Raw genomic sequence first — 72,089 nt, forward strand, 5'->3', positions numbered from 1 at the left:
GGCTACTTCTTATTCCCCCTCCCGCTCCCCTGGCTGTGGCTCCAAATGAACTCTCACAGAATGATTTTGGAGAGGAAGGGCAGACAAATTCATCTTGGCCTTCTCCTACATCTCAGCCTCTCACTCCCTTAGAGACAATAGCGCTGGGGACACCAGCGGCGAGAAGATGGGTACAGTCCCTTGTTCGTACGGGGGAAGAAATACCCCCTTCAGAGAATGTTATTTCAGGAAACTTAACAGTAGAGTCAGCTGAACCTCAGCAAGGGCCTTTAGATGAAAAAAAATTATTATCCTATCAGGCAACTTCTTTGGAACCTTACTTTACTCCTCAACTAGCGAAGTTGAGCAGGGTTTTCCTGTTTCCCAGACAAATCAGAAGGGGATTCAGGATGTATGTGAGGCCCTGGCGAACAAGATGGACTTACTAACTCAAAGAATCCAGGTTTTGGAAAAGCAAGTGGATCAGCTAAATGAAACTACAGAAAAACCTACTAGAGAAATCGATGAACTGAAAGCTAAGGGAAACCAGAACTCTGAGTGACTGGAAATTTTGGAGAACAATGCGAGAAGGAACAACATTAAAATATTGAATGTTCCAGAAGGGAGTGAGGGAGCAGATATTAAGGTTTTTGTGGTAGATCTCCTGAAACAAAGTGGGGCGTGGGAAGGGCCTCAGAATGTTCTAATTAGAGCTAAGCAATGTGTTCACAGGGACCCTTTCCAGAAACCACTAAATAGGATAAACCCCAGGAGAATACTGGTGAACTTTCTCACTTATGCAGTCAAGGAGAAGATCCTCTTAAAAGCCCTAAAAACTGGAACATTAACAGCAAAAGATTTTTCTTTTGAGGTCAGATCTGACGTCTCTCGCATCACCTCAAATAGACAGTGGGAGCTAGGCAAGAGGATGGAAGATTTCAAGAAGTTAGGAGCCACGGCTCAATTGAAGTTCCCGGCGACTCTGATAGTGATAAGAAACAATAAAATGTATAATCTATGCGATGTCTAGGAAGCGGATTCCCTACTGGATAAATTCAAAGATGGCTACTTAGACCCGGCTCTATGCATGGTCTTTCCTCTCTCTACTCTCTAATTTTGTTTAAATTTTGACAGTATGACGAAGTGGCTAAACAGCACCAAATGGCTTAATAGCTGGCAAAGATAGGGGGTTCCCCAAGGAGGAGGACTGACGGGATTTGGGAAAGGGGTGCATTTGGTGGGGAGGAAGGGGTGTCAGGGAAAGGAAAAATGTGTACCTCATTTTAAGGAGGCCTGATTGGTAACAATTTTTGTAATGGAGTCCACAACATTAAAAAAAGATAGAGAAACTGGATGGAGGTAGCCTTCAAATCCTCTCTTGGAATGTGAATGTGCTGCGGGTCAAACACAGGAGGAATTATACCCTTCAGTATATTAGGGACTCTTCAGCTCAGATTGTAATGTTGCAAGAATCTCATCTTGCGGCTGTAGAAGCTCAAGAGATCTTTAACTCTCAGAATTGGGTTAAGCAAATGGTTTGCTCAAGTAACACATCGCATTCTAAGGAGGTTTTGATATTGGTGAAACGTGGTTTCAATGTTTCGATTCTGCATTATAAGGCGGATTTGAAAGGTAGATGGGTTATGGCAGATGTCAGGTTTAACAAAAAATGTTACATTTAGTTTCCTACTATGGCCCAAATCTGGATGACACAACATCACTGCAGGAACTATGTAGTGAGTTGTCAGATGCCCAGTACCCCATTATAATGGCTGGAGACTTTAACATAGTGATTAATCATGTACTGGATAAGTCCAATGGAAGAAGATCACCTGGATGTCATAAGTCATCAGCGTATATTAAGATAATGATGAAACATTATGCTTTGGTGGACATCTGGAGAGAGTCCAATGGGCGTTCTTGGGGTTTTACTTATCATAACAAAGTCTCAATTAGATATCAATATCGGTGTGGCTTAAAGGGAAATAGTGACACTGTACATGAAATTAGAATGAAACAAGAAGATGGAAAATGGTGAGCTCAAGCCAAAAATGTGTACCGTTACCATCTTCTGCAAAAAAGATAATAAGAGACCCTTGGGTAGACAGAAAAATGGGGGCATGCAGAGGCAGATTTCAGAACTTCAGATAAGGGGCTCTGACTCTATCTGCAGCACATCGCAGAATAAACACTTCCTCAACCCCACTCCAATTGCATAAAAAATCAAAAACCATTTGGCCACCAAACCCTACCCTGCTGCTTTAACAAGTAAGCATGGATTGGCTGAACAAGGCTAGGCTTGCCTTCAGTAAAATGGTGGTATGATCAGTCACCTTCCCCATCACCCTTATAGCAAAGCAGGATGTTATGTAGGCGGCCTAGTTGTTCTGCCTGCCTTCCCCTCTGCACCCTTCATAAAGCGAATGGTAGTGTGGACGCGTGCAGCGGGTGCAATGCTGGAGCGCCAAAGGCGTGCCACAGGCAAGCCCAACTGTGCCCGTCCATGTCTGGATGGTGCTAGGACCAGGGATGCTGGCAGTTTTAAGACAGAGCAGAGTCAGGCCCTTGGTAGGTGCTTTTCTCACAAACAACTTTAAATCTTCATAATCACTGTGTAGTCTGCCACTACACTATGGATGTATTATGCCCTAAGGCCATGCACAGTCCCAGTTGTAATTTCCAGTTTGTTACTAACCTGGGTACATTATCCACTGGCCCATTAAACTGGAGTTGGGCCCAATCTGACATTACCTGCCCAGCGCCTTCAACTCAAAAGAAACTTCAGTGTGATTGTTCGACTCACGCTCGCTAATTTTAAACACAAGGCTGACACCCATGAGCTGATCCTGGCCCTCGACTGTGTTTTCATTGTGGAAACTTGGGCTAGGAAGAATTCTGGCCTGATCTGGTTGATGCTACTTCCCCTGGATATGCTATCTCCAGATGGGATCTTCAAGGCAGGCTATGAGCTGGACTAGCGATCATAGCAAAGGAGGAGCTGGGTTGTACTCTTGCCCTCATAATGTTAAATATCCCAGATGGTACAGAGGCTGCGTTCTTTAGACTGAAGGTCTCGGCCCAGGGCAACGTCTCAGGCATCCTTGTCTATCGTTCTCTGGGCTCGAGGGCTACCTTCCTGGAATTTAAGGGCAAGTGACTGAATCCCACCTTGGTTACAAATCTTCCACAATACCAGAGGACTTTAATTTTCATTTTGACAATCCCCTCTGTAAGGATGCTGCCTCCCTTCTATGATTGATGGCCAGTTTAGGACTATCCCAGAGGGTTGACAAGGCTACTCACTCCTCCGGTCATATTCTTGACGGTACCTTTTCAAATAATTTGAATCTGATTATTATTAGAGCTCATTGGCTTAGCTGGACGGACCATTGTGCCATCATTTTTAGCATCCCCTCCTTTCACTTGAAATCCAGGAGTTTGTCAGGCTCTACCAAAGACTGTCAGCTGTAGGAATCTAACAAATTGAATATTAAACATAAGGCCCTGTTACTCCGAACAAATTGACGATTAAATCACCCAGGGCGGTGACCTTCAAACCAATAGTTCAGGTAAGACAAGACCATACTGTCATCCCTTTAATGTAGGGCAGCAGACTTGCTCAATTTTTCGTAAATTGTACTCGGTTATGAGGAGATCCTTGGGTCTTGGAGACGGTGCAGGGTTGTCACATAGACTTCACTGAGGAGTCAAATCAGTATCGTTGTCTGGGGAGGACTGAGTTCAAGGCAGAGCTTTCGGCATTGTTAAGCAAAGAGGTTCAAGAGTTAGAGGCAAAGGGAGTGATTGTGAAGGTAAAGAACCATTTGAAAGGGCTTGTAAGCAAAATTTTTCTTGTAGAGAAAAAAAGACAAAGGGATGAGGCCTGTGAAAAATTTAAGGAGTCCGAATGATTGGGTGGAGTACCACCATTTCAAGATGGAAGGTATTCATTTGTTGAGAGACGTTCTGCAGACAGGAGACTGGGTTTCTCGGCTAGATTTGAAGGACACTAACTTGATGATTCCACTTTGAGAACAACATCAGAGGTTTCTGCAGTTCAGATGGGAAGGAAAAATGTGGAAGTTTGTGTGTCTTCGGTTCGGGCTGTCATCAGCCCCTTGGTTCTTAACAAAGTTTCTACGTCTTGTGGCAGCTTTTTTGAGGGAGCAAGTTGGCTCAGCAGCAATTATGGGTGGTTTCAAAGTACTCCGCTAAACCCTCTGACTCCGAAAGCCACAAGGAGTTGATGGCACTTCTATGACAACTTCAACAACAGGGAACTGCGTGAACCCGAAAATGACTGATCCTTAAGCCGCTGTCTCAAATAATCACTGCTAGGTGTTAGCCTTGGGATACAGTGCTCATCACCTAACACTTGCTAGCCCTGGATGTTCAGCCATGACAGTGAAATTGTTGCGGATCATGTGGCAGAGCTCCTCTCTTTCCCACACTTAGCTGCAGAGATGTTTGGATGCCATGGACATGGTCCGCTAGCAATAGGAAATGTTGATTCCCAGAAGAAGGAACAATGTTGTTATGTTGTTTTCGTGTTTTCCTTAACCCATCCTATCAACAACTCATTTTCAATTGCTTACACTATGAACGATGCAACCAGAGGTGCATGATAGATGACCCTGTCTTACTGCAGGATTTAACACTGACCACTCTTGGCACCAGGCCAAGTATGCCAATGTATCCCACATTATGATCAAAATACTTAGCCTCAATGTTTGAGGACTTATGGGCATATTTATAGGCCCCTAGCGCCACAGGAGCATCTATTTTTGTGACGCTCCTGTGGCGCTAACCACTGTGCTGTATTTTTTGTGGCTTAAAGTCACCTTGTAAATATGGTCCCTTTCCACGCAGCACTGTGCGTGGGAGGGGAGTGCAATGGGTGTTGCTGTGGGTGTGCCACAGCAACACCCATTGCACCTTGACGCTGCCTCAGATTTATGAAATTTCGTAAACCTGAGGCAGCGCCAAAATCTAACGCCGGCATCCAGGGGCGGCGTTAGCAGTTCACAACGATGAGGAATACTTTTATTCCTCCTCTTTTTTGCTTTTTGCTTTTTGCTATTTCTATGCGTGTTGCATTCTGCAACACGCACAGACAGCAAAATGCCAGAAATGATAGTTTATGTGCAAGAAGGTGTCCCTTCCTACACATAAACAATCATTTGAAAACGACGCTTTGGCACTTCTGTGTGTGCTGCATTGTGCAGCACCCACAAAAGTGGCAAAGCGCCATTAGTGATTGTTTATGTGCGTAAAGGGGCACCTTCCCGCACATAAACAATCACACCCCTCAACGCAGACATCCTTGCACGATGGTGCAAGGATGCCTGCATTGGCAGCTAAATTTTAGCACCAGCACAGGGGACAACAAAGGGATGTGCCGTATTCACTTAAATACGGTGTATCCCTGTGTTTCTAAAGTGACGCAGTGCAGCACTGCCAATGTTGGTGCAGCACCACGCTGTGCCACTTTTCCATTGATCTGGCCCTTAATGCCCTTTGAAGTGACTGGCTCTCCTTTACCAGGTCAGGGAATCCAAATGCGGCACCTGTCTTCTTCAGGAGACCTATATCCTAAAGAAGGTCTGGCATTGTCTATGCTCTAGCTGGTTCAATCACCAATTTGTTTAATCCGGCCTAAAGAAGCGGGCCTGAGTAGCAATTCTCTTAGCCACACACTTCCCATACCATGTTATCAAAACACAAGCGGAAATATCTAATAGACTGCTCTCACTTCGCATTGCCCTACACAAATATACACTTACAGTGAACCCAGTGTATGCCCCCAATGACCACCAGGAACCCTTCCTCATGGATGCCGTAGGTCGGGTGATGTGTCACCGGACACTGACATACTATTAGGTGGAGGCTTTAATTTAGTGGCATACACTCTCATAGATCGATCAGCTCAGAAATTGGGGCAAACAGGAGCATTCACTGCAGTTGGCCTATAATGGTTGCCAAACATGGGATTTGTAGATGTGTGGCAAAAACACCAACTCACTGAAAGGGCATACAGAATTTACTCAGCAGTACACCAAACTTAAGCCAGACTAGATATTTTTCCTACTTCTCTACACTTGACAGCAGTGGTCACTGACGTTGAAATAGGAATTGCTGTTTTTTCTGATCACTTTCCAATTTCCACGTACCCCACCCCACTCTGGCACTTGGCCTTAACGCCAAGTTACTGGCATTAGCCGCAGTTAGCCTTGGCCTCAGCCGGGCAAGGCGCTTGGCCAGGATGGCATGGCTACACCTCTGACTTTTACAAGATCTTTGCCCCAGCTTTAGCTCCCATATTAGCTCGCCTATACAGTTCCTTTAGTACACCAGGGACCTTTACAGACACAATGAGAGACGCAATTATCACAGTGATTCCTAAACCAGGGAAAGACTCAGCATATTGTTCCCCATACTGCCACATATCATTATTGAACGTGGATGTCAAAATCTTCACCAGTGAGGAGCAGCATGCTTAACTCCCTACATGCAGGGATTAATCAACCCCGACCATGCGGGATTAATCCATCAAAGAGGCTGCAACAGTAAGCCCCTCTGTCACCTCATAGATAAAGTTCACCTCTCACATACAACACTCCTACTCCTGGTTGACACAGAGAAGGCGGTCGACTGTGTGCACTGGCCACATCTCCGGTTATTACTGGCTAAGATCAGCCTTGGCACTCGCTTTCAGAAATGGGTGTGGTGTAGTTACGACAATCTGAGAGCACAGGTTAGGGTAAATGGAATGCTGTTCTGACCCTTCAGTGTAGCATGTGGTACCAGACAGGACTGCCCCCTGTCCTTTTTGCTTTATACATGGAGCCACTGACTGAGAGGATACAGGATAACCCCCAAATAGCGGGCATCACCATGAGAGGCAGGGAACAGAAATTGGCTTTTGTTAGAAGTGGGGTCTCTAGTTGGCTTAGGTATTCACCTCTCTCCAAATAGGGACCACAATTCCTAGTCAGGGTAAGTTACACACAATTCAAATTATCCTGTGCCCACCCTCTGGTAGCTTGGCACTGAGCATCAGGCTTAACGTAGAAGGTAATGTGTAAAGAATCTTAAATCTTAGAAATCAACAGTTGTCTCTTGTTTGCACAAAGTACCTGATTTGCGTAAAAAATAACACGCACATGGACCGCAGAGGAGGCGATGCGTGGAAAAAATAGGGTGTGCGTTGGATTTTCCGACACGGCACAGACAATGCGTTGTTTCTTTCCACGCAGCAAGGGGCTTTGCATCAATTTCCCATGTGCAGTGGGATACAAGGAAAATCCTGGGTGTGCTGGAAGAAGTCACAGGAGTGGCGTCGTTCCGGTAAGTGATGTGTCAAATTTTCTGTCGCATGGCAGGCGCTGCATCACTTCTTCACTCAGGGAGTCGGGCTGTGTCATTCTGGCTCAGCTGTGCGTCGATCGGGTAGGGCTGTGCGTGGAATTTCTGGTCGCAACACAGGCGCTGCGTCAAATTTTCACTCAGGAAGTCGGGCTGCATCGTTCTGGTTCGGCTGTGCGGTGATTTTCTCATCGCAAGGCAAGCTGTGTGTCATTTTAGGCATGCTGTGCATCGATTTTCAGCGCACAAAGAGTTTCCTCAAGAGATGAAGTTGTTTTGGCCCTGAGACTTCAGAAAACAGGAGGCAAGCTCAATCTAAGCTGTTGGAGAGCACTTCTCAGCAAAGTGAGAGGGCAGCAAGGCGGCAGGGCAACAGCAGGGCAGCAGTCCTTCTTAGCAAATCAGTCCAGATGAGTCGTTTGGGCAGCCCAGCAGTTTCTCTTGACAGGTTGCAGGTTCAGGTCCAGAAGTGTCTGATTTGGGGGGATCAGGGACCCAGTTTATATACCCAAAAATGCCTTTGAAGTGGGGGAGACTTCAAAGAGTGGTTTTGAAGTATACAAGGTCCCTTTTGAGTACAGGTCTGCCTGCCAGAGTCCCAGTAGGGGGTTTGGCAGTCCATCGTGTGATGGCAGGCCACTAGCCTTTGAAATGTAAGTGTCAGGACCTCCATCCTTCCAGCTCAGGAAGTCCCATTCAGTATGCAGATGAATGCAGATGTGTCTGAGTGTCCTGTGTTTGTGGTTGTCTGGTTGGAATGCATAAGGGAGATGTCAACCATCCCAGCCCAGATGAGGATTGGAGACAGACTGTAATGCACAGATGGATTTTAAGTGCAGATACATGCTCACTTTCTAAAAGTGGCATTCCTAAAATAGTAATGTAAAATCCAACTTCACCAATAAGCAGGATTTTCTATTACTATTCTGACCATACTAAACATGACCTGTTTGTCCCTTTCTGATCAGAATCTACCATTCAAACAGCATGTGAGGGCAGATTTAATGCTAGCCTATGAAAGGAGTAGGCCTTACAGTAGTGGAAAGCGAATTTAGGGGTTTCCATTAAAAGGACATATAAAACACATCTGTATATGTCCTGCCTTTTACCTACATAGCACCCTGCCCGATGGGTTACCTAGTGCCGACTTTAGGGGTGACCTGTATGTACAAAAAGGGGAGTTTAAGGCTTGGCAAGTACTTTTAAATGCAAGTCGAAGTGGCAGTGAAACTGCACACACAGGCCTTGCAATGACAGGCCTGAGACATGGTTAAGGGGCTACTTATATGGGTGGCACAAACAGTGCTGCAAGCCCACTAATAGCATTCAATTTACGGGCCCTGGACACATGTAGTACACTTTACTAGGGTCTTACAAGTAAATCAAATATGCCAGTTGGGAATTAACCAATATTACCATGTTTAAGGGAGAGAGAATATTCACTTTAGCACTAATGAGCAGTGGGAAAGTGTGCAAAGTCCCAAAACCATCAAAAACAGTGTCTGAAGAGTGAAGGGAGGCAGGCAAAACGTTGGGAGATGACCATCCTAAGGCTGGCAGGTCTAACAGCTTTGTATGCAGACAATGTTATTTTTATTTATTTTTTAATCTTTTTTTTATTTATTTCCACTAGTGCAAAACCACAATAGAGCAACAATCATACAACATATCTCAATTGCTTAACAAAGGTTCTCCTTTAAGCATATCAGGATATAAGAGAGAGAATCATATGGACAAATTACAGTGGTATCCTCTTTGCCCAGTGTCATACACTCAGGGAATAGAAAGCAAAGCAATCATAACAAACTCAGAATGTAACAGAACATCTTCTGATGTAAAAAACCCTTATGCGGTGATGTGAATGATAGCAACGGAACCTCATCTCTTGGTCGGTTAACACTCATCATATCTTGACCTCAATGTAAGGTGAGAGGACAATGATTGGTGTAAACATTTGAAAACAATACAACAACAATAAACAATGATAATAACCTACTTGGTGCATAAGAGATGAGCCACTAGGGATCATCTGTCATATCCATTGCTGAATATCTTGGCCTGGACTGTGACTATGGATATTATAACCAAGGGGGGGAGAAGAGAGCAGGGAACATCCATGTCGAGTCTGAGTGGGAGCGAGGAACAACAATACCAGAGAGAAATCAGACACTCAATGTAACTCAGGCCATGGGGGTGGACTATAGAGTAGCCAGGTAGACACAGTTATTCCACTCTCCGGAAGATGTGTGGACCTGGCTACATGCAAAGGGATTGATGCATTCACCTTCAGACCATCAGGAGGACACACTTGGTTGTAGCCAGGTCCATACATCTTCTGGAGAGTGTAATAACCGTGTGGCTTCACTGTTGATCACTCTCAGTTTAGACGGAAATAATAACGCATACTCATAATTCAGTTCACGTAGGCGGTGTTTCATTTTTGTGAAGGAGTTACGTTGGGTTTGCACTTCAGCGGTGAAGTCAGGGTAAGCTGAAATTTCGGCGTTCTCATAGTGCCATGGGCCATGCGTGCGAGAGCGCTGCAATATCAAATCTCTGTCTCGAAAGTTCAAAAGTCGAGCAATTATAGGGCGGGTGTGCCCCCGGGCGGGGAGGTCTACCGGGGACTCTGTGGGCCCTCTCCACAGAAAAAAATTTGGAAGGCTTGACGTCTAGTACATTATTATTCAACCATTGTTCCACAAAGAGCTCCATACTTGGTGATTCAATATGTTCAGGAAACCCTACTAGTCTAATATTGTTTCGGCGAGACCTACCCTCGGCATCCTCGGCTCGCTTATGTAGGGTAGTCATTTCCAGTTGTATTTTAGCCATTTGGGACTGTAGGTCTTGCGCCGTGGGGCGAAGAGTAGCCAGCAATGACTCCGTTTCCTCCACTCGTTCCGTCAAGTTACGGTGATCCACTCGGAGAAGATTGACCTCTGTTGCTATCATATCAATCCGAGTTTCCAGCGATGTTTTTGTGTCTAGGATAGCTTGAAGTACTTTATCGAATTGAGCGGAGTGTGATTTACGCGTAACATCTAAGAGCGCCAGCGTTTCCAGTGCTTCGCCCTCTTTCAATGGATGATCATGGTCAAGCCCCGCATTTTTTGAGTTTTTAGTTTTGGCCAACATGTCCATTTCCTGTGGGGCTTTGACAGTGAATAGGAGAGTATGCAAGGACCGTTCTAAAGTCCCCTGAACAGTAGTTCAGTATGTTAAATAGAGTAGGGCCTGAACCTAGTTACAAGTCCCAGCGATCACTTAATCATGCGGTGCAGCTCAGTGGTAACGACAGTAGTATTCTATTTAATGCGATTTTATCACCCGCTTATCTGTCTATCCGTCTGGGAAGCCGCTAACTATGAGTTCCTGGAGATATTTACTCGGATTACAGGGCTTGGGACCGCTGATTGTCTGCGATCGTCACCGAGATCCAGGCGTGGCCCATCAAGTCGGCCGACCTCAGGAATAAGCAGCACATTCCAAATAGGGTAGCACCCACCTGCTCTGTCCACAGCGCTCAGGGTCCTCCTGTACTTCAGTGGGCAGCACAAGTCGCGTAAGTAGTGACAAGCTGTCCAGCCCCGCCAACCAGCCACGACGTACGGCCTACTGAGTGGATCCAATGTAGGTAGCAGCGGTGCATGTAAAAAGTGGAACTAAGGGCCATATTTATACTTTTTGATACAAAACTGCACCGCCGCAGTTTTGCGTCAAAATTTTTACCGCCGGATAACGCCATTTTGGTGCGCCGTGCGGGCGTAAAATTTATACTTTGACGCACGGCGGCGCAATCAACAGGTGGGAGTAATTTTTTTTTACGCACATCGCGGCGTCAAGTCGTAAAGGAAAACGGCGTTAACGTGGCGTAAATGACTGTGGGTCGATTTATGACACCGCAACCCGGATATGCGCAGTTTTTTTTGACACAATAGCGTCAAAAATACCAGCGAACACTGCCCTTTCAGCAGAGGAGAGCCAAAATGGATCCCAGATGCCACTACAGACCCCAGGAAGATGACAGCAGATCAGGAACCAGCCAGGACGATCCATACAAGAACCAGGACACATATAGAAACAAGAGAAAGTGTTGCTTCAGTGCAGAGGAGCAGGAAATCCTGGTTAAAGAGGTGACAGAACACCAGCACCAACTGTTTATCACCTCTAAGTTGCCAATCAGTAGGAGAGAGGCCATATGGCAACAAATTGTTGACAAGATCAACAGTGTGGCTGAAGTACGCAGAACAGTCACTGAGTGTAAGAAACGCTGGCATGACTGCAAACATAGGACAAAGGAAAAAATGGCCAGGAAGGCAGCACTGCAGACTGGAGGGGGGAGTCCAGCACAACAGGAGGCCCTGGACCACATGGAGGAGATGGTTGCAGCCGTCATCCCTGAGGAGATCGTCACAGGGATTCAAGGACAGGACAGTGCAGACTACCACGAGACAACGCACATGCAGGGTAAGTCGCATGGGGATTAAAAATACAATAATGTTGACAGTAAGCAGGGGGGGAAATACCTACTGCACATTGCATGTAAGTCATCATATACATGGAGTGGCATGGGTAAAGGGGCACCGCAGGGGGGCATGTCCTGCACATACAGAAGCTGGGGCACAACACAACACTACACCAACAACAGTCCCATGGGGGCATCCTGTCATGCCAACAATGGAGCAAAGGGAAAGCCTCAACAGGAGGCAAGGCCACTACGTCAAACTTACATCCTGGCACTCGTCAGCCAAAATATCTCCTACATTAACTAGGGCCCTATCAGCAATCCTTTAGCCAAAACAACAACTGCAATGTAACTGCAACAACAGTTGACACTACCACCTCTGATCTTTGTGCAGCTATAGTAGCCAATGTCAGTAACCTCCCCATGGAACATACATACCTAAATTAGGGGGTGAGGATGACATGTGCAACAATCCCCTGAAACAAGACAAAGGCCCCAGTACACTCAAATGTCAATGCCCATAGTTGTCACATACATCAGCCAAAGTAAACAGCAATAGGAGCAACACAGCACTAAGGACACACCCATGCTGCATATGTCAGGGTCCTTCCCATGCCTGGCAAACAGGGCAACATCACAAATGTCATACTGCTCAGACAACAGCATTGAGGAGGGGACACATGGAACTGGTCACTGAAATACACCTGTACAGTCAGAGGACCAAATAGGACACTGATACGATAATCAGGGCAATCCAATGTAACACACATTACCCAACATCAGCAGGACACATTAACAATGTCAACATCCATATCACATCATAACATTGCCATGCATAGGATATGCCACATGTCAATAACATTTAAGTCAATGTGAACAATCAGGGATTGGGGCAGGTCCTGAGAGGCAATTGTGCTGCCAGGACCATCAGAACACCCACAGCCAGTGAAAGGTCTCACCATGAGAATGGATATACATGGATGGTTGAGTAGGACAAAAAGCTGGCTATTCTCTATTTGGTATAAAGAAACACCTAGAGGCAAGTAGGCAGACAAGTCTGATAACTCAATATCATACATGTGACACACAGGTGGGCCATAGGCCTATAACAATGCCCATATGAAGGACAGCAGATACCAATACCAAACAAGATCACAAAGTGAATTCATCAAAAGGCAGGCATGTTACGTCAAAATTGTCACAACACAGACACACTAATTGTACCCTGTTTCATTGCAGAGGAGGATGGATCTTCTGCCGATATGCCTGTCCCTGATTTTCCTGATGACATGGATGACGAGCCCATAAACATTCCCCAGGAGACCATCCAAAAGGTCCTTGAAACACTCCAGACCCCACCTTCAGTCACAAGGAGGAGCACAGAACAAGCAACCATCACAGAAGAACCACCCACCACCCCAATTGCAAGACCTGCCAGCTCCAACACAGCTGAGGACTCTGACGACACTGGCACCAGCTTTGAAAGAACTGTAGTTGGAGTACAGCGGGAGCTGGCCAAGGAGGTGCGGGTGGGGACGCAAAATATGGCAGCCAGCCTTGAGGGGGTGCGCTTGTGCAGGATGTCATCTGCAAATCAGGCAGCAGCTATGCAAGCCCTAACATCCATACTGCAAGGACTACAAGAAACTGTCAAGGAATTCACTACTGCAGTAAGGGAGTTGCCACAACACCTCGCACCTCAAACTTTCCAATGCATGCACGAATGCAATCATGACTCCCTCAGGGCTGACCTGGCTGCATACCATTGTGATGTAGCTGCTATTCTCAAAAACCAGCAGGCCCTCCTTGCTGCAGTACTGCCCTTAAGACCTTCACAGGGAGCAGCCACCGGGATGTCTGACTCCATGTCTTCTAACACTGAGGTGTGTGTTGCCCCTTCACAACCAACAACAACAAGGACAAAGCAGGCAACACACATATCAGAAGAAGAAGACATGGAACAGATCACATTCACACGGAAGAGAACCCAGAAGCACTAGTCCCTGCACCATGGCCTACTTTGACCAAGGTCCTACGTTTTGTCAATTGCCAGTCTCACTACAACTATTCTCAATGACTGTTCTGGTAACCACTGTATAACTTGTCAGCATTGCCAGTGAATGTCTCTCTCCTACTAATTGGCAACTCCTGTCCCTCTGCACTGTCTGTGACATCACCCCAGCATGTCAGGAGCATCATCCACACCCCTTCTGTAGGATCACCATGTAAGATTTCACTAGAACGGACTCAGCAAACCTGGACAATGTACATATTGCACTACAGCACCTATCAATAAATAGCACTTGCACACCTAATATGTCTCTGTGTAATTTGAAACATCAACTGTGCAGTAGATAACACAAAAGTGCCTGTGTGACAACCATGTAGCTTGTCAATACAACTGTCCTGACATCATGTAGTCTGATACATCTGTGCAGTGGCCAGGATTGCATCATAGCCTGCCCATCCTGAGGAGAATAACTGATGAAGGGAGAAACCACACACAATCATGCTGTGTTGGACAGAATAATGCTCCATCAATAGAAATCAAAGTCAACTAATGGTGGCTGATAAATGTGGTCACCATGCAATACTAATACATTGAATTATGCAGTCTAATCTAAGCAAACACAACTAAACACAGCATCAATCAACCTTTCTGAGTAAACTTCCAAAAAAGTACTCATGCTGATTTTTTGCACACTGGATCTATGTCAGTAATGAAGACAAGAAGACAAGAGTGTTAACAACACCTCATCTTCAAAGATGTCCCTGAACATCACACTGCAGTCCGACCTAAACAATTCCCCACAATACCAAGTCTGGAAGCACACTTTGTGATGTAGAAAACATACTCATCAACACAAATCCTTTGTGATCCATGTAAACTCCAAATGGTGGTTCTATCAAATCGTGGATACTTACAAAGTTAGCACAGGGGTAGCTGCCATTTTAAAACTCTTTTTTCTTTGGTTTGTAGCATAGGACACAAATGTCATAGAACAACAATCACCTACACTGATGGCAAGGCCATGATCAAGTAGCAGTTAACACATAATGCAAAGGGTTAACTATATATTTATTCATAAGTAATCACACCAGAAGCAACTAAGGGAAAAGTCATACCTACACTAATCTAACCTGACTACTCATTACCCACAACTGTCCCTAACTAACCTAAGCTAAACTTACTCTGCACATATAACGAATCGATCTAAACATCAATCCCCCACCCACCATTATGAGACAGGACACATGCAGGACAACACATACTAACCCACACACATACTATACTATCCTAAACAATCATATATTGTTTTTTTTTTTTTTTTGTATTTATGTTTTTTGTTTAATTTTTTTTTTCTTTTTCTAAACAGACAGGAACCCCAACATTGACCCCCACCCACCCACCCACACACTTAATAATGAAAAGTAGAAAGAATAAGCACCCCCACCCTCCTCCCTAACACTAACTAAGCTAACAACCTCTACTAACCTAACACTAATCCCCCAAGCCCACTAATCATGATAAAAAGGAAAGAGGAGGGAGGGGAGGGATACATTTAAAGAGACCATATCAGTCCTAGAGGTTGGCCCTCCGGAGGGTCCGCCTGATGGACCTGACCCGCTTCTTTATGTAGGCCACATCCTGGCTCAGCTTGTCCACCTTCCTAATGAACTTGTCCATTTTGCGGTCCAAAGCCTGGAATGGCGCAGGGTCAATTGGAGGTGCTGCTGCTGTCTGGGTCCCGGCAGAGGTGCTCTGTGTGGGTGTTGAGCGTAGCCCACTGGACTGTCCTGCAGCTCTTATAATGCTGGGTCCTGGTCGTGCTGCAGAGGCAGGGACAACTGTCCCCGCCGTTGCTGGTGCCACTTGGGGAGAACTGGTGGTTGTGGTGGTGGTGGCTGTAGTGGGCAACGTTGGGCCACCCTGTGGTGAAGCCCACCATGCTCCAGAGGCCCGATCCGCCTGGTATTTTCGGGCCATCCGTCAGAACCCCGACTGCACCTGCAGGATGTGTCGGTACCTCATGGCCCGCCTCTCAAATTCATGCCTCTGTGCGGCACTCAGGTTTGCAGCTGTGAAGAGAAAGGGCAACTATTTACCATAGGAAATGCATTGTGTGGAATAGCACAAGGGGTCAATCGGAAATTACTTTTACTGTAGTTGTAACAGCTCATATCACCATATAGATCATTGAAAGTCTCAGAGGAAGTACATGGGAAGCCTGCATACAAAGGTCATCTCACACATAGCATATACAATTATCTACATGATGGGTGACTGTGACAGACCGAACAAGATGAGGACAACTAAAACAAGAAGTTATGGTGCTCAGGTAAGTGTTTATTGTTTTCTAACCAAATAGGATAAATCAAGTGAAAGTTCGTTCTGTTGTTGCTCTTAGTCTCTCGCGCAGTTCTTCTTGTCACTGATGTGTTTTCCCCTTTTCTTCTCTTTAGGTGGAGGTACTGTCAGTCTCGCGGACGTCCCATGAGGATATCGGAAAGGGAAATAAGGAAAACGAGGGTAAGTGGGATGTTAAGAGATACGTCTTTCTTATTAAATTTATCAGACTGGGGTGGATAACAGAGGGGAGGGGGTGGTGTCTGTGCGGAATAGAGGGAAGTGCTTATTACTAATTTTACTTGCGTGTTATTGTGTCCCTAGTGCTTCTTTTGTGCCCTCCCACCTCTTTTCCCCATTCACCCTCTACCCCTTCCCTAGTTTCCTTCCCCAGTCCCCTTCCCTGCCGTGCACCCTTTATTTGTCCAGAAGGACCGTACCTTCGTGAGCCACGACCCTCCGGGGCCGTGGCGGGCGTTGAGGTGGTCCTCGCTGAGGTAGGGTTCGATACGGCTTCCTGGTTCCAGTTCACCGTCCTCCAGGTGGTATTCCTTCTCTTGGTCTCTCGCCGCGCTTGCCGTCGGGTCCCTTGCCTCGGTCTCCCTCCGTTCGCCGTCGTCTCCGTCTTCTTCTCCGTCGTCTCCGGTCTCTTCCTCCTTCTCCCTCCTCGCCGGCTCCACCGGCTTTTCATTCGTGACGCCGTCCTCCTCTGGCCAATCCGGGGTCGGAAAACCTATCCAGGTTTCCCTGGCAACGTCCTGACGCCGGCCTCGCTCGGGACGCGTTTCCCCGGTAACAGGGAAACGCGGAGATGACGTGTCAGAGGAGTCCGACACGTCAACTCCGGTCTCCCGTCTTGCGGTGATCGGGTTTACCCCGTCACATACCCCTTCCCAAGACAGGTCCTGTTCCAGGACCGAATCGGAAACCGGGAAGCGAGAGAGATAATCCGCAGGGACTTGCGAACTCCCAGGAACATGTCGGACCTGAAAGGAGAATGGTTGAAGTTCAAGGAACCACCTGAGAATCCGGGCATTCGTATCTTTATGAGCGGCAAGCCAAGTGAGGGGGGCGTGATCCGTAAAAAGTACAAAAGGCCGGCCCAACAGGTAATACTGTAGACAATCCACGGCCCATTTAATGGCCAAACACTCCCTTTCTATTATGGGGAAACGACGTTCCCGAAGACCCAGTTTGCGGCTGATGTACACAACGGGATGATCGAGTCCCTCCGTTCCCGGCTGTGTCAGAACCCCCCCGAGCCCCACATCGGAGGCATCAGTGTAAAGGTGAAAGGGTTTTGAAAAATCCGGGCATAACAATATGGGTTCTTTGGTTAAAGAGTTCCTCAAGCGTTCAAAACTGGAAGTTTGAATAGCAGAGAAAGGTACTAGCTGATTTGGATGAGATTTGGACAGAAGATCCGTAAGGGGAGCGGCTAGAGTGGAATAGTGAGGTATGAAACGCCGATAATATCCTACTAGGCCTAAGAAAGAGCGTAAGTCTTTTTTAGTTTTCGGGAGAGGGGCATGTAAGATTGCGTCCACCTTCTGGGCTTGGGGTTGAAGTGTTCCCTGACTGATTCTGTATCCCAGATATGAAATGTCGGTTTTCCCGATAACACATTTCTTGGGATTGGCTGTCAACCCAGCCTCGGTGAGTGCATTAAAAACTTGGCTTAGATGGTCCAGATGGTTTACCCAGGTATCGCTAAAAACAACTACATCATCCAGGTAGGCCGCTGAAAAAGCAGGGTATGGTTTTAATATGTTATCCATTAACCTTTGGAAAGTGGCCGGTGCCCCATGTAGCCCAAAAGGTAATACAGTAAAATGATACAGCCCGGACTGGGTAGAAAATGCCGTTTTTTCTTTATCTTCGGGGGCTAAGGGTATCTGCCAATATCCTTTGGTTAAATCTATTGTGGACATATATTTCGCCTTTCCTAATTTCTCTAGGACATCGTCCACCCTAGGGATTGGATACGTGTCAAATAATGAGTTCTCATTAAGTTTCCGGAAGTCTATGCAGAACCTGACCGTACCGTCAGGTTTTGGTACAAGAACTACGGGTGAACACCAGGGACTGGTAGAGGGCTCTATTACTCCTAGGGTCAACATTTTCTGTATTTCATTTTCTATAACCTGCTTCCTTGCTGCGGGGATGCGATATGGTCTGACCCGAACTACTGTGTCGGGTTTTGTTCGTATCTTATGTCGGATTAGGGTGGTTCTACCGGGGTCTTCTGAAAACAATTGGTGATATTGTTGTAACAAGCGGTATACCTGCCTCTTTTCCGCTTCCGTTAATGCTTCGTCTATAGTGGGTAGAGTTGTCCCCTTGGCTAGGGTGGTAGGGCAAAATTCAATCTTCAATTCCTTACTCGGGTACAGAAGGTTAACTATTCTTGGGGTAGTGTTGGGTGTCTCGGGTGTCTCCCATTTCTTTAAAAGATTGACATGATATATTTGGGTTTTCCTGGGGTTGGTTGTTATTTCCACTAGGTAAGTTACAGGGGAGACGGCTCGGATGATTCTATGGGGGCCTTGCCATTTCGCCAGCAATTTATGTTCGGACGTGGGTCGCATGATTAAGACCTGTTCATCGGGTTGGAAAACTCTTAACTTACTCCCCTTATCATAATAATGCTTTTGGGTTCTTTGAGCCTGTTCCATATTGTCTTTTACCTCGTCCCATAATCCCTGTAAATGCGTTCCCAAGTTATGAGCATACTCCAACAAAGGAGTCCCTCCCTCCATGGCTTCTTCCTCCCAGGCCTCTACCGCCATGTCCAGAAGGGAACGTGGTTGTCGCCCGAACACTAGCTCGAAAGGGCTATGCCCCGTGGAAGCCTGTTCGTGCGTTCGGATCGCGTATAATACCAACGGTAATTTCTGATCCCAGTCTCTCCCTGTGTCGTGTACAATCTTTCGAAGTAACGTTTTGATCGTACGATTATATCGTTCGACCAAACCATCGGTTTGAGGATGATACACGGATGTTTTGATCTGAGATATGCCTAACGTTTTACACACTTGTTTCATCAAGGTGGACGTAAGGGGAGTGCCCTGATCTGTGAGTATTTCCTGCGGGAAACCAAGACGCGAAAACACCGTTATCATCGCCTGGGCTATGGTCTTTGTCGTCATACTGGTTAGGGGAATAGCCTCTGGGTATCGAGTAGCATAATCAACTATGACCAGTATGTAAGTGTGTCCTTTTGAAGAAGGAACCAAGGGTCCAACCAAATCCATCCCTATCCGTCTAAACGGGACATCTATGATGGGGAGGGGCATGAGTGGTGCTTTTTTTGGTTTACCTGGTTCCGTCAATTGACACCTGGGACATTGCGCACAATATTTTCTTATGTTGGCAAAAACACCAGGCCAGTAAAATCGTCTGAGGAGATATTCTTCCGTTTTGTCTCTCCCAAAGTGTCCCCCTCCCGGATGATTATGAGCGAGCGTAAGGATGTGATCCCTATAGTATTCAGGTACTATGAGTTGTTTTCTTTTTTCCCCGGTACGTGTGGTGTTTACTCGGTACAGGAGATTATTTTTGATTAGGAAGTAGGGACCCACCTCATCCATTTCCTCTGACACTGCAGTTCTCCAAGCGTGAGATAGGGAGGGATCTTCTCTCTGTTGTTGAGCAAAACTGACAGGTGCCTCGTGGAATTCTGCTACCACTCCTCTTATAGTGTCCTGACTAGTACTATTTCGGAACTGCTCTCTTTCTATTCTTTTGTCCCTTCGGGTCAGTTTTCTACGGGTTATTGGACATTCAATGGGACTTCCTGAAAACGGGGCTTCACCCCACCAGTCCTGTGAGATTTTAGAGTCTCTAACCTGATCCAATAGTTCTTGAAAGTGAAGGTAATCTGTTCCCACGATACAATCCTCGATCAATTTTGGCATTATCCCCATCGGGAGACTATCCCGGTAGGGCCCCCATTCTATCTGTAGAATTTTTAATGGATATTGCTCCTTGTCCCCGTGAACACAACAAATATGTACCCACTGTCTCGTTTCGGAACCCAGAGTGGTTATCAGGTCTTCCCTTATTACAGACTGGCTGCACCCGGAGTCGATGAGGGCACACACATACCGTCCATTGATTTTTACAGTCTGTTTGAACTTGTGGTTACCTTTCCCCGTACATAGGACCCTACGCCTGGTAACCCCTATTTCCATCGGCTCACCTCCTTCGTGTTTCTGAGGACACATACGGGCGATATGTCCCCATTCTCCGCAGTGGTAACATTGGGGTCCCTGTATAGGGGGGCCTTCCGGGATTCTACGGGAAACGGTATTGTCCAGTGGATTCTTTGGGAGGGTTTTTACAGGTGGCAAGACGGGTTTTATATTGGGCCGTGGTGGTATATTTCTTATGTCGGAGGAGCGATGATACGCGCAGGCCAAATCAATTGCTGTGTTAGTGTCTACTTTTGGATGCTGTCGTATCCAGTGTTTTGTGGCTAAGGGTAGAGCATCCAAGTACTGTTCCAGTATAATTATTTGTATCACTTCTTCACGGCTATCGCCAATAGGCCCCAACCATTTTAAGGCCAAATCTTTTACCCGGAAATAAAAGGTTCGGGGGTCCTCATTTGGTCCCCACTTGACCTTGCGGAATTTCATCCGGTAGTATTCCGTATCATGCCCAACACGTTCCAAAATACTGGATTTTATATCCTTGTAGGGTGTGAGGCCTCCGGGATTAGCAGCCTGATAGGCTGCTTGTAAGAGGCCAGTTAGTAATGGAGCAACATATTGTCCCCAGCGTTCTTCAGGCCACTGGGCTGAAGAAGCCACTCTTTCAAAGTTAGTAAAGAAAGACTCTGGGTCTTCTCCCTCTTGATATTTCTGCAATACTGAGCTGGGAACGTTCGGGTGGACTTTACTAGCGGCAATAGTCTCGGTTAATTTTGTCATGGCCGTTTCGTGTACCAGCTGGTTATTTGCCAGAATGGTGGCCTGGCTTTTCAAGGCCGATTGTAAAGCCTCTCTGTCCTCTTTTGCTTCCCTTTGGTGAGCCTCCCATACCAGCTGCAAATGTCTTTGTCCTTCTGCTAGCTGTTTGATCATATCCTCAAGGGAAGGGTTGTCGCTCATTGTGTACTCTGTTCGGTTGTCGTAGGGCCCCTAAGGATCCCACTTCTGACACCACTGTGACAGACCGAACAAGATGAGGACAACTAAAACAAGAAGTTATGGTGCTCAGGTAAGTGTTTATTGTTTTCTAACCAAATAGGATAAATCAAGTGAAAGTTCGTTCTGTTGTTGCTCTTAGTCTCTCGCGCAGTTCTTCTTGTCACTGATGTGTTTTCCCCTTTTCTTCTCTTTAGGTGGAGGTACTGTCAGTCTCGCGGACGTCCCATGAGGATATCGGAAAGGGAAATAAGGAAAACGAGGGTAAGTGGGACGTTAAGAGATACGTCTTTCTTATTAAATTTATCAGACTGGGGTGGATAACAGAGGGGAGGGGGTGGTGTCTGTGCGGAATAGAGGGAAGTGCTTATTACTAATTTTACTCGCGTGTTATTGTGTCCCTAGTGCTTCTTTTGTGCCCTCCCACCTCTTTTCCCCATTCACCCTCTACCCCTTCCCTAGTTTCCTTCCCCAGTCCCCTTCCCTGCCGTGCACCCTTTATTTGTCCAGAAGGACCGTACCTTCGTGAGCCACGACCCTCCGGGGCCGTGGCGGGCGTTGAGGTGGTCCTCGCTGAGGTAGGGTTCGATACGGCTTCCTGGTTCCAGTTCGCCGTCCTCCAGGTGGTATTCCTTCTCTTGGTCTCTCGCCGCGCTTGCCGTCGGGTCCCTTGCCTCGGTCTCCCTCCGTTCGCCGTCATCTCCGTCTTCTTCTCCGTCGTCTCCGGTCTCTTCCTCCTTCTCCCTCCTCGCCGGCTCCACCGGCTTTTCATTCGTGACGCCGTCCTCCTCTGGCCAATCCGGGGTCGGAAAACCTATCCAGGTTTCCCCGGCAACGTCCTGACGCCGGCCTCGCTCGGGACGCGTTTCCCCGGTAACAGGGAAACGCGGAGATGACGTGTCAGAGGAGTCCGACACGTCAACTCCGGTCTCCCGTCTTGCGGTGATCGGGTTTACCCCGTCACAGTGACATCAGCCTAAACTTCTCATCATAAAAATTACAAATGCAGCCTACATTCATGCTGCACCTCCTCCGCCTATTGCCTGGACTCCATATGTCAGTGTATGTGATAACAATCATAACCCTCAAGATCTGCAATTTGTAATTGGATTTGCTAGTATAGAACCCATCTGCCATAACCGACTGTGTACACTAGGTTCAAAACAAAGTTTCAAATGGTCACTAGTATGTGTAACATACTGGTTGCTACAGTCCTAGGTACCCTATTCCCAAACACATGGCTGTCTTTTGGGGGGGGGGGGAAGAACAACCAACAATCCCAAAATCGATGCACACCCAGGAGTGTATAGAAAGCTCAACATGTTTTTTGCCTCCACACACACCACCAGTGAAGGGCTATCAACAAATCGGAGTCAGCTAAACCTTGTCCTATCCAAGGTCCACACATGTCAAAATGTACTGACCTAGGCCAACATCACATACTTCCAGTGAGGCATATTTTTCTACAGACATAGAGGAGCAAGAACACCCATGATCATGAATAGCATGTATACCTAGGCCGTTGCACTGTAGTCCCACACACTTCTAGTACAACTTGTGGAAGTACCTGCCCCCGGAAGATCCAACCTACAGTGTACTCAGTACATCGTTTACTAGGGAAGCAGCAGATTTCAGACAAGCCATTTGCAGAAGCTATCTGGGAGAATGTCAGTCTGAAATGCAGACTCAGTCCGAGACGAGTCCCAGAGCAACTCTTACATTAACTAGTGTATTCCACATGACTCACCCCATTTCCCATAGCGGGCCCTACAGGAATGGCCTACAGACCCAAATTCGGACAAATGGATAATCTTGGGTCAACTCAAAATGAAGAGATAACTGAAATCCCACTAATGGAACAATACTAATGATTGGGCAGCGCATCAAACCTTGCAATCTGTTCGACACACAGTAGTCCATCATGCATCACCAGCAAACATAAAAAATACCACACATGCAACACTCACTGTAGGTGTCGGGGTCCTCAAAATGAGCCACCTCTCCCACTGTGTACGGTGCAGGTCCACCTGTAAAGCATGGAAGGAAGAATATACTCAGAATCCGTGCACTGACTAACAATTGCAAATACAAAGACAATGTGATAATATGACATGAGTAATGAAACACTTTCACACATGCTCATACTCCATGGAATTATTCATGCGCAACATTTACATCGGATGAGTCTCCTGCTACAGTTACACACACTACTACACACATGCAGTGGCCCGGACTGTCATGTGGTGGCAAAGATGCACCTCCATTAGTATGCAGCAACAATATAGGTGTGCATTTATTTCATCATGTGCATCCAAGAGAGACATCGAAAAGCTGGTTACTTGAGGACTGCCTGACCTGTCAAACAGCCTATGTGGTCATGACACATATGTGACTGATAGGTACATGGTACAGAGGGCCAGGTACTTTGGCAATACCTCATGTTGTTACAGTTTCATACATTGATGTGTCCAAACAATGGTGATTGGCACCAAACATAGATGTTTGTACCCTAGTCCATACCTTTGGACTGCCATCCCTATTCTGATTTGGGCACAAGTGACAATAAATACCTGTCTAAAATGTTAGCTGAGGGCACCTGAGTCCTTAACAAATATGGTTCATGCTCAGATCAGGCATGTAAAAATTAAATGTGAAGGAGCACATTTATCACGACAAGGCATGGCACTTCCAAGAACATTTTCCCTACACACCAACCAGACACACATGTGACATATGTGTGGACAACATTGCTAACTTCAATTGACGTGAAGGCAGCACTCATTTTCAACATCATGTAGGGTTTACAAATGTCAGTCTAGCTATAGCGTCTACATATGTAGGTATGATGTTTCTACATCTATATTTCACTGGCTATTGTGACCTGTATAGTCCTAATTGCGTCATTGATGTGTCGCTTGTCTGACACAAAGGCGGCACTACATTACATTCTGCTACAGGCAACCGGTATGTGTAGAAAACATGAGCTACCTGACTGCTAGCATTTGTCATCCTTCACATTGTGCATCAATTAACCTGTATGTTTCCCTAGCATTACACACAGTCAGCTACTTATCTGGCAGATTGGGTAACAATCATCACATGTCAGAACACAGCTTTAAATTGTGCACATTTATATGATCTGTACTCACCAACATGTTCACCAATCCTGATTCCCAGGTGGTCCAGCAGATCTTGCTCCCTGGAGATCAGATCAGCCCAGCGGTGCTTCAATTGATGGTCATTCCTTTGGCTACCATATAGATGCACCAAGTGATGGCGCACCTTCCCCCACCGGACTTTACGGGCCTCCGTGTGATACCCCTGTATCACCCTACCCCCAGCCTCCAGCATAAGTGGGAGGAAATGGCAAAAAAGCCATATAAACCCCCCCAATTCCTCCTCACCCATCCTGGAAAGCCTTGGCCTAACAGACATGTCAGCACTGAAAAAGGGGGAAAAGTAGGAGAAAAAGGAAAAGGGGTAAATGGGGAAAGGTAGAGTGGGGAATTACAAAGAAACCTTAAGAAGAAGAGCCCAACTATCCCCTATATTACAGTACCCACAACAGACTTCCACAGACAATAAATACAACACTGGACTTGACAAATTATGACAACACAGACTCAGACAGTATTCTACAACAAGACAATGATGACAAAAGCACAAGTGAGATGGCACACTGGACACAAAAGCACTAATACACAGGACAACACTTTGCACACAGCCACACAGTCTAGAATAATCTGAGACTGCAAAGTGAAAGTGAAAGTAAACCCACTGTACAGATTCTGTAAACAGGATATCCTATTACATCACATCCTGCATAAAATGGTCACCGTTTTTTGCCACTATGCGTCATATTTTCACGCATACAGCTTGTGCATCAGATTTTTTGACGCACAGGAGCGCAAATAATGCAGGGTCAATTTTATTTTCATTATTGGGATATAATATTTGTTTGAGGCATATTTTACAGTTCTAGAGTTGAAAATTAAGCCGCAGCAAAATATGATATCTATTTATGAAAAATATATTTGACTCAGCATTATATGCACTCGTGTGCGTCAAAAATAATGACGCACAAGCTGTATGCATGGAAATATGACGCATAATGGAAAAAAACGGAGGCCATGTTATGCAGGATATTATCATAACTATTTATGAAATATATTTCTGACTCTGCATTATCTGCACTCCTGTGCGTCAAAAATTATGACGCACAAGCTGTATGCGTGGAAATATGACGCATTATGACAAATATGTATTTCATTTGTCCAATTGAGAAATTAATTTTGTCATGACCAAACGGTGCTAAGTGATAAACTTTGGGGTTAGCTATAGCAAATGTCCCTTATAGGATGTATAGAAGGTATTCACAGTGCAATAGTAATGATTGGCCAGAATGGATATTACTCATAATTGTACACATATGTAGGTAATTGCTGATTGCTAATTTCAAAATATGAATGAGATACCAGGATGTATTCCTTAGCAAAATTGTGTCCACATGTATCAAGCTATTCAAAATTGCATAAAGGTCAATTAGGTAGTGCAATTGTCGCCTAAACAGTTTTTGGGGGTAACCATGTCCTATTTATGAGTTAATTTATCTAAAATGTGTTTCACTTTTGACATGTAGGGAACACAGTCGCCTTATGCATGTGTGTGCTTCACATGTGCATATAAAATGTATATTTGGGGGGCAGCAGAGGGGGACTTAGGCCCCCAGCACCCTGGGGTTTGCTCTTCCAGACTTGCAACTTTATTCAAGGGTTTCCCAAATTCAGTAATGCTAAACCATCGGCAGCAGGCCCATGGAAGCTAATTGGGTTTGATTCACTGTTTGCTAATCTGTAATCCCATTTGCCCATTTGACGTTTGCCCTATTGATTCTTTGGAGAATTCTGACATACCATTTTGCATTGATTTTATAGCAAAATCTCAACGTTCCTTATGTCATGATAGCAAATAGGTTGTTGATGTATGTGGCCCATTATGCATTACCTGGTTTAGAGGCATGTTTCATTCTTCCTGCTAGGTTACAACTGGGACACTACTGTGATAGGCTGCTTGCAACCATTTTGTTGATTGGATGGTACATGTACATGTGTGTGGTCCAATATAGATCCAGTATCAACTGTCAAGGTGTATGTTGTCACTGTAACGTCCAGGTCTCCTCATGAGTTAGTGGCAGCTAATCGTGTATCTAATGAGTATCGTTTGTACCAAAATTTGAGAAAAGTCATTGAGGACATGGTAACCTACACGTGGATGGTCCCACCCTGTCACTGAAGACGTATAATGAGACTTTCAACTGGGCAACCTTGGTGTGCTGAGTGAGAGAATGTCTCAGGTGTCTGGATACGGCATGTGTCATTGCAACATTTGTACTCAAGTTGGCCTCTGTGGATGGTAATGTATCAGGAAACATCATAGCCTCTGTGCAGAAGTAAATGGCTGGTATTAAGCACACACGACTCATCTTTATTATTTGAACAATGTAACTCTGCGTGTGAACTGTCAGGGTCCTCATATGTCTTGACTTTTCATGGACAATATCTGAGGTTGCTGGTTCGGCTGGAGGCCACTTACACCATCAAACGCTATGGTCCAGGTACACTGTCACACTTTGTAGTTTAGGCATTAATGAGGGCCAGACAACGGAAGGGCCATGATTTAGCTATTCAAGGGCACTGTCACAGATATGATACAAATAACAGTCAGATGATGCAATACTATGTATTTGAGTATACATTGATGAGGCTAATGACAAATTAGTGTCTGAGGTACAAGAGGTTTTGGACAGCACGTGTGGTCCATAGGTGGACCCCAGGTATCTTTAGGGTGACCCACGGACAGGTGCCAGTCAGGCTGACAGGATGCTGGGTCAATCAGGAGCCAGTTCTTTCAGAAATTACATGATCAGTGGTCTGACTAGGACTGGTCAGAGGGAGCAGTAGACAGTTGACATGTCACACTGTGTATGTCCTGTGTTGTTTTGAAGGTGACACATGAAACCATATACAGTGTTACACAGCAACATTAGTAGCAATGCTTAATGATGTAATTGCCCAAATGCCAACATCTATGCTGTAGGAGGCATCAGCAGGGACGGGGCATGTACATTTGGGTGGTGTGCATGGAGGGGATCACTGGTGTGGCCTCCATCAGTGTCTCACTAGTCCTGTCAGATGAGATTTGCTGAAAATTAGCCTACAGTACCTTTCACACAAGAATCAATCTACAGGTGATACCAGGCCTTATAAACTCCAAACCAGTGTATTATATGTGCTGAGTTCCATGCAGTGAGATGGTACTATGACAATGTTAGGCATAGGAAAGGGTGTGGCACACTGGATGACTCTTGTGAGTGTGTGTAGATAAGGGAATCTCAGTGTACACATATCAGCATTCCAGGGACCTCTTCAGACAGGTGGGGTGTGACAAGCCGCAGGTGTGTGTAATGTTTTTAGAAAAGGGCTGACATGTAGATGGGTAGTGATGTGCTGGATGCTTGTCATAGGTGTAGCGCTTGTGCTGTGTATGTTCTGCTTATGTGTAACTCTCTGATAGTCATTGCAAAGATAGTAAGTAGTTGGAATTACTGTTGCCAAGAGTCTGGTAATACATTCCTGTTCCGGAAGCATAAGCATGTGAACTGCCTGGTGTATGAGGCCTGTTTTCCCCTAGTTGAGTGATGTTTTTTTAGTTGTGTGCCATCTGCTGCGATGATCCATGTTTTCTACATGTATGTGTGTCATATGAGTGGTCCTCAGCTATTGCCCTTCAAAGGTGAACTGTACAGGATGTCAGTAATTTACATTGTGTGTGTATGTGACCATTGTTTGGTGGCCATTACATTTGTAGTGTATTTTTCTGTGTCCTTATTGTTATATCATTATTGCTCCATGCGACGACATTCTTCTTCTGATATTTCAAGCTAAAGGTGCGCAGAAATGAATAGGCCAAACCATGATGTGGTGTTTGTTATCAGTGTTTATTTACAATAGTGCATTAAGTGGTGATGGTGATAATTATGAAAATAAATTATTTACAATCTGTTGGCGCCTACGCACTCCAGCAGCCGTGTTTGGTTGTTCCCCCTCTTGTTGCAGGCCAGCATCCTCCTCTTCTTCGTCTTCAGGCATGTATGGGTCTGGTTCGAGGAGGGGAATGTTCCTTTTGACACAAATGTTGTGCAATATTGCACATGTGAGTATGATCCTACAGACCATCTCGGGGAATATAGTAGGCTACCACCAGTGATGTCGAGGCAGTGGAACCTTGACTTGAGGATGCCGAAGGTCCGCTCGACAATGCTGCGTGTCCTCTTATGGGCGTCGTTGTATGCCCGCTCTGCAGCAGTACTCGGGTTCCCAAATGGTGTCATTAGCCATGGCTGGATGTCATACCCCTGATCAGCTGAAAGAAAAAAACAGAATGGGATCATGTTGATGTAGCTTGCATTATTGAAAAGACCGTTCATGGCAGTAGTTGTCTTGTGTTGTCTGTGACTCTTTTGTGTACTGATGTGACATCCTATACTTGTAGGATATACCAGCATTGTGTTTTTACCTTGGCTGGGCACGTGTTTGTCTGCTAACCGTTTGTCATCAGTATGTTTGGTGATTTTCAGTGCAGTGTGCCCTCCATAGCATTGTGACTTGTGATACAGGTGTCCTTGTGTCTTCACTTGGGGTGAGTAGATAGTTCAATGTAGAGTTTAATTTATAAGTGTTGTTAGCACGTTCATATGGAAGTACCATGGACATCCCATACCTTTAGACTTAGGCAATGTATTAATGTAAAGGTCATTGTGAGACTTACACTTTGCAAGGTGACATTTAGGCAACCACACTCATTGATGTATTCACATTAGGCTGTACAGTAATTTCCGATGTGTGACAGGTTCAATGGTGACTTAAGAAACATGGCTAGTGATGTCACGACCTCAGTATGTTCCTGTTGACATGTTGCTGTTTTGGCGTATGTGTTGTGTGTCCTAGAGGGTTGCTGTGCAGTGTGTATATAAGTAGGTTTTTGTACTTACCAACAAGTAGTCCATTGCTATACCGTCCATCCTGGAAGTGTTGGTTGATGGTGCAGTGACGGAAGAGGAATGAGTCATGTACACTCCCAGGATATTTAGCCACGATGTTGGTGATCAATCCCTGGTGTTCGACTATGGCCTGCACGTTGATTGAATGTGTGTGCTTCCTGTTGCGGTAGAGGTGTTCAGTCGCAGCAGGTGGCACAAGGCGTACATGTGTGCAGTCGATTGCACCAAGGACGTGTGGGACGCCACTGATTACGTAGAACCCCTGTTTAGTTTCCTGCTGCTTCTGAAGTGTGTTAGGGAAGCAGATGTGGCGGGGTGTCAGTTGAATGATGGCATCCAGTACTTTTGGCAGAAATGCCGAGAATGATGGTTGTGATATTCCGCCAACCAGGGCACCAGTTGTTTGAAATGAGCCACTTGCCAGCAGGTGAAGTACGGCAAGCAGCTTTGTTTCTGTTGGTATGGTGCGGGGTGTCACCAAAGTGGGGGCCAACTGCTGTTCAATGTTTCGCAGCAGCTGCTGGATGGCCTGCCAGTTTAACCGGTACCTCTGTATGATGTCGTGTTCCCTGAGGCCCTGAAGGGTTGTTCTTGGGCGGAATATCCTCTCCTGCCTTCTGCGCTGCCTTTGGGGTCCCTGCTGGTGTTGTTGTAGCTGCTGTTGTTGCTGCTGGGCTCTGCGTCTGCGTGCACGCTGGATAAGAATCACCTCCATGTCTCCCTGTTGCTGCTCTGCTGCTCTGCTGTTTGTTCTGTGTGTTCTGATTAAATACAGGTGTGTTTGCCCCATTTTAACGCCTGCCCTGACCCAGGCGTTAAATTTTGACGCAAATCGGGCTGTGCGTCATTTTCTGGCTCCGCCTCCCAGCCGAGCGTCATTTTTGCCCGGAAGCATAAATACAACACACGGCCGTTTACGTTGTTTTTTGGACGGGAACGCCTACCCTGCATATCATTAACGCAGGGCGGGTTGCCGCATCCAAGAAATGACGCACACGGTGGAATTTTGTCGTCCGCAGGCTCGGGCGTCAGAGTTTAAATATGGGGCAACGTTTGTGCTGATTGTGCGTCAAATTTTTTGACGCACAATCGGCGCAAACGGAGTATAAATATGCCCCTGAGTGTCTCAGCCACTGGCTACCAGGTGCTTACATATATCAGAGGTCATCACCTTATACCTTATACCATCCTCCTCCTGCCATGTACCGACCCCTGTTGTTAGTATTTGTGGTCGTTCACCACCCGTTCGTCTTTCTTTCGGTTCTCTTCTGTACTTCCTTTCCTCCGTATTAGTTACACCCGGGAGCATCCTCCCTCGGGAGCTGTTATCAAGGCTCTCCCCGGCCCGCACAGCCCGCATGCCGCCAAATACACTCTGCTTCAGAAATGCCACAAACCGCCGGAGAGACCCGCCTCCGTCGGGTACAACCACGGGCAGCCCGATGTCAGGCCTACTCTTCCTTTCCGCTCTCCTTTCCTGAATGGTCGACACTTCTGCAAGCTCAGTCACCATACAGCGGCACTGCTAGAGCCCGCCGCCGCTTTCCTGGATCTGCCTGTCTTATGGAAAGGTATGAGCGCTGCTGTTCGCTGCTGGTGGCCCTGAGCCCACGCAATAATTCACCTCCAAACTAGGGCATACGGAGTGTGATCGCAGGGTAGGCTGGGCCCTCACCTCTCCTTCTCGGGCTCAGTCGGCATCCAGTGGCGCCACCTCGATGTGCCGCGAGAGGACTCCGTGGACTCTCGCCGCTCTCTCGGTCCGATGCCATCAAGGGGTGGGGCTATGTGTCGCTGCTCGTCCGTAGGTCGCCACTTCACTGCATCCCGTCACCGCAGAGCTTCACTGACCGGCGGGCCTACGCACTCCGGGAGCAAGGGGACGTCCCACAGGTTGTCGCTCCACCCGCACACTCCCACGACTACCCCGTTATGCTCGGGATGACATGCACCACAGGATATATCACAAGCGGTGAGACTGCGCCTACTCGTTTCCTGTGTTGCCCCACAAGAGCGCCGGTCCGACCGCCTCAAACAACAGGGAGGAGAGCCCCGAGCTGGGCCCGGGTCCAGTGCGGCCCACCGCCGCAGCGCCACTCCTGCAGCACCGCAGGTTCAAATTCATCCCTCCACAGCTCAGCGGTGGCTTCCGGAGCTGCCGGTAATCGTACGGCATCGATCCCCCGAGCCCTGGATCACAGACCACGGTTCAACAGGATATTTCTCCAGGGCTGTTGCAGAGCTCCAAATCACGCGTCCGCTTCGGTCGCCATCTTTGCTCCGCCCCCTGCAGATGATGTTATGATATCACTCACATGACCTTTAACGTCACTCCCACCTGTGCTATTAGAACCGGAGACTTTTGGAAGGGTCTCAGGTTTTAAAGTCAATCTCCAGAAAACACAAATATGGGACTTCCAATTTCACAACATCTTACCCAACCATTCCCCTTTAAATGAGCCACACAGGGAGTCCCCTACCTAGGCCTACAAATTAATTCTACACTAGAGAAAACGGCAGAGTGCAACTATGCAGCGCTTCTCTCCACATCCAGATCAGACCTACATTCCTGGACGGGAGGCGCGCTCTCCTGGCTGGGAAGGTTGAGAGCGGTCAAAATGACACTCCTTCTCAAAATACTATGGCCCCAATTAAAGAAAAGTGGTGCGGCATCCAATGCAGCACCATATTTTTATTGTGCCCAGTTATCGCTCCATATTGCCACCATGTGTTCGCCGTATTTAATATACGGTGCACCATGGCACAGGGTAATATGGGCCCATTGAAAACGATGGTATGCCCCCTTTCAATGCCTGCTTTGTGCAGATGTGAAAAATAGCCTCTAAAAATGGTGCAGTGGAATCTCTTAGATTCCATTACGACATTTTTTCGTTCCCACTAACGGGGGAACGCCCTTCTTGCATAAATTATGCCTGGCACAGGCTTAATGTGGCGCAAGGGGTTACAAAGTGGCGCAATGCATGCATTGTGCCACATTGTAAGTATGGCACGATGAATTTGACCCCGTTGGGCCACATTAGCATCGTAAAAAATTATGCAAATGTGGCACAAGGAGGCGCATGGCCCTCTTAAGTCTGGGCCTATATGTGATGCAGACATTGCCACTCCAGCCCCCTGCGCACGTTCTCGAGAAGATGCAGCATCTAATTGAGACTTGTATCTTGGACAGCAAAAAAGCCAGCATGACGAGGAAGCAGGCTTACTGGCCTTTGACGGAGGGTGAGCTAGGAATTCAACATTTAACACATTACTATCAGGCCACTCCACATAGGTATATGGTAAAGTGGTCAAGACACAAGATCGAGAAACACTGGTGGTTCATAGACCAGGCAGTAGCTGGGATCCATATTTGAAAGATACTCTAGCTGCCTAAACCCCATAGACAAGTGGGGGTCTACATTTCCCCAGTGCTTTGGGGACAGTGGGCACTTAGGACAAAGTACAGCATACAAAGAATCTATCCTCGTGCATTTCACGACAGACCCAGATTCTGGGTTTCCCTGATTTCCCAACTGCCCTGTATGGCACATCCTTCTTGCAATGGCAAGTTGCTGGCTGTAAAAGGGTGGCAAATCTTTTTGACCAGGATGGTTTTCTGGACGTTTCCCAAATTCAATCAGACTACAGTCTCCCCTCAAGTGCACATTGGCAGTATCTTGCTATCAGACACTGGATTACGCAATCACAAGATGATTAAACCACATGCTAGCCACCCACTCACACCATTTGAGAGGTGGCTCATCTCCCGTGCTACAGTCAAGAGTCCTTTATCCGGCATATATGCATTTCTCATGACACAGCTTCACAAGGCTGTATACTCTGCACAGCGACAAATGGAAGCTGCAGTGTGCATGTCCCTTCACTCCAAAGGACTGGGAAGACATTCTACACCGGGCACATACATCAGCTTGTAGCACCAGCCGCAAAGAACTGGTGTTAAATATTCACACTATTGGTACTACACACTTGCTAGAGAAGCCAAGTGGAAACCAGGAGGTATTGACAGCTGTTGGCGACATTGTGATCAAGCAGGGACACTAACACACATCCTCTGGCACTGCCCCAAGCTGGAATGCTTCTGGGGTGAGGTAATGGTGGATATCCTTTCCCAGGAATTCCACGAACTGTCCTGTCCTGTCCGAGATATCTAAGAGTGTTCCGCCTTACACATTCACTCCTGGAGGAACTGCTACTGAATCGTAAGTTTGAACATTGTGTTTGCGGCTCTGGCTGCATTATCAACCGCACTATGGAGAGGTGTCGATTGAAATACCCCTGTGTTTTGTAACATTTTGGACCTTATTTATACTTTTTGGTGCAAAACTGCACTAAGGCAGTTTTGCCCCAAAAAGTTTTGCACCGGCTTGCACCATTTTTTAGCACCAGCTGGGCACCATATTTATGGAATGGTGCAAGCCGGTGCAAAGGGTAGGCTAGCTTAAAAAAAAATTACGTTAGGCAGTTTTGAGTCAAAATAAATGATTCTGACCAGATTAGCATAATTTTTTGACGCTAAGGGGCGTATTTATACTCTGTTTGCAATGAATTAGCGTCATTTTTTTAAAACTCTAATTCAGTGCAAAACTAACTCCATATTTATACTTTGGTGCTAGACCCGTCTAGCACCAAATTTATGGAGTTAAAGTCATTTTTTGGAAGTGGAAACCTACCTTGCCTTAATGAGATGCAAGGTAGGCGTTCCCGTGCAAAAAAATGACTCTATGGCCTTAACACCATATTTATACTCCCATGTAAAAATGGTGCAAGGGATGGAGGAAGGGTCAAAAAATGGGGCAAAGCTTGCTTTGCCCCATTTTTTAAGACCTGGGTCAGGGCAGGTCTTAGGGGACCTGTGGCCCTATTTCCATGGTGGAACACCATGGAATAAGCCCAGAGGTGCCCTCCCTAGGCCCTAGGGGCACCCCCACCCACACTAGAGGGACTGCGAGGATGGGGGACCCCATCCCAGGTAAGTACAGGTAAGTGCATTTTATTTTTGAAAGTGCCATAGGGGGCCCTGAAATGGGCCCCCATATGGCACCGGGTGCAATGGCCATGCCCAGGGGACCCCTGTCCTCTGTGCTGGCCACTGGGGTGGTGGGCATGACTCCTGCCTTTCCTAAGGCAGGAGTCATGTGGCATGGTAGGTTTAGCACCATAAAATGACGCTAATCTGGTTAGAGTCATTTCTTTTTACTCTAACCTGCCTAAAGCCATTTTTTGGTGCTAAACCCTCTTCTTCTATACTGCCAGCCCCACCCGACTAAACTTTTAAACTCTAGCCTACCCTTTGCACCGGCTTGCACCATTCCATAAATATGGTGCCCGGCTGGTGCACAGAAATGGTGCAAGCCGGTGCTCAACTTTTTGGTGCAAAACTGAGTTAGTGCAGTTTTGCAGCAAAAAGTATAAATAAGGGCCAATATTTTGTAAGTTTGTGCCACTTTTGTGTCATAAAATGACGTTAATGCGGTGCAAAAAAAGTTTAAATCAGGGCCTTGGTGCTAGATGGGTCTAGCACCAAAGTATAAATATGGAGTTAGTTTTGCACCGAATTAGAGTAAAAAAAAATGACACTAATTCGGTGCAAACAGAGTATAAATACGCCGCAGAGTATAAATATGCCCCTAAATATGGTGTTAAGGCCATAGAGTCATTTTTTGCACGGGAACGCCTACCTTGCATCTCATTAAGGCAAAGTAGGACTCCACTTTCAAAAAATGACTTTAACTCCATAAATTTGGTGCTAGAGGGGTCTAGCACCAAAGTATAAATATGGAGTTAGTTTTGCACCGAATTAGAGTAAAAAAAAATGACACTAATTTGGTGCAAACAGAGTATAAATATGCCCCTTTATTTCCTCTTCTCATCCCCCTCTGGGCCCTATTCCTCTCACCCCTCTTATTTCCATACATACGCTTTCATTGCTCCGCTGGCCTGTGGATGTAGGTGAGGGCCGAGTTGTAATGTTTAGTTTACTCATCTTAGAAATCAATAAAACAGATTTGAACCACAATGTAGTTTATGTGACTGGGCACAACATTCGTGTGCATCATTGAATCTCATCTTGACTGTTCCATAGGCTCATTCCATCCTAACGGGGGGACTTTGGCTGTGTTAAATCTGTTTGAACCTCCTTGAGCACTTTTTTCTTCTTCTAAATCCCGCCTCCATTTGGGTGTTAGATGTGCTGTAGATCTTTATGTCTTAAAGTTCGTCTAATTAAACTTTTATAGCAGATACCACCCATGGCGTCTTTTGGGGCTGCCTAACAGTGTACCTACTCTCATCCCCTTCCATTCTCTCAGTGATGCCACTGATGAGGTTATGTTTCTGTTGAGGAGGGTCCTTGATGCCAACCATTAATCATGACCTTCCTTTCAACGTATTTATATCTTTATACCTGTTGGTATTAGTTCTTTTGTGGGTTCCTCACTCTGGCAATCATGCCGAGACTAGGAACCAAAAGCAGCCCTGGAAAATGTTGTAATCCAGGCCCCCCCATTCTCCCATACTGACCACTATATTTGGTTGTTTGGGGGGGTTACTCCTCCAATAGAGGCCCTGATTTATACTTTTTCCTGCAAACCTGCGTTAGCGCAGGTTTGTGGCAAAAAGTATAGCACCGGGTATCGCCATTCCTAGACGCTGGCCGGGCGTCATATTTAAGGAATTATGTTAGCCGGCGCAAAGGGTAGGCTAGCGTAAAAAAAAATTACGCTAGCCGGATGGGGGTGGCGGTATGAGAGATGGGGGTTTAGCACCAAAAAATGATGCTAGGCTGGTTAGAGTCACAAATAATGACTCTGACAAGATTAGCGTCATTTTATGGCGCTAATCCTACCATGCCACATGACTCCTGCCTTAGAAAAGGCCGGAGTCATGCCCACCACCCCAGTGGCCAGCACAGGGGACAGGGGTCCCCTGGGCATGGCCATTGCACCCTGTGCCATGTATGGTGGCCCATCTCAGGCCCCCCTATGGCACTTTAAAAAATAAAATGCAATACTTACCTGTACTTACCTGGGATGGGTCCCCCATTCTCCGCAGTCCCTCTGGTGTGGGTAGGGTGTCCTACGGGAATGGGGAGGGCACCTGTGGGCTCATTCCATGGTGTTCCACCATGAAAATAGGCCCACAGGTCCCCTAACGCCTGCCCTAACCCAGGCCTTAAAAAATGGGGCAAAGCAAGCTTTGCACCATATTTTGACCACTCCTCCCTAACGCGCACCATTTTTGCACCGGAGTATAAATATGGCGTTAAGGCCATAGAGTCATTTTTTACACGGGAATGCCTACCTTGCATCGCATTAAGGCAAGGTAGGTTTCCACTTCCAAAAAATGACTTTATCGATATAAATTTGGTGCTAGTCGGGTCAAGCGCCAAAGTATAAATATGGGGTTAGTTTTGCACCGAATTAGAGTAAAAAAAAAATGATGCTAATTTGGTGCAAACAGAGTATAAATATGCCCCAAAGTTTTAAAAAAGTGGGGCGAAATGGTGCATTGTACACCACATTTAGCATCTTTCACTGATTTTTTTCAATCTCTTATTTGCACGTCCATTATTATACTCTCTTGCTTTTCCCCAATTCAGTTTTCCCTTCCTTCTCTAACAATGACACGTCAATGACTTCCTCTGACCCCTCTTTATCTTTTCTGTCTTCTTTTTACTATGCCTTAATCCTGCTTCCTCCTCTTTCTTATTCATGCCATCCTCCTTTCCCCTCCAACCTCTCTTTCGTCTCCATTTCCTTGCTCTCTTTACTTTCGTTCCTCATTTCCTATCCAGTGTAATCTCCACTCCATCTTCTCTTCTATGGTGGTCATTCCGACCTCTGCAGTCTTTCTTCCAGACAGCCGAGGCCGGGGGAGACAGAATACCGCCATTGCCGGCGGTATTCATGCCTCCCTATTCCGAAATTTCCGCTGGCCCAGCGGAAATGGCACATCAACATTGCCGCCGGATCGTAATAGAGCCGGCGGCAATGTTGATGTGCAGCGGGTGTAGTAGCACCCGTCGCGCATTTTACTGCCCGAAATTCGGGCAGTGAAATGCGTGACGGGGCTACGCCTGGGGGCCCCTGCACTGCCCATGCCAAGTGCATGGGCAGTGCAGGGGCCCCCAGGGGCCCCGTGCGTCCCCTTACCGCCAGCCTTTCCATGGCAGTGTCTACCGCCACGGACAGGCTGGTGGTCGGGGACTCATAATCCCCAGGGCAGCGGTGCTTGCACTGCTGCCCTGGGGATTATGCCCGCCAGGCGGAAACCTGGCGGGAAAATGGAGGGGCCGGCGGTATGGCCGTGGCTTTTGCGCCAGGGTCATACTTGCTGGCGGGACACTGCCAGGCTGTTGGCGGTGTTCCCGCCAGCAAACCGCCAGCCACCAGGGTCGGAATGACCCCCTATGTCTCCTTTTCTAGTTGCTTTCCCATTCTTTTGTCTTCCTCCTGGCTCCCATTCTTCTGCTTATCTCTTTGGCCACCCTTTTCCTTTCTGTCATTTTTCTTTACTTCTTTTTTCCTCTTCTCTTTACTCTTAAAGGTACGGGCAAGTAGCCATAGCAATACCATGTGCAAGACCTGTATAGTGTATGAGAAAGGGTGAAGCTGAAGAACATGTAAAGCCAGACAGTGATAAGCAAGTTGGAAAGAGGTACACTGGATAGTCGTGAGACTCAGGTGAGTAACATTACTAGATGAAAGCAAGGGGCAATCTAGGCGAATGCTGTACATTAATTGCATTTTTTTATGAATAGATTGAATGAGTCTGGAATTACTTGTCTACTACAATATATTTCCATGGTATGCATTAGGCTATCTTGAGCAGTATAGCCTTGCCACATCAACAGCCACTTGGGTATTTCCTGGGATCATTATTTGCCTTACATCACATATCATGTGATGCGTTTTCCTGCAATGTTATGGTCACGTTAAGGGTTCTGTGATATGATGAGGCGTATTCATTGTGAATAGCATTGGGTGAGCCAAGCAACTGAGCCTAACTGTTGCAACGCGTGCGTAAGGTGTTCTCTAGCAGGAAATCCTAAAGTGAATACTTTCAAATAGCGCTCCATAAAGCATATTTTTCACATATATGTGCTAAAAAGTCATAAAGTCTGAAAGGGTATTCATGAAATAGTCAACTACTTTCCTTGTACTAACTATGCCAGACCATCCTTAAGAATTTTCCAATTTCATCTACCCTAAATAATTTTGAGAAAATGGTAGCTAAGTTGTGCATTTTTAAGTATAGGTTTGCTACAAAAAACCTGAAGCTCCAAGGAAGAATGTGATTAACAAAAAGCAATTTCAAAAGGCCTATTTTTTGCCACAACATCTGTCTGTCCTTCTACAATTCAGTTTCTTTCATTGTTCCATCCTGTCTGTTCCAAGTTGATTTTCAGTCTTGGCATGGGAAAATAATGAAAACACCCTCTTTTTGTTTGAAAAGGCCCCCATGGGCTAATGACCTGGCAGGCTCTGCTTGATGCATCTGTGCCCAGTGGGTGGTACAGAGGCCTGAGAAGACTGGGCAGCATTTCAAGAAACCCCAAAAGGATGTGTTGCACTCTACTGAAGAAAGACAACTATCCTGAAACATGTGCCTAGAGATGCACAGCACTGGCTGCAACAAATAAGGTCAAACACTAATGACCGTCATTGAAGTAAGTGTTGTCATGCACTCCATTTACCATACTGCAGTGTGGTTAATTGAGTGCTCGGGTGTGAGGCAATGTGTTCACACCCTCTTTTTGGATAGAAAGGCTAGACTCAAGTGACACTCAAGTAATGTGAGTCAGGGTTCCTGCCTCACAACGGTCCCTCCAACACTCATTCTCGCTCAGGTGTCTCATTTTTGCTAATCTTGATGGGATATAGTGCCACCTAGACAATAGCTTCAACATAGTTTCCCTCCCCCCAGAATGTAACTTGTTTGTATGACGCAGGATATCTTTCCACCATTCTCCTACAGGCTCTGAACAACATTGACCTCACTCAACTGGTCACAGAACCCACACACAAGGCTGAACACACCCTCAGCGTAATTTTTACCTCCAGCGACACAATCAAATTCACCCACATCACAGAACTCTTTCTGTGCTCTGCCTCGCTCAACCTTGCACAAACACCCGCATTCACCGCAACCCTCCGGCAGCCGCTCCTTCGCCTGCATCATCACCAAATTCTGGAACAGCCTACCCCTCTGCCTCCAATCAACACGCTCCATGACCGACTTCAGGAAAGAACTCCAGACCTGGCTCTTTGACAGAGAACTCAATACTGGACTCTTCGACAGGACACAGCCGACTTAGCACCAAGATACCCCTAGTGGTGACAGTGCTGCACTGTACATATTACTGATTGATTGTTTATTGTCTAGCAAGCTCTGCAGCCCTTTTTCCCAGGATTTGTAAATGCAAATTTCTCTCCTTATTTAGTGGTATTAAGAAATAAATATATTATATGTGCCATGATGTGTTTTTCACCCTCACAAGTAAGTAGGGAGTTCTGAAATGAAGTGAGCATACTTGCCACTCCCTTGAGAATAGTGGGGTTCGAGAGCCAGGGTTGAACTTGAAAGTAATGAAAGCTTTACTCTTTCCCCAGCCCAAATTCCAGTTTTACTAGCTTGAAGGATTTCACCCCTACCAAGTGGAACATACGTCTTAGGGGGCTATATCCTCCTTCTTGCCATTGTTGAAATACCACGTTTTCAACACCTGGTGTGAAATCTTTGTTGTCCGAAGGTGGAGTGAAGGGTGAGGGATAGGATGACAACCCTCTTCTGATCACCTGACTGTCCCATCCCTGTGTTTGGCCCTTGTCATCAGAGACATAACGCTTGTTGTTCCTCTGACATTTGGATTTCCAGGGGGGCCCCCATAGTTGTCACCACTTTAGTGTGTGATCTATCATACACCAGCCCTTCTCTGTTTCTCTTCTAGTCCAGTGATAAAATAACCACTGTTATGCCATGTAGTAATAGTGGAGGAGCAAGAGTGGGGCACAGGGATCTGAAAATAGAGATGCCAAAGGATACAGTAAGTGGCCATAGAAATAGGGAAATTAGGCTGCCATGTTCAATGTCAAACACAATACTTCAATGGAGGGTGAAGTTACAGTGTCTTATCTGTGTGTCACTGGAAGTACTGTTGAATGAGTGTACTTCTGTTGTCCACATATTCTTCCTCTGCCTCCTCTTCGTCACTGTCCACAGGCTCCACTGCTGCCACACAACCATCTCCAGGCTCATCATCCTGCAGAAAAGGCACCTGGCGTCTCAAGGCCAGGTTGTGCAATATGCAACATGCAACGATGATCTGGCAGACCTTCTTGGGTGAGTAGTACAGGGATCCACCTGTCAGATGGAGGCACCAGAATCTGGCTCTCAGGAGGCCAAAGGTTCTCTCAATGATCCTCCTTGTTCGCTCATGTGCCTCATTGTAACGTTCCTCTGCCCTTGTCCTGGCATTCCTCACTGAAGTCAGTAGCCATGAGAGGTTGGGGTCACCAGAGTCACCTGCAAATATTCGAGGGATACCTGTTAGCCACACACTCACCCTTAGGGCCAAACCCCACCTATATACCTACATCAACTGGGTAGGGATCATGGGCTCACCTATTAGCCACACAAAGTGTCTCTGGAGTTGAGACATCACATATCGAATGCTGCTATTCCTCAAGACAAAGGCATCATGCACAGAGCCAGGATACTTGGCATTGACATAGGAGATGTATTGGTCCGCCAAATACACTATTTGCACATTCAGAGAGTGAAAACGTTTTCTATTTCTGAACACTTGTTCATTTCTCCCGGGGCGGGGGGGACACAAATGCAATATGTGTACCATCAATGGCACCAATGATGTTGGGGATATGTCCCAGGGCATAAAAGTCAGCCTTCTATGTGGCCAAATCCTCCACCAGGGGGAATACGATGTAGCTGCACATGTGTTTCAGCAGGGCAGACAACCCTCTGGTCAGCACGTTTGAGAACATTGGCTGAGACATCACCGATACCATGGCCACTGTTGCTTGGAAGGAACCGCTTGCCAGGAAATGGAGCAGTGACAGGGCCTGCACTAGAAGGGGGATAGCTGTGGGGGTGTGGATAGCTGAAATCAGGTCTGGCTCCAATTGGGCACACAGTTCTTGGATTGTGGCCCTATCAAGTCTGTAGGTCAGGATAATGTGCCTGTCCTCCATTGTCACCAGGTCCACCAGGGGTCTGTACACGGGGGATGTCTCCATCTCCTATTCATCTGCAGCGGTTGAACTCTAGGGTGAAAAATGGTGAGCATATTCACACATATGTCAAAATTAATATGCATTTCCTCCTTTACAGAAAACGTATGTGAACTTGAGAGTCAGTTGATGTGCCAATGTCTGCTATGGCGTAGTTAGGTGCAATGGCCTGTGCCCCCCTGAAATGGCAGCTGTCTGACCTGTGAGGAGAGACAAGTGGGAATTAGGTCATTCTGCTGGCGTTGTGCACCGTTGTGGTCAGCGGTCGACGACCGGTGCACAACATCGCATTGGTTATTATTGGGCCCTATGGGCTCCAGGAGCCAATGGCGATGTACGCCGGCGGTGAGGGTACGCACTGCCGCGGACGAGACCGCCATTTTCTATCTGTTCACTCACTTCCTACCTGACCTTCATCAGAAGAGGACCTACACTGCAAGTGCTGCTGTGACCTGTTTCTGGAAGCGACAATGGCTCGAGTCTCTGGGGAAGGGGGCCCGCCTTCACTTCGGAGTAGTTGGAGAGACTGGCGGATGGGGTCTTAACCAGTACACTTTACTCTATGGTCCTTCAGACAAACAAGTGAGTACACTGTGAGCATGATGCGTAGGCCATGAATGTATGGATGTGTGTTAGCCCTGTGTTGGGGGGGATCTGAGGGGTCCTGGGCAGAGTGCTGCATGTATGGTGGGGAATGCATGTGCATAAGGGGATGGGAGGGATATGGTGGGCCATGAGTATGACAGTCCAGACGGTATGACTAATCCCTTTTCTGCTGTATTTTTACTGCAGGTCAGCACCCATCAGAAAAAGGGTATTTGGCGTGCCATCGCCAAGGAGGTGCTGACCCTGGGGGTCTTTGAAAGGCAGAGCACCCAATGCCGCAAATGGAGGGAGGACCTGCGCCGCTGGGCAAGGAAGACGGCAGAGGCCCAGCTGGGGCTGGCCTCCCAACGAGGAAGGGGTGCCTGTCGTACCCTGACCCCCCTGATGTTCTGCATCCTGGCGGTGGCCTATCCGGAGTTGGATGGGCACTTGAAGGCATCACAGCAGCCACAAGGGGGTGAGTACAGATTCAGAATCATGACTTTGCGCGCGTTAAGATTTTACCTGGGTTGGGGATGTGGGCTGTGGGTGCCCCTAGGCCAGGGCGAACATGGCAGGGTATGTTCAATGATGGGCAAGATCAGATGCACTCCAACCCCAATAATGTTAGTGGGCATATACTACTGGGCAGGGTCCTATGGGTTTCAGGTGTGCAGCTAATGGCATTAGGCATTGTACCCCATAGGCTGGTAACTAGCATTGTAACTGGTAGTGCATGGCCTAGTGCATAGGGCTGTTCCCTGTGTTTTGTGTACGCCAACGGTAGTGTTGTTGCTGGCATTGACCAAGTGTATCCTCTGTCTCCCCCCTCCTCCTTTTTGTTTTGTCACCCTGTCCTTGAGTGCATTAGCATCATCTGGCGGAGGAGCAGAGGCACCGGCGATGGAGGGAGCTGCATCCTACATGGGCCTGGAGGTCGAATCCACCGACGGTGGGGGCATCAGTGGGACGGAGGGTGAGGAGAGCACCACGACCGAGACAGGAGGGGATACTACCGACAGCGACTCCTCCTTCGAAGAAAGCTCCCTGGCGGTGGCGGACACCTCTGTGCCCACCCCAACAACAGGTACAGCCGCCACCCCCAGTACCAGCACTGCCCTCCTAGCAGTCCCTCACCATGTTTCCCATGCCTGCTCACCCAGGAGGGTGGGCATCTCCTTCGCGCCAGGCACCTCAGCCTTGCCCCAGTCAGCCCTGCTGCCCTCAGTGAGGAGGCTACTGACCACCTGAGATCCCTCTCCGTTGGGCAGTCAACCATACTGAATGCCATCCAGGGTGTAGCAGGGCATTTGCAACAAACAAATGCATACCTGGAGGACATTCACACTGGCGTGACAGCCCAACAGAGAGCATTCCAGGCTCTGGCCTCCGCACTGATGGCAGCCATTGTCCTAATCTCCAGCCTCCCCCTCCAACTTTCTCTACCCAGTCCCAATACCCTCAATCCCAGCCTATCCCAAGCACACCTTCAGAGCAGCGATCACCCAAATCAACACACAGAAGTGGTTCAGGCAAACACAAGCACCATACTTCATCTCACAGGTACTCACACAAGCACCATCCCCAATCAGACACACCAACATCCACTGCCTCCACTGTGTCCCCCTCCTCGTCATTGTCCACCTCCCTCCCAGTAGTGTCTCCACTCACACCTGCATGCACTACATCCTCATCCACTACCTCCATCACCAGCACGCCTATCAGTACACGCCACTCACTGGCAGTCACCACCCCCACATGCATGCACATGTCCCGTGTCCTCTCCCACTGTGTCTGTGACCCCTCCTCCCAAAGTACACAAACGCAAGCACACACACACCCAACAGCCATTCACCTCACAACAGTATCCAGCCCATGCACCTGCACCCAAACACAGCAGACTGACACCTCCTACAACCACTCCCTCTTCCTCCACTCCCACATCTTCAGCTTCTTCCCTTCCCCCGTACCCTTGTCCTTCACCTCGGGCCAGAGTGGCCAGAACCCAGCCCAGCACCTCAGCCACCCAGTCCATGGCCACTGTGGTTTCTGCAGCTGTGAGAGGCTCCAAGGAGGCACCCGTCAGCCCAGCCAGTGTGCCAGCAACACCTGCCAAGGCCAAGGGCAAGAAGGGGACACCAGCCAGCAAAGGGAAGGAGGCAGAACCAGCCAGCAAGGGCAAGTCAAAGACTCCAGCTGGCAGAAGCAAGGAGGCACCACCATCTGCCAAGGGCAGGAAGGGGCACAGAGCACCAGCCATAGCACTTCAGCCGTCCGAGGCTGCAGGTGAAGGCCTGGAGGCTAACACCACCACTGCCTGCACCGCCACCTGCACCGCAGCCAGCACCGCCACCTGCACCGCCACCTGCACCGCCAACTGCACCGCGGCCAGCACCGCCACCTGCCCCACTGCCAGCAGCACCACTGCCAGCAGCAGCAGCTCCAGTGGGCAGCCGTCCGAGGCTGCAGGTGAAGGTCTGGAGGCTACCACAAACCACTGCCTGCACCACCACCTGCAGCGCAACTGGCATACACTGAGCAGCTGTCACGGCCGGGGAGCAGTGTGTAGTGCTGACTACATGGGCTGCAGTGCGACCTGGCCCCTGCAACACCTATCGGTGTGACACCCAGGTGAGAGACTGTGACCTTGCCCTATCCAGGATGAAGCACACTGGGCACAAGGCCCCCTCTAGAACCAGTGGAAGAAGTCATCCACTCAACCCCTCCTTGCCAGGATGAAGCACATTGGGCACAAGGCCCCCTCCAGAACCAGTGGAAGAAGGCATCCACGCAGCCCCTCCTTGCCAGGATGAAGCACACTGGGCACAAGGCCCCCTCCAGAACCAGTGGAAGAAGGCATCCACTCAGCCCCTCCTTGCCAGGATGAAGCACACTGGGCACAAGGCCCCCTCCAGAACCAGTGGAAGAAGGCATCCACTTGAGAGACTGTGGCCTTGCACTCCCCAGGACCAAGCAGTGGGCAAACCACCCACTTGAGAGACTGTGGCCTTGCACTCCCCAGGACCAAGCAGTGGGCATGGAGCCCCCTCATGGCCACTGGCATTGTACCATCTTCTGGCTGAGATGCTCCCCCATTCCCCGTCCCCCTGAGGTGCCTGTGTGTTTTCAACCTGATGCCCATACAGTGTTCGCTCCGTATTGAGGCAGGAGTCAAGTGTGGCCTTGGCCTTTGTGTAATGGCTCAGTGGGCCACGGACATTTTGGAGTGGGCATTGTCCCTCCTTTTGTGCATATTGTATATATTGTACTGTTTATTTCTTTCTGAACGTATTTCTAAAAATTACTAATATTACACTCATTTCAATCAATTCCTTTTGTCCTTGTGTCATTCCTGATGGTTACGGGGTGTATATGTAATGTTGCTCCATGTGTTTGTGTGTATAGTGTTGGGGGTGAGGGTGGGGGTGGGTGTGTTGCGTGTTGCATGTGTGTGTCACTCTCTTTTTCCTTCCCCCCTCCGTTGTGTGCTAGGTGCAGTACTCACCATGGTCGTCTTCCCCGGCGTTCATGTTCCTGGTGTATAAGAAGGTACATGAGCATGGGGAAGATATGCAGTTCGTGCTCCATGGTGTTGTGGTTCTTCCTTGAGTGTCGAGAGGTGAGTCGTTTCCCTTCTGTGTTCTGTTTCCGCTGTGCTTTTGATGACGTTGGTACCACCCCGGAAAAGCTGGTGGATAGGCGTGTTGTAATGCAGTGGGCGGTACATTGTCTTCCGCCTGGCTGTTGGCGGTTACAGCCGCGGTGTTTGTTGCTATCGCTGTGGCGGTCTGAGTGTTAAAGTGGCTGTCTGTGTTGACGGTTTCCGCCGTGGTCATGATTCCATTTTTTTTACCGCTGGCCTGTTGGCGGTATTACCGCCAGGGTTGTAATGAGGGCAGTAGTATTCTTTGGAGGTTGGACATATATGTCCTCTTCGGAGTTCTATTTTTACTGCCCTCTTTAGATATGGGAGGTTATTCTCTCTGGTGTTATTTAGTATGGGGTTTGGGCGGTGGGTGGGTGTCTAGGTCTAAGCCCAGAAATCATATAGAGATATAGGCCTACGTCAGGTGTATCAACTCTCGTACTTTCTGAATTTATTACTTGAGGAGTTTTTTAAAATTATTTATTTATTTAAATTCCATTGCAACCAGCAGCAATCCTGTTGTGAACATTTTCCAGTGTTTTCTCATTTCACATGTAAGTAATGCAATAGAGTACTGAATGCCATTCCTTCCCTGCGCCTCCAACTTCATCACTTCTATCATCCTTTCTTTACCACATATAAATAGCCTCAATAATTAGTAAACATCAGGCATGTGAGGTGTACAGCACGGGTTGTATATGTACACATCCCAGGTTCTCAGCCCCTGCAGCGTATTCAGTGTGTATTTTGAGTATCCCCATGCCCCTCAGTGGCCCCCCTCACTTTCCATGATTGCTCCCAAAGCTATTAAGTCATCCTGTGCTTTTTCATCTCTCCTGGTCATTTGTATATGTATTTTCTGTGCCAGGGACCACTCCAGTGTGTTCCGCACCCATGACCCAGCACTGGGACGTCGCATTCCTAACCATCATATGGCAATACGCCATTCTGCCAGGAGTAGTGAAAGCTGCAGGAATTTATATATTATTTTTGCTTCCTTCGGTCATTCTACAAGATCCAGTAACAGCTGACAAGGCTGTAATGCCAGCGGAATCCCTACCACCTCCTTCACCACAGCCCCCCCTCTTGCCAATATTTCAAGTTGTTCGGACAAGACCAATACATAGGGAGGAACGCTGCCCTTCCTGCCTCGCAATGGGGGCAATCCCAAGATCTGTTCCAATACACTTTGGCTAAGACACTCGTGGTCAGGTACGTGTGGTGGAGAAAAATGAAATGTATCAGCTTAAACCAGGCATTCCGGGATACTTTCCACACACCCTTGCCCATTGCCTGTGAGTCAATGGGACTTTCACTTCAGCATCCCAGGCTCGTCTGGCAGCGTATTCATGTTTATGGTAATCAAATTTCAGTGCCCTATATGTCGGTGTTATCAAGTGGCACCCCTCATCAATCTGTAAAAAGCTTTCCAGTATATGTGTAGTGGGAGGGGCACAGGGAAATCCATCCATATCTCCCTCATTGTTTAAGCTAGTTTAGCATTCAGGGGGCACTGCTCAAGGCCTACCCTAAAATGTCCAGCGCCTCCTGAAAGGTACCAAATGTGTCCCCGGGTATAAGTCTCCAAGCAATAGACATTCATTCCCCTTCGCTCAATCAGTCATCATGTCACTATGAATGCAACAAAAAGGCTGCAAAGCCCAGATATTTAAGTCTATGGTAAATGGCTGGTGCCTAACAACCCTCTTAACAATTTGCTCCCATATTCCCAGTAATCACTTCTGTCAATTAAGTTCATCCACTAGCCATTTAGCAGCATATTGATTGTGGGCTGACTAATAATACCATTCAAGGTTTGGTAGCCAAAAGCCTCCCAGTTCCTGATCTATTTGAATGGTCACCAGCACTACCCTAGGGCACGCACCAGCCCAAACTAGTAGGAGCAAAATACTGTTTAACTGCTTAAATACTTCGGGCTTCAATGGACAAATAGAGTTTTAGAGATGGAATAGACAACACAGCAGCAGCACCATCTTGGCTACGGTGACCTGTCCCATAACTGACAGTGGTAGTGTGCACCAGAAGCACACCGATGCACGCAGCCCCTCTATCACTCTCCCTATATTATAGGCATATTAACAGTCAACTGTAAGGGCAATCTTAACTCCCAGGTATCAGTATGCGTCTGTTTCTCACTGTAGTTTTAAATTGGGGCGTCTCTGCGTCTCCAAACCAGACAATTACCTCTGTGGGAAAAAGAAGGCTCTTATATTGATTGACCCAAAGCTCAGATATCCCCCCCTAAACTCCTCCAATAGGCACATTAAGTAAGACAGCGAGGTTCGGTGATCCTTCAGATACAAAAGAGCATCATCGGCGTGCAGGGACACCAAAGTGTTGACTTCCCAACTGTTATTTCCCAATCATGAAAATTCCTCCTGATTCGGAGTGCTAATAGCTCCAATGCCAACACAAATGGGAGTGGGGGCAACAGGAATCCCTGTCTCATGCCACGTCTCACAAACCAGACTCCTGACACCAAACCTCCCATCTACACACACACCCTGGGTCCCATATAGAGCAATGGCACCCAGCCACAAACCCCATCTGTTGGAGAGCTTCCATCAAATAAGCCCAGCCCAAGGTGTCAAACACCTTTTCGAAGTCTAACATGACCAGCGTGAGTTCATCATCCTGGTCCAGCACTGAGCGCAGTACATGAGTGAGTCTCCTCAATTTCATGGAAGTACTTTGGCCCGGAATGAACCCACACTGATCTTCATGCACCAACTGTCCTATCACCAATTGCAGTGTATTAGCCAACATCTTACAGAGGGCTCTGGTGTCTGTATTGATCATAGTTAAAGATCTGTAGGAGGCTGTGTTCACTGCCTCTCTCCGTTTGGCTTGGGAACCATCCAGATTACACCCTCTCACATGGTCAGCAGAAGGAAGTCTACCTTTCACACCTCAGTATACACCTCCAGGAGCCTGTCTGTAACCTGAGACACAAAGGCTTAATATAAGCCACCCTCCCCCTTGGTGTTTTACCATTTGGCATCATGCGCAGAGCCTCTCTGATCTCCTCTAAGGTGAAAGCAGCTTTAATTCCCTCAATGAAGGCCTCCGGAGTCCTAGGGGCTTACGCACTCATCATGTCTCTCTGGATGCTGTCCTACTTGCCAACAGGTACCTCCCATACACCCCCCACAGGTGGTCATTGAAGACTTAATTTATGGCCCTTTGTGTGATTGCAGCCATACAATTTAGGTGTTCCAGGCAGTACTCCTGTGGCATCTCTGCCTCCCTCCACAATATCCAAGTGAGCAGGTGAACTAGGTTTGTCCCTCTCCCTATGCAGGCCCTGCTGATATGTTTTAAGGGTAGATATATCCAATCGATCCATGTGTCTCCAATGTGATGCTGTAAATCCAACAACTCTCATCAAGCATCTGGAGATGTCCCCTCCTCTTGTTGTTCCTCTGCCTAGTCTTCCCTCCCAATGTGACAGGTCCTGCTGAAGTTGCTTCTTCACCCCATATACCTTGCTCAAGCACACACCTCTTGCTACAGCTTTCAATGTTTTCGACTCATTTACCCTTGTGTCTGTGGTTCCCAGTTGTCCATCATGTATTCATTAGTTACCCAAGAGATGTCCGTCAAGCACACTTCATCGATCCAAATGTCTGATTGTGGTCGCTAAGTCTGCAGAGGTCCACTCCCCACCGTCAAAGCACAATTCACAAGCTGCGGGCATGATTAGAGAGAAATCTACCCAGATGTTTACTCTGCACTCTTTAATGCATGCATATCCCAGCATCTAAAACACGGTCAGGTCGGCTATATGTGCTGTGGGTAGGTGAATAACAAGAATACTCTCTGGATGTCGGGTACATTGCCCTACAGGTATCCATAAAACCCACATTAGCCATAACTTCTGTCAGGGCCGCTGTTATGCAATACTTGGTGCACCGTTTAGGTGTTGCTCTGTCCAGCTCACCATTAAGGACACAGTTGAAATCCCCGGCACAAGTCATAGATGTCCCCACATAGTTAGGAGGGTCTGCACTTTATAGTAGTAGTTTGCATCATAAGTGTTTGGCACATAAGTGTTGAATATGCAAATACCCCTTCAATCCAGCATCCCAAACACTAGCACATATCGCCCTTCTATATGTACCTCCCGATAGAGTTGCCAAAAGGGGGCCCCTGGGGCTATCCACGCTGTTACCCCTCTGGCATAGTCAGAATAAGTGGACAAGTACATCTGACCTTTCCATTTTGTTGAGAGGTTCTGGGTGTCCACCTCAATGAGATGTGAATCCTAGAGGCATGCAACCTCAACCTTGTTGCGCTTCAAATATTTTAGTGCTCTATGTGGCTTTGTGTAACCTCTAAGACCTCGAAAGTTCCAGTTGATAAAATAATAATTATTCACCCTGTTCTCATGGACATGTAGAGATTGGGAATTCGAGTTGTCCCAAGCATTATCAAGGCATTACGAACTGAAGACTCCCCACTACAGAGTGAAGTCCTGAAAGGAACATTCAAATGCATCATAAGGCAATACATATGCAAATATTAAACTAATAAACAATAAAACCATCAAAAACATTCCCTCCCCGGAGAGACACCGTATAACTAATCAGAGGGTGAGAGCCTGTTTTCACTGCAAGGCTGTGGCTGCTCCCTGGTGTGAGCTTCAAATTAAAAAAAAGATAATATCTTGAATAAAAAAACCAAAAGTGTGACTTTTGGCTGGGGTACCTTTTTCTACAACCTCAACTGAACACACTGCATGACTCCCACCTGGTAGCATCATCTGACACTGATAGAGGCCTATTGCATAGGCAGTACTCCTTCTCCGCACTGCATGTAGACCCTTAGTTGACCCAGGATGGCGTTGGTGCCTGCCATTGAGACCTTCATCAAAGACGGTCCCCCATCAGCCCAAACAGCAGAGTGGAAACACTGGGGTAGAGAGACTAGAAACCTATTTTGCCGCCACGGCACTGGAACATGACCGCTGCCGACCCATGCTCCTGCAACTTGGGAATGCTGCCATTCATAAACTAGGGAAGTCAGTATTAGAAGAAGGCCAGCCATTCACATATGCCACGCTAAAACGAGCACCGACCACTCATTTTGAGCCTCTTCAAATCCTGACTATGAAAGATTCCTACTACGCCAAGCCAGGCTGATTTTGGAGGAATCGTTAGACGCATTTTATTCAAGATTTAGAGAACTAGCGAGCACCTGCACACTACTTACCGCAGATAATGAGATTTAGGCGCAGTTCATACAGGGCTGCACATCAGTCAAGCTAAGAGAAAATATCTTACAAGTCCTGGAGATGCCCATGGCAGGTATACTCACAACGGGGTGGTCAAAAGAATGTACAAAAGTGTGTGCCATGCACATGGAAGCAGCCCTTCAATGACACATCAAAACTAAACCTGTTAATGCGGTAACGACCGAGAAGCTGAGAAAAAGAAGACCCACCCCAAGGCCACAAAAAGCCCTACTATCTGCTTTAACTGCGGAGGTCCCTACCCTCACTAACGACCATGCCCTACCCAAGGCAAGAGATGCACCGCTTGCAACAAGTTAACTCATTTTGCCAAGGTATGTCGCTCCTCTGCTCCACCAAAGGCAAGAAAACCCAAGTCAATCAATATCAGGCAGACCCTAGAGGTGCCCATGGATGAAGAAGATATGGATGATAATGAGGACACAAATTGAGCAATTTCTTGTCATAAACGCCATGCAGCCAGGGGATTTTCCCCTGAAGGTGCAGTTCGAGTGTCAGGCCATGAAGACCCGGCCCTGATTGATACAGGGGCTTCAATAAACATTCTTGCACAGTCTCTACTGAAAACTCTTCCTCTGCAACCTGTTCTGTGCCAATGTCAACAATGACATCCCAGTACATGCCCCAACCATCGAACATCTGGACTGTTTGAGGGCAACTTTCAAGCAGCTGCACAATTGAGGGCTCTCACGCTACGCTGGGAAAAGTGTGCCTTTCTCCAAAAGGAAATTTCCTTCTTTGGTTACTGATTCTCTGAACAGGGAGTCCTGCCTGATCCTGCCAAGGTTCTGGAAATTCAGTCGGCACCTGCCACAAACAGCGTCCTAGGTGTACGCAGTTTCTTGGGAATGGTCACTTATTGTGGCTGATTCATTTAAAATCTGGCCACACTAACACCCCTTCTACCATAACTGACAAAAGCAAATGCAGTTTGGGAATGGGGGCCTACCCTAGAAAAAGCATTTCAAGCAACCAAACGGGTCTTATCAGCACACACCACACTGGGGTATTTTGACCCTCGCCGCAAATCTGAGCTATCCGTGGACACCAGCCCCACTGGTTAGGGAGCCATGCTCTCCCAAAAACAGGACAATAGTGAGTGGGCTCCGATAGTGTATGTGTAGAGCGCACCATAAAACAATGCTCCATGTGCCAAGCTGCTGGCCCGGCAGATCCACCGGCGCCCCTCATCACTGAACTGATCCCTTCCATTCCCTGGCACTGAGCGAGTGCTGACTTTAGGAGTCTCCCTGGTAGCCAACACATGCTAGTGACCATAGATGACTTCTCAAAATACTGGAAGTTAAAATTCTTGAGTCAATGACAACTGCTCATAGAATTTTTGGAGTACCTTGCATCCTGAGGAATTGGTCACAGGAAAAATAACTCCTCGCTGGCCCCAAGTGAATGGGGAGGCAGAACATTTTATGATGATATTAAATAAAGTTTTGAGAATTGCACTAGACAATAGCCAGAATCAGGAGTGTTCACAGTATGCGTTGCTTCGGGAATACTGCCTCACTCCGCATGCCACCACTGGAGTGTCCCCGAGTGCTTTGTGTATCAACCGAATAGTTGGGGATACTCTTCTGCATGTGATGGAATCATCTGAAACCGACGGAGAAGGCAACAAAAATGCTGCAGCAATGCCATGAACAGAGTGAGAAAATATCAAAGAAACAACGGGCCAAGCTGTGCCATTTTCCAAGGGGTGATTTGGTACTCATCAAAAATCGACGTACCGGAAACAAATTCCTCTTACCTTTTGAAGTTGAGCCCTGTAGAGGAGTGCGGTGAAAGGAACCATGATAACTGCTGAAAGACAAGGAGAGCTGGCAACGAGGAATGTGTCATTCTCCAAATAGCATTGACAACCTGAGCCTGCAGTGAAGAGCAATAGTGACTTACATCGCCCAGCAGAGTCCGCTGTGAGTGAGGGTTACTGGAGCAGTTTGTAGGATGACAGTTATTCTTCCCATACCATTACCACTGAGAGATCCAGGCACACCCCACTTTCAAAATGAACGTTTAGAGACTTCACCAACTCAGAGGAAAGACACCAGTGGTACAGGTACCAGGGTAAAAATCCCTTCTCAGGTAGCTGAATGCGGAGGAAGTGAACCTAGCCCCAGTCGACAGGAGATGGAGAGATATGACTTTCGTTCTCGACCTATGATCTCCAAGAAGCTGAAAGACTTTGTATTAACCTGATAAATGTTCCATTAACATGTTCATGTGTTATGGTGCCAGAAGTAATGCTTACTATACTGGTTATTCAGCTAAGTGTATCAATACTAAGCTGGTATTTGACAGTTGATAGTGTTTTAATGTTTGTGGTTAGCTGAACATGGTTTGTTTTGGGCTCCTGATCTGATCTAATTTTTGTTGGTCTTTTTTTGTTTCTTTTGGGTTCTGTTTGGGTAAAGGTGGAATGTTATGTTTGGGACTTTGGGATGGACCATCTCCCGAGTACATGACAAGGGAGGAAATGTAACACCCCCACCACGCCATGGAAAAATGGCCCTGGCCATGACGAGAGGTGGTAGTCAATAAAAAGAACCCGTGAACCCGACGAGAGGTCAGAGAGTGCGAGAAGAAACAACAACCAATTTGTCGGTGTGATCATTCAAGCGGAAGCACAAATGTTCCGTGCAACCCCACCCCCCAACCCCTGTAAAAAGTAACAAGGAACAGCTCTGCCAAAGTCAGTAAAGAATTTATTGGTGTAGAATTATGCAGATAACAAGGGGGGAAGTCCAAGCTCATCAGGAGTATGTCCTGACTGCCATCTTGCTTTGCCATGCCCATCACTCCACATAATTATGGGATCAGAAGCCCAGACTGTGATTGTTTGAATTGTCCTCCTGGTTTGGCACATATATATAAGCCAACCCCATGGGCACTCCGGAAAGCTGTCCCTTAAAGCTACCCATCTGCCCTCTGAATCCTTAAGGGATCCTGGAATAGGAATTCTTGTTATATTAGGATGGCAACCTCAGCGATTTTCTTCTGCACAGAAGAGAATAATTATGTAGGATAGTTCCTGCATCTACGGCATTGCTGGTTTTGTCATAAAAGGCATGTACCTTATAGGAGGCCTACATCTATGTTAAAAAATGAGATTTAATGTAGGATACCTTTGCTTTTTTCTGGCTTTTCAAGCACCAAACGTTATAAGCAGTCATATTTAGCAAGACAATTGCTTAGGTTTTTGATTGATGAAGTCTTCTTTTGCGCCTGTAATATGATGTCTACCCAGAGTTTCTATCTGGTCATGAGATTAGCCATCCCCTTGTGATCTGACCTTGCTGTAGAAAACTCTCCTCCTCCCCTCTCTGCACTATGCCTACCTGAAGAGTATGCACCAGCAACTTTAACAATAAGTATAAAACAATTCTCAAACAATGTGTCAATAAACTAGGGGGGTCATTTTGACCTCAGCGGTCTTTTTGCAAGACCGCTGAGGGACCGCCGAGCGGAAGACCGCCAGTGGTGGCGGTTTGGCGTTCAGTCTATTATGACCGTTGGCAGCTCTCCGTTCTTTTTCGGATGGAGAGCCGCCAACAGCCATACTGGCGGGAGGCGGGGAAGTGGAGGTTGCTCCACCTCCACCACCACGCCAACAGAACACCGTCCAGCGAATCATGTCCTGTGATTCGCCGTGGCGGTGTTCTGTTGACGGTGTGGTGTCGGCAGAGCTGCCCCCATGGCTCCCTTCCCCTCCCGGAGGATCGTCGGACCAGGTAAGTCGATCGTCCGTGAGGGGAAAGGGGTGGGGCGGTGTTGTGTGTTGGCTGCGTGCATGGGGGTGTGCGTGTGTGTTTGTAGAGGGGGTGTGTGAGTGCGTGTATGCTTGTGGGGTGTTGTGTGTTTGGGAATGAGTGCGTGTATGTCTGTAGGTATGTCTGTATGGATGTGTGCGTGTATGTTTGAATGTGGGTGTGCGTGTCTGACTTTGTGTGTGGATGTTCGCATGTATGTCGGTGTGTGAGCGTGTCTGTGTGTTGGTGGTGCCTGCGTGCGTGTCGTGTGTGTATGAATGATGTTATGTTGGGGGTCGGGGTGGGGAGGGGGGTCCTGCCACCTTTGGGGGGTGGCAGGGGTGGTGGGGGAGTAGGGGAGGGAGTTGGGGTGGGTTGAGAACCCTATCAGTGCCAGGGAAGGAATTCCCTGGCACTGACAGTGCTTACCACCATGGATTTCATGGCAGTTCCAACCGCAGGAAATCCACGGCGGTAAGCCGGGTCAAAATACCGCCGGCGGTATAGTGACGGCCGCCGGGCTGGAGACCCAGGTCTCCAGCCCGGTGGTCGTCTCCACCCTGGCGGGCGGAACGGAGAAGCGGCGGATGACCATGGCGGTAACCGCCATGGTCATAATACAAAAAAAAAGACCGCCACCCTGTTGGCGGTCTTACCGCCGCTTCTCCGCCTTCCGCCAGGGTCATAATGACCCCCTAGGTCCAGCCAGCCCTCAATTGGCACACATAACGGATATGGGAAAGTTTTCTGTTGTTGAAGTCCTTGGGTCACCTGGCCGGCCACGGATTGAAAGCAATAACACATCTCCATTGTTGAACCTCCTTTGGGTCCTGAGATCTTTGGATGGGGAGTGTTTATGGGCAAGTGGGGTCATTGTTCCTCAAGTTTTAATACCGCTCCTTTACTAATCAAAGTGCTGTGGGTGAATGTTGCTTACTTTTTGTAATATTTTTTTTATAATTTTAGCGCCAAACTGCTTGCCACCAAAACCTCTGCTTTCCTTGTTGATTGTTGTCCCTTTACTTTCAGCACCCTGTGCCATTCCAGGCACTTGGGCGGGGCAGTTCTCTTTGTCTTACCATGTCAGTTAATTTCTCTGGAGTTTATGTGTTTATGCCTCTTCCAGAGATTGTGTGACACGCTTCCTCCCCTGCCATTAAAAGTGACGTTGAGATGGGTGTCCCCACCCATACGTAACGTTTTTGTCTTTGAGGAAGTACATGACTAGCTCCAAAGTACGGTGTTTAAGGATCATGGTAGAGAATGGGCTGGAAAATCTGAATGCCTGCCCCTTTGAATTGGAACCCCTTTTCTTGCTGACTCCAGAATCTCTTCCTTTTCCTTCAAATGATGTAAGCAGGCAATAATGCCAGAAGGTGTTCCTGAGTCCGGAGCCCACTCTTTGTTCTGTGTGCATCATCTGTTCCACTAGTGGACCTTTCCTGTTGGCCTAAGATTGCTTCAATTCTATCGTGAACAAATTTTTTAGTTTCCATTCCCTCTATTCCCTGTGGTCCAAAGACGTCATTTCGGGGGCACCATGGGTCGCAACTGCGACCCCGGGCTTGCCCCTTGTGACCCCTCGTACTGCCTTTGCCACCCCTGGAGGTGGGAAATTCAGTGCCAGGAACACAGTGGCACCTGCTCAATATAGTTGTTGTTTGGGGCTCCATTTGCTTTGTTTTCTCCCAGTTTTTAGGTTTGAGCATGCAAGCGCCCTGGCCCCTGTTGTAATCTCTCTGTGGGCTTTTAACCACACCCATGTCATGCCCATCAGTTCTGTTTGTTTGTGGGCTTGCCTTTTAAAATTTGCTTTGATTTCATTTGTGAAAGGCATGCATATGTCATGCCTTTTCCGGTGTTTTGCCCTCCTCAATAGCACTGGTAAACTACTGAAAACATACAAGGCCCCATGTTTTCCGCATGGTTCTGAACTACTTTTTCTTTTTATTTCACAAGCAGGGCGATCTCGCTGGGCAGTAGTTGAGCACTTTGCATGACATTGACCCTGTTACATAGATAATTGCATAGCTGCTGATATGTTTGAGTGCGAGCGAACTTCTATTTCCTTTTGTGTGCTCCCTCACGCTCAGGCACACGGCGTGGCACTTTAAATCGGCTTGCTTATGTAAAATTCTGCTAATAGGTCTAAGTTGAACAAATGTGAGACCCATTGCATTGCAAATGCTTGTTTCCTATGCTGATAATGAATAATACTTCATTATTCACTATTAATGTAATAGAAAATGGAGTACAATTAGCTGGAATATAATTTTCCCAGGCAGTGGAGGTGGGTTGAAAAAACACTATTAAATGTATTTTGTGTGCGTGCTTGCAAGTGAGTGGGTGTTTACGTGAGAGAGTGTGTGTAAGTGTGAATGTATGTGTAGGTGTAAGCATGTGTGCTTGAGTGAAATTGAAGGTCAAAGGGGGTGTGATGTCAATTTTGCTACCCCTTGCATTTTGTTGAATTGACTTTTATGCTGTGGTCGCCTCAGATCGGAAGTTTACAGCAGCAAGAGTGATTCCCTCTATGTTTTTCTTGAGGTATAATGAACTGTTCATCAAGGATGAACAGGCATGTTCTGTAACCTTCTACTCCAGGCCTTTTTCATCTGGTGCGGAGTTGATTCTAGATACTAGTTTGCTAATGTCTTTCCTTATTTCCATGCAGTTCTTTTTAAAGTCGATGCACGCTGCTCCTATTCCATCTTTTATTTCCAAGAGGAAGTTGGTCATGCAGCTTTTTTTGAGGTGCTCATCAGTGTCCCAGTCAGGTCTGCAGCCTCACCCTGGTCGGCATTGGTTTGTTTGGAGAGTTTAGGTGTGCCATTTGTTTTGCTGTGTGCAATTGTCTGAAGCAGCTCCTTAATGTGTCCTTCATGTTTGCTCCTGCGGGTTCCATGTTAACGCAGTTGACTATCTGCCCCTGTGTTATTCAACATACGTCACTAAACCGCACCTCTACTGAGAACGCAAATCAGCCAGTTATAGGTAGTTTACTGGTTGGCCATCTGCCAAGTAGTGCCCTTATTGCTTATCTTATCAATAAATAAATAATAATAAATGTGTTTTTGAGGATTGCGACAGCTTACTGAAGTTTGATGAGGGACCACAAACATCACCACTGTTTCAATATCCTCTTGTAGCGGGCTCTAACTCCACTTGATGTCTACAAAGTTCCGAATAGAGCTCTGAGCGGTACATTGGCGTCTGCCTCATGGTTTGATAACAAGGTTGCTCTCAATGGCCTTCAATCCACATGGGCCCAGATGGCACCTGCCCCTGGTGGAGGAAGGCCCACAACTGTCAGAATACCAAGAAGTCGCCTGCGCTGGTGTTATAAGAGGTCAGGTTCCTGCTGGCGAGGGCCGCCATGGGGCGGGAGAGTCTGCAAATGGATGCAATAATCTGCGGTCACTGTCCTGGATTTCGACAGACTGTGGTTGGCTTGTAACTGTGCTGTGTTAAATGATAGCGCTCTCACCTTCTTCCCCATCCATAGTCCCTCAGCGGGGTTTAAGACATGAGGCAATCACCTAAGAAACACTCAAAGGCCTTCTCCTGCAATGTGAATCACAGGTGGTAGCCTCCTCAAGACTCTAGGGGGCATATTTATACTCCGTTTGCGCCGAATTAGCGTCGTTTTTTTCGACGCAAATTCGGCGCAAAACTAACGCCATATTTATACTTTGGCGTTAGACGCGTCTAGCGCCAAAGTATGGGCAAATAGCGTCATTTTTTTGCGTGAACGCCTTCCTTGCGTTAATGAGATGCAAGGAAGGCGTTCCCGTCTAAAAAAATGACGGCGACGCAAATGCGTCGTATTTATACTCCCGGGCAAAAATCACGCCCGGGAGTGGTCGGGTCAAAAAACCCCGCATTTGCGCCACTTTTTAACGCCTGGGTCAGGGTAGGCGTTAAGGGGCTGTGGGCTCAAAATGAGCCCACAGGTGCCCTCCCCTGCCCCCAGGGACCCCCCCTGCCACCCTTGCCCACCCCAGGAGGACACCCAAGGATGGAGGGACCCATCCCAGGGACATTCGGGTAAGTTCAGGTAAGTATACATTTTTTTTTTTTTTTGGGTGGCATAGGGGGGCCTTATTTGTGCCCCCCTACATGCCACTATGCCCAATGACCATGCCCAGGGGACATAAGTCCCCTGGGCATGGCCATTGGGCAAGGGGGCATGACTCCTGTCTTTACTAAGACAGGAGTCATGTAAATGGCGTCTGGGCGTCGTTAAAAATGGCGCAAATCGGGTTAAGACGATTTTTTAGCGTCAACCTGACTTGCGCCATTTTTAAGACGCCCTAACGCCATTTTTCCCTACGCCGGCGCTGCCTGGTGTACGTGGTTTTTTGCCACGCACACCAGGCAGCGCCGGTCTGCTTGCGCCGGCTAACGCCATTCAATAAATACGGCGCCCGCATGGCGCTTCAGAATGGCGTTAGCCGGCGCAAAATTTTTTGACGCTAAACTGCGTTAGCGCAGTTTAGCGTCAAAAAGTATAAATACGGGCCTAGGAGACCCCCTTTATTCTAGAATGTGCCTGCCTTACACTACAATCCTCCTCTGGCCTAAGGTGCTCCTGTGTCTGGATCTATTTGCCAGAAGGCATCTTTTCTGTGAAGTGGTAGGCTTTATTCAGGGGTGCGTGGCTTGCACTCTGTTATGGGTGCCATTTTGTTAACCTCGCGTGGGGTTTAGACTTGAATTTCCGCCCTTGCAGTTTCTCCAATGGCAAACCGCTGCATCTAAAATGTTGCCACCTGGCTCCTGAATAATCCCCCCACCCAACGACTGCCCAGCTCTGTTTGCTTGTGTCCAGGTCGGCTCAATCATGCCCATGGTTTAGTGACTATATCCAACACAATCTTAGCTAGGCCGAACTGTCCATTTGTCTTTATATATAAACAAAAAGATTTTTCATTTTTTCAAAAGACTCCGAAATGCATGACTGTGTTGAATGCACTTGGTAGTTGGTTCCATTCCTTTGTGCAGCGAATTGTAACCTGCGATCTGAGGACACCTGGGGGTCCGCAATGCCTTCTCAGGGGGTCTGCAACTCCTTAAAAACTTGAATAATATTAATAAATTAATAAAGATTATGTAAATAAAGTAGTAAAATTTAAAATTAAATATTTTAAAACCCTATGTAAATGTGAAGGAATTTGAAATCGGAGGCTAAAAATTAAGTTAATGTCCTCAGATTGATTCATGGGAGAAGTGCACATGTATCAAACAGACTATAGTGTGGATGATGGGTGACCTGAGTTGAATTTAGAAATGCTCCAACCTTCTCTTTAATGTTTTAATTTTTTATATTAGTTTGTGACGTAAATATGTTTGTGTATTGTTTTGTGGTTAAAAACATCAAACTTGCTTAGGCTCTGGTTCCTGGCTTCCAGTAAAAGCTCAGTGAGGGTCCCCGAATTCCAATAATGAATCAGTAGGAGTCCTCGGATGCCAGTTGTGATTAAGTGGGGGTCCACAAAAGCCAAAAGGTCACTAACCACTACCATGGGGTATGAACTGAAAAATACTTTCCGCCTGGTCTGTGTTTTTTTAACAGAGAACAATTTCCCTGACTTCCATGGCAGATTGCAAAACATGCCCAGGAGAATATTTCGTAACATAGGCCATGATAGCAAGAGCACTGGGGTTGTTTATCGCTTTATAGGCAATACATAAAACTTTGAAGAGTACCTTTACTTAACTGGAAACCAGTGTAATGAATGTCTGGCTTCAGTGATGTGCTCAAATTTATGCATTCCAAGAACTAGCCTTATGTCTATATTCTGAATTAGCTGTAGCCAGAGCAATTTTTTTTCCTGCAAGCCCTGATAGCAGACATTGACATACTCAATCTGAAATGGATGGATGATGCAACTACTGATAGAGCGGTCCGTACTAGTAATTTTACCTGTATTCGGACGCTCTTTAGGCCGATGAATCTTTTGACTAAGTGGGACTCTCCGTACTCTTAATCGGTCACCTTAATCAAATCAATAATCAATATCGAACATAAGCAATACCTTGATCAACATAACACTTAACAATTAATCCAGAATACATTTCGGCGAACCCTGACCTTTCAGTCAGGAATAACCACACCAGTTTATTGCAAAGTTAGTGAATTTATTTCCCTATATTAACAAAGCTAGCACAATATAAATGTGTCTCAACACCAAATGATAAACATAAATGAACATTAATAGCTGTCCATAACGGCGAAACAGGTGCAATCTATGTAGCATTTGAATCACAAGACATTCGATAATAGCAATGCAAATCACTAATACGATAATCTGTAAAGAGCTAATTGCATACATTTAGTCAGCATAACAAGGTCTCAAATTGCATCGTGCAACAGAAGGAATCCTCATCTAACCTCAAATTAGCATCAGCATGTGGGACTTCATGCAAAAACAATTTAGCAACATTAATTTAGAAAAACTCCTAACTAGGGATCTTATCAAAATCAGCAGTTGGTTACCTAAAAGAAACACAATGCAATTGTACAATTTCCTTTCATATTTACCAATTACGATCAGCATACAAGGAAGTCTTCGTCTCACAGGTACCGTTTCTCGATCAGCATGGGTACCGTTTCGATCAGCATGGGACGGGGCACAGGGGCAGGGGTGGACGGGGCAATTGCCTCACGGCGGCAAGGTAAAACTACTACTTCATGCAAGGGATTAAATCAAAGTTAAAGTCTCTAGGGCAAGAATCATTGAAAGTCTCTTTCTCTCGATTAGAGAAAGAATCAAAGTCTCTTTCAAAATGGCGTCGCAGCAAAGTGGGCCATAATAGCTGCAAAGTCTACAAAATGGCGGGTATCGAGCTGGTAATGGCTGATAATAGCTACTTTCCTCTCGTGCACCTGGGTTTTATAGACAACAGTTCAAATCCAGTAGGGTCTTCCATTGGAGGGTTCATAGGTTAGCTTCAAATTGTCCAATCAAAAACGACAGTTCTCAAGCTTTTACTTAAGCATACATTATCCTTGGAGATGGGTACGCAAGTTGCAACATTGTATACCAATTAGCTCACTTTCAGAGCCTCCATTGTCCGCACCTGCAAATCGACCTTGGAGTAAAGAGAAAATATGCCAGGCTGGCACGAAACCTTAAGATAAGCATGTGAACGATCTCAGTGGAAAAGTACAGCTTCAAGCAAAAATACACGTTTAATAGCACATTGGAAAAATACGAGCATCTAAACCGTGAGACCAGGCCACTAGGCCAAAGCCTGCACTAAAGTAATGCTAAGCTAAAACATTTCAAGCAAGCAAATCATAGCACACGTTTACGATTATGTCGGATTAGTGCAATTCTAATACACCACGTTATATAAAGCACGCTTATAAATGTTGGCAAACTACTCTGAGGGCACATTTTGTCCCCGTACATTCTTTATTAGTTCGGTTAAAGTCACACATGATTATTTCACACTACGTTTACGTTAATAAATGTAAAACCTTAATTTTCTGCTTCATCACTACCATAGCCCGAAACTCAGACATGACGACTCTGAGACTTCTCCTGAGCAGTTATTTATACTTTTCGATGCAAAACTGCAACAATGCAGTTTTGCGTCAAATTCCTTAGTGCCATTCCATTGCGACATATCTATGGGTTGATGTAGGTTGGGGCTAAGGAATGCCTGGCGTCAACAAAAAGGACGCTTGCCAGTGGGGGGGGCTAGGGGTGGCGATAGGGAAAAAGGCGCTAGTGGGTTGGAAATGACGCTAGGCTGGTTAGCGGCAATAAATATGCAGCTAACCAGCCTAGAGTCTTTTTCTGACGCACTAGCACCCAAATATGACTCCTGTCTCAGTAAAGACAGAAGTCATGCCACCACCCAATGGCCAGCACAGGAGACCGTTGCCCCCTGGGCATGGCCATAAGACCCAGTGCCAGGCAGGGGGCCCCATGTCAGGCGTCCCCAATGGCACACCCAAAAAAATTAAGGCACATATTTATACCTTTTTTGGCGCCGCTTTTTGATGCAAAAACGGTGCACAATTGCAAAATACAATTGTATTTTGCAGGTTTGCTCCATTTTTGCGTCAAAAAAGTGTGCAAAAAAAGTATAAATATGGGCCTAAATGCTTACCTATACATAGCCAGGATGGGGTCCTGCATACTGTGGTGTCCCTCTGGTGTGGGTGGAGGTGTTGCTGGGGCTTGAGGTGGGCATTCAAGGGCCCATTCCATGGTGTTTGGCCATGGAAATGGGTCCACAGGTACCCTAGCCCATGGTCTGACCCAGGCGTTAAATAATGGCACTAAGCAGGCTTAGCACCAATATTTGGGTCTGCCTCAGTCCGGGCACCTCATTTCTGTGCCAGAGGATAGATATGGCGCTCGGTGGTTAGCGTCATTTTGTGGATGAGATTGCCTACCTTGCATCTAATTAGCACAAGGTAGTTTGCCACATCCACAACATGATGTTATCTCCAATATTTTGATGCTAGATGGGTCTGGCGTCAAAATATAAATATGGAGTTAGGTCAGAGCCATTTTAGCGTGAAAATAAATAATGCTAAAATGGAGCAACCCAGGTATAAATATGCACCTAAAATTTCTGTTTTGTACAACTTCAATTTTAACAAGCTTTTAGTTACCAGGTTTGGATAGCAGAAAAGCAGGGCATAAGAACCTGCTGGATCTTTTTAGAAGCGAAGTGTTATCCACATATACCATGCAGTCCTTGCCAAAGGAATGTATGAGACAAATTAAAGTTCAAACATAAATGTTAAACAGAACTGTGGAACATGAGCAGCCCTGGGGAACTCAGCATTTCACCTGAGTTACTTTTAATCTGAGAGGTGTCATAGACAACTAGTAACATTGTTTTGTCAAAAAACAAAAGGTTCAAATTTACAAGAAAGTGGCACATCACTAGTGATGCGCCACTTTTTTGGGGCCCACTTGCATCCCCTAACGCCACCATGGTAGCACCGTATTTACAATACGGCACAACATGGCGCATGTTAGGGGCAATAGTGTCATTTTTTTAATGCTATTGTAACGCTGTACTGGATTAGTGTAAAACAAAAGATGCTAATCCAGTATTGTGTTAAGAGAACCACTGAAATCAATGGGAGCCTCATTTTAACTCCTGCTTCAAGAAGGCGTTAAAAATGGTGCTAGAAATGGCGCAATCGGATCTTGCAGGTTCCATTGCACCATTTTTAGCAACCCTCTAAAGAGGGCACGCCCCCTTCGCATACATCATGCATGTATTATGCATGCCGTAGCGCAAAGGGTTTACAAGGTGGCGCAAACCTAGCTTGCACCACCTTGTAAATATGGCACTGTGGTAGTGGCCCATTAGCATCATATTTGCCACAAAAATGTCACCACAAATGTGGAGCTAAGGGGCACAAGGGCCTTGTAAATCTTGCCCAAGGAGAGCCACACAAGGGCAGACCTTCAAAGGCTTATCTCTGACAAATGGTTGATCATAGTAGCACAATCAATCATGTCCAACGCTGTGAAGAGGCCTCAGTGGTTGAGAGAATGAGACCTGCCAGTTTGAGCAACATCCAGTAAATCATTTTGTTATAAGTGATTTGAAAGCCACCTAGCAAGATACTTTGGGGCATATTTATACTCTGTTTGCACCGGATTTGCATCATGTTTTTGACGCAAATCCGGCACAAACTTAACTCCATATTTATATTTGGACGATAGACCCGTCTAGCGTCAAAATAATGGAGTTAACATTATTTTTTGTCTGCGGAAAACTCCCTTGCATTAATGGGATGCAAGGTAGGCGTTCCCGGGTAAAAAATGACTCTAAGGACTTTGGCCCGTATTTATACTTTTTGACGCTAAACTGCGCTAACGAAGTTTAGCGTCAAAAAATTTAGCGCCGTCTAACGCCATTCTGAAGCGCCATGCGGGCGCCGTATTTATGGAATGGCGTTAGCCGGCGCTAGCAGACCGGCGCTGCTTGGTGTGCGTGGAAAAAAACCACGTAGACCAGGCAGCGCCGGCGTAGGGGGAAAATGGCGTTAGGGCGTCTTAAAATGGGGCAAGTCAGGTTGAGGCAAAAAAATCGCCTCAACCCGATTTGCGCCATTTTTTTCGACGCCCAGACGCCATTTAAATGACTCCTGTCTTAGTAAAGACAGGAGTCATGCCCCCTTGCCCAATGGCCATGCCCAGGGGACTTATGTCCCCTGGGCATGGCCATTGGGCATAGTGGCATGTAGGGGGGCACAAATAAGGCCCCCCTATGCCACCAAAAAAAAATAAAAAAAATAACAAATTATACTTACCTGAACTTACCTGAATGTCCCTGGGATGGGTCCCTCCATCCTTGGGTGTCCTCCTGGGGTGGGCAAGGGTGGCAGGGGGGGTCCCTGGGGGCATGGGAGGGCACCTGTGGGCTCATTTTGAGCCCACAGGCCCCTTAACGCCTACCCTGACCCAGGCGTTAAAAAGTGGCGCAAATGCGGGGTTTTTTGACCCGACCACTCCCGGGCGTGTTTTTTGCCCGGGAGTATAAATACGACGCATTTGCGTCGCCGTCATTTTTTTAGACGGGAACGCCTTCCTTGCATCTTATTAACGCAAGGAAGGCGTTCACGCAAAAAAATGACGCTATTTGCCCATACTTTGGCGCTAGACGCGTCTAACGCCAAAGTATAAATATGGCGTTAGTTTTGCGCCTAATTTGCGTCGAAAAAAACGACGCTAATTCGGCGCAAACGGAGTATAAATACGGGCCTTTGCGCCTTATTTATCTTTCCGTGCCAAATCACGCACAGGAGGAGGAGGGCCTTAAATAATGGTGCTAAGCCTGCTTAGCACCATTATTTAACACCTGGGTCAGGGCAGGCGTTAGGGGACCTGTGGGCCATTTTCGCATGGTCAGAGACCATGGAAACAGCCGACAGGTGCCCTTCCCTGCACCCAGGGACACCCCGACCCACTCCCACCCACAGCTGGAGGACACTTAAGGATGGGGGGACCCATCCCAGGTAAGTCCAGGTGAGTTATTTTTTTTTAAGTGCCATAGGGGGCCTAACTTGGGTCCCCCTACATGGCACTGTGCCCAATGGCCATGTCCAGGGGACACTTGGCCATTGGGCAGGGGGGCATGACTCCTATCTTTTCTAAGACAGGAGTCATGTCCATGGGGGTTGTGCATCAAAAAATGACACTAGTCAGGTTAGAGTAATTTTTCTGACTCTAACCTGTCTAGTGCCATTCTTTGACGCACAACCTCCTGTTTCTCCTACATCTCCCCCAACCGGTTAGTGTCATTTATTTTTACGCTAATTGGGCCTTACTGCCAGCTAGCGTCATTCCTTAAATATTATGCCCGGCTGGCGTCCAGGAATGGCGCTAGCCGGCGGTAAACCTTTTGACGCAAACCTGCGGTCACGCAGGTTTGCGTAAAAAAGTATAAATCAGGGCCTTCTTCCCTATTTCTGAGATCAAAGGGGGCTGAGATATAGTCCTGTGACTAGACTCTAGCAATGTGCCTAAGTCTGATGAAAGTCAGAGAACCATAATGAAACAATACTTCAATAAGCACAGTGACAGGGAAGAAATGCAGGTTGGTGACCTGTGTATTATTCACAGACAAAAGCAACATGTGCCTTTCTTGGCAGCTGGGAGGGTCCTCTCACAATAACATATAAAGTGGCATCAGTAGGATATTAGGGTCACCTTCCGGGACTGGGGTACCAATGCATCCATATACTACAGACAAAGGCCCAGATTTGAGAGGGCCTAGCGCCATTCTAACGCCATATTAGCGTCCTTTTTTCTCTTCCAGGGGATCCTCATCAATAGTCATAAACACTAAGGGGTTATTACAACTTTGGAGGAGGTGTTAATCCGTCCCAAAAGTGACGGTAAAGTGACGGATATACCACCAGCCATATTACGAGTCCAATATATCCTATGGAACTCGTAATACGGCTGGTGGTATATCCGTCACATTTGGGACGGATTAACACCTCCTCCAAAGTTGTAATAACCCCCTAAATATTTCCGCCCCAGTGCGGGGACCCTGGAGCATATACAAACACACATGCATTATGTATAAAATATATATGAAAAGTAATATTTTAGTAGATAATGTCAATATAAATATAATATATACATGTGTAAACAGTAATGTAGTCTATGTTGAGAAACAGGTTAGAAATGCTTTATTTTTTTGTGGAGTTTGTTTTAACATAAATTAAAATCTTCAATGAAAGTAAAAACTTTCTGCAGTCAAAGTAGAAGGCATAGAAAGTATAAAAAAATCCATTTTAAAAGAAAAAATCACTTTGAAAATAAAGGAGCATTAGTAGCCAATAGGCTGCATGCAGGTTAACACAAAGAACCAAAAAACTGGCACCGTGCCTTTAAGACCCTGAGCACCTCCATTATCCCACCATGCCTCAGAGGTGAGAGTGAGGTGACAGTTAGTTGACAGTTAGGTCAGTTCTTTTTTCCGTCTCCTTCTGTGAGGATCCTGGAGCATTGAGCTCTCATTTTTCCGGGTTTTTGAAAGAAAAATATTCTGAAAACCTTTTTTCTCTGCTTTACTCAATGGCTTACCTGATTGCCTGAGTAAAGTTAACAACTTTTTCTCCGAAAAATGCCTTCACTTTTTGTAAAATGCCCTTCTTGTGGGAAAAAGAAGGCCCCGTCAGATCCACATTCTGTGTGCATAGTGTGTTTGCCTCAGAGTCACTGCCCTGACACCTGCAAGCACTGTAAGAATCTGTCCAAGAGAACTCTGAAGGACAGAAGAAGGATTAGTTTTTATGGGCTTCATGAGAGAGAGAAAACATTTTCCTCCTATCTTCCTAGGAAGATTTCCAGAGACTCTTCTGACAAGCAAAGAGCCAGATTGATGTCAGCCGGTTGGAAAATCCCTGTTTGTTCACCGTCGACGTAATCCCTTCCGTCGTCGCATCAACATCACCAACAGATGTCGAAGAGTACACCGCCATCGACGGCGATTCAGGCGATGTCGAGAAACATGGCATCGAGGAAACAACTCCCTCATCGGGATAGATCTCCGTCGATGGTCACACACCGATCGATGTTGAGTAGGCACAGGAGTGCTCATACGCTGTCAAAGGCAAGTCAAGATCCTCCGACGTCGAGACATTGAGCGTCGAAGTTGACCTCAATAGCAAGGTCGAGATCACCACGGTCAAGACATCATTCAACGTCAAGACACTCACCACCGTTGGGCCATCACTCGAAGTCGAGGCAGTCAACGTCACGGCATACCCCTCCATTGAGCCATCAGTCACCATCGAGGCATTTGACCTGAAGACCATCAAAAATTGGGGAGGTCACATTCGACATCAAGGGCTCCCCTTATTCCGTCGACGACATTACAGCGTCGATCGACGTTGAGGCAATCATCACCATTGATGACTGCATCACAAAGAGCGACTCTACGTCGAAGCCCTTCTCAGAAGGCAACAACAGGGCAACAATCACCTAGTGAGACGACTCTACCTCCTCAGGGCCCAGTGGTCCCCATACAGAGTGGGTCATCTGGGGCTTCTTCAAGAGCATCATCTCAAGGACAACGTTCCCCTAGAAACCTGTCTCCGAGGTGGTTGGAAAGCCTTAACAAAACTCCGGCTTCTCCAGATTCACAATATTCATGCCTATATTCTCCCTCGGCTTCCTTTCCATGAACACCATCTCCAACAACTCCTGCAAATGGACAAGGCCACCATCTGACCAGCCCAGTCCGAGACAATGGAGCAGCTCTTCACGATCGCGCACCAGAAGTAGGTCGCAATCCAGGCGACGGCAAGATCCCGAGCCTCTAGACCCCGTCAACAAAGACGCATATCCCCTTCAAGGTCTACAGCATCGGAGTCTTTGATTAGAGAGTATTTGCCTACCTTGTCAAATACTCTTCTGGCAAAAGTTTCTCCAGTGGACGATATAACCACTTTCAGTGTCGGTAAGTTTTGAGAAGCTACACCTTCGTGCGTCTTTCAGGCAGCTGTTACCACTAGTTTCTGATCTTCTGCAGCCGGCAATGGACACTTTTTTGACTCCTGCAAGCCTGCGTGCAGCTCCGGCACGGATCCCAAAGAAGTATAATGCCCTTGACCAGCATATTTTATTTCTCAGAGTTAACCCACCACCAGACTCTGTCATTTTAGCTGCCGCCCGTAAGACCCATTCGGTGGCCTCATCATCAACGGTCCCGCCAGATAAGGAGAGCAAGCATCTGGACTCGTTGGGTAGGAAAATGTGTGGTACCTCAGCAGCTTCCATGAAAGTCTCTAGTGCCTCTGCACTTTTGGGGAGATACGACCATTCTTTGTGGGACTCTCTGTACAGGTTTGTAGAGAAATTGCCTAGAGAAGATAGACAAGACGTCCAAGAGATTCTTCAGGAGGGAAGTTTGGTGTCCAACCAGGTGATCAATGCGGCTTCAGATGGCTCAGACTTAGTGGCTCATGGCTATTCACATCTTGGCTGTGCCTTACAGGTTTAAAACGGGGGGCTCAACATTGCAGCCTGAACTTGCTGTTCAATGGGAACTCCTTGTTTTGGACACATACCAATGATGAGATGGCCAAGATGAAGTCAGAAGTTGACACGATGAAAGCCATGGGACTGGATAGGTGCAAAGAGTATCGAAGGAGGTACAGGCCATATGATAGGCACCCATATCAACAGAGGGTTCAAACCCCTCATTGGTCTCAAAGATACCAGCAGAGGCAGGGGAAAACATTTTTTCAGTCCCGCAAGACGACAAGAGAACGCGGTTCAAGTAGGCAACATCAGTCTACCCCCTAAACATCGGGCAAGCAATGAGGATTCGCTTCCCCTAATTCTGTCCACCACTCCAGTGGGGGGAAGTATTGAAAATTATGTACACGAGTGGCACACCATAACAAATGACAAATGGGTGCTGAATATTGTAGAGAATGGATAGTCTCTTCGTTTCATGTCTCCTCCTCCGGTGCATCCAACAAAAGCAAAGTGAATCCACCAGTCGTTGCTAAAAAAGGAGGTTATCATCCTGTTACAAAACCGAACTATAGAAAAGGTTCCATATTTTCAAAGAGGAAAAGGAGTGTATTCCCGATATTTCTTAGTGAAAAAGAAAGGCCAAGAAGGGGTTTTCAGACCCATCTTAGATCTGAGACATCTGAACAAATACATTTGAAAAGAAAAGTTCAGAATGCTGGCCCTTCATCAGATTTTTCCTCAGCTTCATCAAGGGGACTGGATGTGTTCCATAGATCTACAGGATGCGTATTTTCACATCCCGGTTATAGTAAAGCACCGAAAATGTCTTCGCTTTGTAGTTGCATCTCAACACTACCAATTCAGGGTGCTGCCCTTCAGGCTAAAATCAGACCCTCAAACATTCTCCAAATGCGTAGCGACAATAGCGGCGCACTTGAGAAAAAAGAATATCTTCATTTACCTGTATCTCAACGATTGGTTACTGAAAGCCAACATTGCAGAGCAAACCTTTAATCACCTCAAAATAGTTTTGAGCACCTTCAGTTTTCTGGGTCTGAAGGTCAACTTTCAAAAGTCCAAACTCAATCCAACACAGACACTCCATTACCTAGGGGCAATGCTGGACACCAATCTAGAAAGAGTGTATCCTTTGGAGGAGAGACTATTATCAATAGCACAAAAGTGTCACACACTTCTTCACACTCTGAGACCTACAGCCAGACAAATAGCATCACTACTGGGGTCAATGGTCTCCTGCATTTTCATTGTCCCAAACACCAGATTACACATTAGGCCTCTTCAGGAGAACCTTGAAGATCAGTGGAGTCAACTCACAGCCAGATGGGAAGACAGAATAATCCTGTCAACTGTGGCAAAAACATCATTACATTGGTGGACTCGCCGTCAGCATCTGTTGGTAGGGGGTCCTTTTCATCAGACCACTCCTCCGAGACCCTTGTAACAGATGCATCACTACAGGGTTGAGGAGCTCCCATGGGACCTCTCCAAGCACAGGGCCAATGGCCTAAAAAAGGAACAGAATTACTGCATCAATCAGCTGGAACTGAGAGCGGTTCATCTGGCTCTCAGGTCGTTTTACCCATCCATCAAGGTAAAATCCATTTTAGTCCAAACAGACAACATGACTTCGATGTACTATTTGAACAGACGGGAGGGAACAAGATCTCGTCCTCTGTCTCGAGAGTCACAAACCATCTGGCACTGGCGAGGAGGATGTCAATCACAGCGGTTCACCTTCCAGGGGAACAAAATTAAAAAGTGGATTTCCTAAGTCAAGACATTTTCCATTGGTGGGGTCATCCTCAATTAGGTCTGTTTGCAGACGAAACCAACATAAAATGGCTAGACTTCGCATCCAGGTTTTAGCGACCAGGGACGAAGGGGAATGCCATGTTGATAGACTGGTCAGGGACATTTCTCTACGCTGTTCCACCGATTCCCCTGCTACCTACGGTGATCAACAAGCTTTACAGATCCAAAACCAGGATGATACTAATAGCCCCAGAATGGCCTCAACAATACTGGTACACAAATTTCCTCCAGTTGTCAGAAAAACCTCACAAGAGGCTGCCGTGCAGACCGGATCTTCTCCACAGATTAGGGGGGAAAATTCTACATCCCAACCTTCCCTCGCTGAGTTTGACAGCATGGCTCCTGAATTCCTGCAGTATGGATATGTAGGACGCTCGCAGGAATGCATGGATAGTTTAAAGGAGTCCAAAAGACCATCGACTCACCGCTCCTATGTGTTCAAATGGAAGAGGTTCTACATATGGTGCAGACAGAATGATTTCAATCCTATTCTGGCTCATAGGAGGTTATCTTGCCTAACTCCTCCATCTTGCGAAGTCAGGACTGCAGTTTTCATCCATTAAGGTACATTTGTCTGCCATTACATCTTATCGTAAATCGCCCTCGCAAAATTCATTCTTTACTATGCCGGTGGTTAAGGATTTTTTAGAGGGCTTGAAAAAAGTTTTTCCAATTCGTACACCTTCACCTCCATGGGAATTGAATGTGGTCTTGTCTAGACTTACGGCTGCGCCCTTTGAGCCCATACACAAACTTCTTTACAACACCTTACATGAAAGACAGCTTTTCTTGTGGCCATTACTTCAGCTAGAAAGGTCAGCGAGGTTCAGGCTCTTTGTTCAAAGGAACCCTACACAGTTTTTCATGATAA

General features: G+C 46.9%; 1 long non-coding RNA gene across 1 annotated transcript; it reads left to right on the forward strand.

Annotated features, from left to right (window-relative positions):
* The first annotated feature begins 16,274 nt into the window (after positions 1 to 16,274).
* LOC138294121 (uncharacterized) lies at positions 16,275 to 21,577 on the forward strand. The gene is made up of 3 exons (XR_011203204.1): positions 16,275 to 16,343; positions 21,300 to 21,383; positions 21,508 to 21,577. It is a non-coding gene; the product is annotated as an uncharacterized lncRNA (long non-coding RNA).
* The last annotated feature ends 50,512 nt before the right edge of the window (positions 21,578 to 72,089 follow it).

Source organism: Pleurodeles waltl, chromosome 4_2, assembly GCF_031143425.1.
Source record: "Pleurodeles waltl isolate 20211129_DDA chromosome 4_2, aPleWal1.hap1.20221129, whole genome shotgun sequence".
NCBI classification, from domain to species: domain Eukaryota; kingdom Metazoa; phylum Chordata; class Amphibia; order Caudata; family Salamandridae; genus Pleurodeles; species Pleurodeles waltl.